This window comes from Camellia sinensis, chromosome 3 (assembly GCF_055761805.1).
Source record: "Camellia sinensis isolate YWXY chromosome 3, ASM5576180v1, whole genome shotgun sequence".
NCBI classification, from domain to species: Eukaryota; Viridiplantae; Streptophyta; class Magnoliopsida; order Ericales; family Theaceae; genus Camellia; species Camellia sinensis.
Window position 1 is genome coordinate 70,140,556 of NC_138963.1, and position 72,089 is coordinate 70,212,644.

The 72,089-nt window shown below is 35.2% G+C and overlaps 2 protein-coding genes across 7 annotated transcripts; one reads left to right on the plus strand and one right to left on the minus strand.

Moving 5' to 3' along the window:
* Positions 1-20,211: 20,211 nt before the first annotated feature.
* LOC114307187 (ethylene-overproduction protein 1) lies at positions 20,212-24,949 on the plus strand. Its single transcript, XM_028252584.2, has 4 exons — positions 20,212-22,498; positions 23,381-23,672; positions 23,759-24,068; positions 24,187-24,949. The coding sequence occupies exons 1-4, from the start codon at positions 20,424-20,426 to the stop codon at positions 24,417-24,419; spliced, it is 2,910 nt and encodes a 969-aa protein (XP_028108385.2). The 5' UTR covers positions 20,212-20,423; the 3' UTR covers positions 24,420-24,949.
* A 688-nt stretch (positions 24,950-25,637) lies between these two features.
* LOC114307186 (inactive receptor-like serine/threonine-protein kinase At2g40270) lies at positions 25,638-34,140 on the minus strand. Of its 6 annotated transcripts, none has more exons than XM_028252581.2 (10): positions 34,034-34,136; positions 33,814-33,916; positions 33,583-33,724; positions 30,708-30,779; positions 30,487-30,630; positions 30,265-30,399; positions 27,834-28,444; positions 27,482-27,672; positions 27,268-27,400; positions 25,638-26,646 (listed from the first exon to the last, which is right to left on the minus strand). In XM_028252581.2, exons 2-10 carry the CDS (start codon positions 33,914-33,916, stop codon positions 26,048-26,050), a joined length of 2,130 nt encoding a protein of 709 aa, XP_028108382.2. In that variant the 5' UTR covers positions 34,034-34,136; the 3' UTR covers positions 25,638-26,047. The 6 variants fall into 6 exon arrangements, with proteins under 6 accessions (XP_028108382.2, XP_082776113.1, XP_028108380.2 ...); XM_082919987.1 differs by adding an exon at positions 30,894-30,939 and having other exon boundaries at positions 33,814-34,135; XM_028252579.2 differs by having other exon boundaries at positions 33,814-34,140.
* Positions 34,141-72,089: the final 37,949 nt, after the last annotated feature.

Below are 72,089 nucleotides of genomic sequence, written 5' to 3' on the forward strand. Positions count from 1 at the left end.
GTGGGAAACATATTCACCTTGGCGTCGAAGAAGACAACTACAACGAAGAACTCGTGATAAGAATCACGAAGAAGAGGACGTCAGCTAGGAGGGCGACATGCCGAAGAAATCAAACCGAAGCGAGTATTATAACAAGGATGACCTCCATGTATGGAAAGAAAGATGCTTACGAAGGGACGATGAGATGAAAGGAATGGCGAACAAATTGACGGATCTGCAAACAGTTGTCAGTTTCATGATACAGAACAACGTCATGCAGCCACCGTTCCCGTCACAAGATACCCCGAGTCTAGCAGCCAAGAAAGATGCCCAGGCAGGGGGGCAGAAGACAACTCCTACGACTCCTCAGCACGATAGGACCAAGGAACATTCTCACCGGCCTTCAAGGGAGGTCAGACGAGGAGAATCAAGAAGGGGAGATTCATAGAGGACACATCGCACCAAGGAAGCTGACTCCAAAAAACATTGGTATGTTCAGGGAAAGGACCTCTGTTTCGATGCGACCAATGGAGGGAGGTCCAAAAGGACTCGCAATGACACAGGAAGTAGTGCACCAAAGAGGCTGAAATCCGGAGATAGCCGACCTCCTGGACGAACCAAGGAGGATCTGAGGGATTACCTCCAGAGAAAACGACAAGATGCCGAGGTGACCTCACTTGTCAAGCCGAGATAACACTGGATATGAGAAGACAAGAGCTCAGCCCAAGTAAGCCGATCCCGGATTCCAGGTCTCGGATCCTAGATCCCAGAAAACAAGATCTCGGCCTAAGATGATTAAGTCCAAGAAGAGAAGAGTTTATCAAGATGATGTTTAACACTTGTTGAAACTTGAGAAAAGTTTACAAGTTGAAGTTAAACCGAGATTATGTTTAACACTTGTTGAAACTTGAGAAAAGTTTACAAGTTGAAGTTAAACCGAGATGATGTTTAACACTTGTTGAAACTTAAAAAGTTTACAAGTTGACGTTAAACCGATATGATGTTTAACACTTGTTAAAACTTAAAAAGTTTACAAGTTGAAGTTAAACCGAGATGATGTTTAACACTTGTTGAAACTTGAGAAAAGTTTACAAGTTGAAGTTAAACCGAGATTATGTTTAACACTTGTTGAAACTTGAGAAAAGTTTACAAGTTGAAGTTAAACTAGGGTCATGATTAAAGGAATGAATGATATAGGTTCCATCACCTCAAGATGCCGAGGTAATAGAACCTAGGGGACAATTGTGGGGATATATTTTTTGAATGACGACACGTGGCCGAGGTGTCACCGGAGTGCTAGTCGAAGTGCCACGTGTCATGGTCATGATGCCGAGATGATCTCGGCTAAGCCGAGGTTATCTGCGAATATGTCGGAATCCGAGATAAGCGGATAAGGGACAAGAGTCCTACAATGAGAGAAGACTTCAGTTTTGGTAAAGATGAGACTCTTACAGAGTTTATCCTAATCCTACTAAGAGTCCAAGATTAGCAGCAATCCTAAGTCCATTAGAGCTAGGCTCCTATTGGGACTAGGATTGTGTTTGCTATAAAAGAAAGGCACCCCATGGATCTAAGGTATGCTTTTGATATTCTGTCTAGTGAGTTAAGCACTATTAGTTATCTTTGAGAGATATTGAGTACTGACTTGATCGTCGGAGTGCCCCTTGGTGGACGAGCCATCGCCGGAAACTCTTCTTTCTGTTGCAAGTCGTTCGGGCTTAATCTATTCTGCCGGTGCTCTCCAGCTGGGTACCTGTTTGGCAGTGTGGTCGGAAAATCATCCACACAGGCACTTTTCTTCGTTCAAATCCATTTCTTTCTTTTTATCTAAAAAAAACAAAAGCCATTTCTTTCTTTACTTTATTTATTTTTTAAAAGTTTGGTTCTGCTTAATAGTAAATTTTAGACTGAATCAAGCATATTCAGTTCTAGATTTTTGAATTCAAGATCAAACCTAACTAACATTGAACCAAATCAACCCAATGTAGTTTGGACTGGTTGGAATTAATTGAAAATTAGTGAATCATTCATTTATAATCATAGTCTCAAATTTAGTCTTGCATCATCAAAAAATTTCAATTAAGACATTTGATCTAGTGATTATGTAGTACCATTTTACAGTCTAAGGCCTCGTTTGTTTTGGGTCATAGCGGAGGGGATTGGATTAAGATGGATGTGATACTCACTATATTGGTGTTTATTTGCAAAATAGGGAAGGAGATTCATAGTCCCTTAGGACTATGATAGGCCTTGGAGGAGGAGGAGGGGATTAGCAAAGGTTTCAAATGATTAGGTTTCAAAATTAGTGAGAGGATTAGTTTGAAAAAAAAAAAACAAAAAAAAATGATTTTGCCCATATTGTGTGTTGTGTATTTGTGTTTATATATAAAAATAATATAGTATAAAAAATATTTGTAAAATATAATTTTTTAATATTAAAATATATCAAAACCACCAAAGAGTATTTCTGGTATTTCCTATAGGCCACGTTTGTTTGACGGATTATGTTGGATGTTATTATGAATACGGTGAGATTGAATCAGGAGATTAGTAATGTGATAGTATTAAATTGAAAATGTAAGAAAAAGTGTTTTTATTTTTGTTTGTGTAGTAGTGTAGTGATATTAATTGATTGAAATTAAACTAATGAAATTCCATAACTACCCTTCTTCCATTATTGTAGTCATATACGCTAAGGGGGGTAAAATAATCTTTTACCCATTAATCCCATGGGATTGCATTTCAATCCCATGTGTTTCCAAACTTTGCTAGTTCTCCCCCCCCCCTCCCCGCGGGTAGTGTAGGATTCCTACTCCAACATTATGTTTGTTTCGTAGCTTTAGTAGCTAGATTGGACTACTATGGTTGTGGGTCCCAACCATAGCATGTTTGGTAGTGAAATGAGAGGACGGATTAATAGTCTAAAGAGCTTAGTAATCCCCCTCAATAGGGAGATTAACTTGGTTAGGTGGAGGGTGAGGTTCAAAAAATAGTGAGTGGATTGAGTCTATTCGATTGTCTGCCTAGACGTCTTGATGATCGTTTGGAACAGTGCATTTTTTTTTTTTTTACAAAACAGCCGACTGACCAGCCATTTTTTATTTATTTTCTTTTTTTTATCAAGTGCACTTGTTTATTTTAATATTTGTTTTAGCTTTTTTTTAATATAGAAATAATTATTTATTTATTTTATATAAAAATAATTTAACAATCTCATCACTAACCATCTCCCACACTATCATTTTAAAACAAACATACTTTTACTTAAACCCTTCACTAACTATTCTCACATTAACAATCTTTTCACTAATCATCTTCTCACTAACAATCTCATCCAATATAATCCGCCAAATATTTTTCATATTTGGGCTAGTAGTCTGTTTGATTTAATATTTTTCATATTTGTAATTGCTCTCTCAGATTGACCAAAAATATATATATATTAAAAAATTAAAAAATTTTGTTTTAAAATTTAAGAAATAAAGAATGCAAATAAAAAATAAAACATAAAAATAAATAAAGATCCAATAGAACTTCATGTAAAATATGTAAGTTTTGATTTTGGATTAATTTGAATTGGGCATAACCTAATTTGACAATCAAACCAATCTAAGTCAAATTTGATATTTTTAGATACAAAATCAAACCAATATAATTTTTATTTGTTTAACATCCAAAAAAATCATAATATAGTTTTATGAGAAAATATCAAATAAGTGGTATTTTCAAAAAGTAATTGCAAATCAATAATAAATTTTATAAATAGTAATAATTAAAATCTTAAATTCTTTTCGAATCTGTAATTATTTTTTAAAAGTTCTATTGAAGAAGGTGTCGAGATTGGAACCGAGCTCCCCTTACAAGATCCCGACAAACCAATTTTTTATTTTTTATTTTTTTTGGGGAAATAGCTAACCAAAAAGGAGGGAATGCCTTGAAATAAAATGTTTGAGGACATTCAACAGTTGAGCTATTTTTAGCATGAGATTAGAAATGGGAGGTAAGATGGTTTCACTACATTTAGCATCATTGAATGAAGTGCCAAGATAGTCCCACCAACCAACCTCTTACTGAGTCCAGATCCTCTGCCGTGACATCCTATGGTGCTTCTTGGTGTGACGTCAAAAAGATATTGTTTTGGCCTAATTTTTTTTTGCCTTCCTATTTTGTTCTTTCTCCGAGCTCTCGAAGGACGCATGAGTTGATAACCCTAAGCACCTCGAACGACCGAAGATGAAGAAGACTATTGCAGTAGAGGCGAGAGAGAGGGAGACAAAGAGTGCAAAAGAGAAGAAGAAGAAGATGATGATTTAGGTGAAGGAAAATAAATAAATAAATGAACCGGTTCTTAATCGTTCGTCACAAACATGAATCTCATGTAAGAATATAGGATCTATATACTAGAAATCAAAACACTATGAATATAATTAACTACTAAAACATAAACTTGGATACATACCGTTTGATTTCGTTATTGTCTTGAGTTTTGCTTCGTTGAAAGATGATGGTATTCACAATCGGAAAACCTTAGCACCAGCTCTTCCCCTCCTTCTCCTAATCTTTATGTTGTCTTTCAAATGGGGCTGACAACCCTTTGATCTACATATATATAGATATATGTAAACCCTAATAAGGATAGGAGAGGGGACTGGGCCTAAATAAAACAATTATTGGGCCCTCCCATTAAGGAACCCAAATAACTTAAAACAGGCCTTACACCTCCATATCACATATCCACATATAAAATAATATATACACTAAGATGACCATGGCCCAAACTTTATGGATCACAATAACAATTTTGGGCTCATACCAGTCAATATATCTGAATCACGTTCAACCCGTTTTTCACAAACCAAACAAAATATAGTCAATGACAGCCTAATTAAGAATAAATTCTTACATTCTCCCACTTAGGCAACATTGACTACTACTTTAAGAAAATATTTTATTTAAGAAAAATGACTCTCTGGTCAAACAACTTTAGTGGCCACATAAACATGATTCAGAATAGAAACATCTCAGCACAGAATCCCGTTCAATGAGAAATATTAATATCGAACTATAGCGGTAATTATGCTATTAAACAACATAACACCTTCCATAATTACAAACACTAATATCTCACCAACATGGATTCCTATATGTGATAAAGCGTAGTGTGGAATTTCAGCATAATTGATCCAAAATTATATAACATGCTAATTCCACATTCAATCCTCTGTATGGTCTTGACAAGACCCTGCAAGGAATTTTATTCCATTTTACACTTCCAAAAGAAGCCTTTATTCCTCTAAACCGAGGTCTTTCATGCTTTAAACCAAGTATCATACTTTATGGATCCATATACACTTCTAAACCGAAGTGTTAATCTTTATATCTCAAAATTAAAACATAGCTGTAAGAGCTCATATATAAGTGGTATACATATATGACAATTACCATTTATGTGTACACACACATAACTATAAACAAAATGTGAATAAACAAATTAAACTTTATTAACTGAAATATACCATAAATAATATTCATAGGTAAAAAATTTCTTTAACCAAGCACATAAAAAACTGTAAGGTACCCATATGCTCAATATATTTAGCAAACTAAAATTTGGCATAAGCCCTATATTTAGAGGATCAACTAGTATGTATTCTATAACATGTGCTCATAAAGAATATCATCTTTAACAATTCTGTAATTCTGAAATACTTTAAAATTATGTATTTAACGCCATCAGAGTTTTTGTTATTCTTCATAGAGAAAATTAAAACCATATATCATAATACATCTTTATAGGTTTGGAGATGAAATTAACAATTCCAAACTCTGAAATAAAATTCTTTAATTACATAACTCAATTCGAACTCTAAAACATGTTTGTATAGTGAAAAATTATAAGAGATTTTATGAAACTCTTTCATGAAACAAGATCTCATGCAAACATAAAAATGTAACTAGTAACAGACACTATATATCATTTGAACAACTTCCAAAGTCGACATTATACAACCAATAATATTAACATGATTAATTTTTCTATAGCCAATTGTATAATCTTTAATTCTCTATAAATATCATAACACTTTATATGTTCCAACCCAATGGTCAAGACTTAAATTAACATAATAATTGTCTAACCAACTAATTACATATGCACCAAGTTTAATCGAAACTTCATAATTCATTAAACTCTCACAACACTAGCATACAAGACATTCTTCATGAATTTTTTTTTTTCTTCAAAATCATTTTATGAATACTGAATGTTAATTAATTAATCTCGATCATTAAGAAGAGCAACGTAAAGCTTTCAATTTTGCATATTAAATTCAGTAAAAATGTGCTCTAGGTATACTCTTTGAGATGAGACAAATAATCCTCTAAATTATTTTTCAAGTATCTTAATGCCAAACACATAAAATACTTTGCCAAGATATTTTATATCAAAAATTTATTAACAACAATATCTTCACATCAAGTATTAGTTCGAAATTATTACTAGTAAGTAAAATTCCATCGCTATAGAGGATCAAGAAAAATAAATTACTCCCACTGACCTTGAGATATATGCATAAATTAACAGTATTATCCATAAAGCTAAGTAATAATATTTGGTGAACCTTTAAATATCATTGCTCAGAAATTTGTTTAAAACCATAAATAAATTTGTTTAACTTACAAATCAAATTTATTTTGTTTGGCGAAGCAAAAGATAAAAAATGCCACAATACCACTATAATCATTATAAACCTATATTTATAACATTGGTAAGAACAATACTCTTTTCAAATCGCAACGTCTTACAATAACTTTGTATTTATTTATTTATCTTCAAAAAAATACTCATTAGATTTCAAACTTTTAAAAAAAAATATAACATGATCTCATATCTAATTAATAATTTATACCAATTCATTTACCATATTACAAATCGTCAATATCTTCATCATACGTAGCAATCATCTCTTCAATCTCTTGATATTGCTCACTTAAAAAAATAATATAATCGCAAGGATCTTTTAATTGTATGAGAATGTCTAGAAGATTGCACGTGTTATACATGTTCAACTTTTATCAATTGACTGAATAGACACTTCAGATTCTACTTGCACTCTCACTTTCTCTATGTGAGAATGAACAGACCAATTTATTATAATAGGCACAAGTATACAAGAAGATTTATATATTTAAATTGTTCACCAATCTAATAACTTCACATTTTAAAAGCTTAAAAGATTCTTATGTCAGAAGCAAGATAATAGAACCATTGACAACTTACAAAGTAACAACAAATAACTATAGGTCCCATTTTGATTTCAAAAATATATCATAAAATTTTTACTTTTGTACAATCCCAAACTCAAAAGTTATTCCAACTAAATTTTATATTAGTTTGCAATTCAAAAGTGTTTTAAAAATATTTTTAACTTAGTACCATATGTAAAGTATACATAAGTATACATAGCAATTAAAAATATTTTATCACAAAAACTTGTATAATTTAAACATGTTAACATACACCTCATCATTTTATTGGAGTCCAATTACGACACTCAAGTACTTAACTTTCTTCCGAAGTTACAACCATGATATATTTAAATTGATTCCACAATTTTATAAATAAAAAAAAAATTAATTAATAAGAGGTTATGCATATTAACCAAAATTATCATGTTCACTATAATATCGATCTTCAATTAATAATTTTAAAATCTTTATCAGTGTGTTTTTCAACATAAACGAGATTAGACAAATGCATAACATCAATACTCATTTATGAAATTAATAAAATAATTTTTCCCACACACCTTATGATAAATGAAAATCTATTTCAATTATTATTATTTTTATTTTATTTATTACCAAAATTAAAAATAATAACAATGCTTATTTTGTTGACATTAAAATTGAACTGTATCTCATGGATAATATAAAAATAACATTCTTTAAAATAAGATCAGTACTAAACTATAACTTAAATAACTTGACCATAAAATAAAATTTTGATTAACACAAGCATTTTTTTTTAAAGCAGTTTAAAAAATAAATAAGGAGATTCCGAAGGTGGGAAGAGCGTCATAGCTCACAAAAAATTTTAAAGAATTTTTCTTACTTGAGTTAATAATATATAAAGAGATTTGCGGAATATTCTGAAAAGAAAAACATAAAATACTGAAGAGAGATAACGATTTGTAAAAGTCGAAGGTATTACATAGAGCATTGTAGAGTATAATCTAGATTTTCTTGTAAGAATCACCTAGTGAATATTTTAAAACTCTGCTTTGTTAAATAGCTAACATTGAATATAATTTCAATCTTTCATACCATATCGAGATCTTAATATAAATGGTTAAGAAGACACATTCTCGAGTATGTCAATATCCAAATCAGTTAGTCTTAAAGCTAACTCAATATCTTTTAACCGATTCATAATCAAAACTTTAATGGAGTAAATTTGATTTTCATAAAAATATCTCCCTTCATTGCTTTCAATTCAATATAATATCATTCAATTATATATGGACAATAATAATCTCATAATTACAATTAACATTCTCAAATATTTAAAATGTATCACTGTTAAACTGAATATATAGAAAGCATTTTCACAACTCCAACTTTCAATTATACATAGGCAATTAGTATAATCTCATAAGAATATGCTGTGAATAAACTTTAGCAATATTCTCAGATGTGCCAGAATGTATCACTATATAAACACCTTTGGGTTGAATATATAGAATACAATCAACATCTTTAAACTTTAATATAATCTTAATTAATTATACATGGGCAATAATTATAATCTCACAACAATGGGCTGCAAATAAACTTTAACAATCTTATTAGATGTTTCAGAATGTATCATCATATAAATACCTTTGGGCTAAATATATAAGACACATTCTAACACCTATAAACAAGTCAACTAGTAAGAATGATTTATCAAGAAATTATCTCCTTTGGGTAGATAAATTCTTTCAAAAACAATAAAATTTCCCTTACTAGCGGCTCACACTACCTCTAAAATTAATACACTCAATTAACCCCCTTTGGGTAGGTAATTGAGTGATATAATATTAGAAGAGCTTCCCAGAATCCTTATTGGTAAATCACTTTAAATCTCAATAAGTTAACCACTTCGGCAGTATCACCCATATTGATTCAAAAATCTTCCAACTGAGACTACAAAATAAATATTTGTCCACCTTTAAAACTTTATTTATTTATTAACAATAATGCAATCTGTAACCCATCAAAGCATATATAATATCATATTACGAATCACTACTAAACAGTTACTCGAAAATAATAGCTCACGGCCAACCAAAATTCACATATGAATTTACAAAAATACACCAAAGTGATATACATGATATAGAACTCTTAAACAATCTTAATGTTTATGTAAAAGTCATAAAAACGAATATGTTTCATATGTTTTGCAAATATTTGATTAGGTAAGATTTGAAATATATATATATATATATATATATCAATACAGATTCAATATACACATGTCCATACTTCACAATTTTCGTAAAACTACCAGATTTAAATTACCTTTTTTTTATTTATTTATTTTTATTTTATATAATACAATTGGAAGCAAACTATCAATACTCAAACAGTATGTACTCGTTACATTGAAAAAGTTTGCTTGAAATTACTAAAGCACAATTTTGAGATGCAAAAACATCATTCAGTAAAAGAAATATTAATTTATTCCTTATCATTATATAAAATAATTTTACTGAAATAATCTGCAATGATTTTGATTCTAATATAAACTTGCTCTGATACCACATGTAAGAATATAGGATCTATATACTAGAAATCAAAACACTATGAATATAATTAACTACTAAAACATAAACTTGGATACATACCGTTTGATTCCGTTATTGTCTTGAGTTTTGCTTCGTTGAAAGATGATGGTATTCACAATCGGAAAACCTTAGCACCAGCTCTTCCCCTCCTTCTCCTAATCTTTATGTTGTCTTTCAAATGGGGCTGACAACCCTTTGATCTACATATATATAGATATATGTAAACCCTAATAAGGATAGGAGAGGGGACTGGGCCTAAATAAAACAATTATTGGGCCCTCCCATTAAGGAACCCAAATAACTTAAAACAGGCCTTACACCTCCATATCACATATCCACATATAAAATAATATATACACTAAGATGACCATGGCCCAAACTTTATGGATCACAATAATAATTTTGGGCTCATACCAGTCAATATATCTGAATCATGTTCAACCCGTTTTTCACAAACCAAACAAAATATAGTCAATGACAACCTAATTAAGAATAAATTCTTACATCTCTTTCATAAATCACTCTTTTTGTTCAACACACTCACTCATCTCCACTCTTACTTGGAAGTCCATCATAGATTTTATCTTTTCATCAATTCTTTATCTGCTTTTATTGAAATGAGGGTTACTACTCCCATTCATTTGCATGGACAGAAAATAACTTAACTAGTCAACAACAAAATATTAATTCAATACTTTTCTGCATAGAAATCCACAGATCCACATTGTCATCATCATTTACATATAAAACCAAATCAAACCAACTAGAAATCTACATATCATTCTAAAAAATAAAAAATAAAAACAAAAAAAATGGAGACTATGGCATAGTCCGTGAAGACAATGGTGATCAGAGTTGGAATGAAATTGATGCCGTTTTTGAACAACTGCATGGACCACCGCAAAATATCATAGCAGATGATCTGAACTTCCCTCTTACCCATTAGATTATGAATTTAATCTCAAATAAATTTTTAATAAGTCAGACGCAATCAAATATAACTGCACTTCATTTGTGTTACAACATTACCTTTCTTTCACAAATAATTTGTGATAGATGCAATTGCTTATAAAAGTAAACAATAAAGCAAAAGTTAGATGGAGATTGATGACTATGTATGGATTTCAACTAAAGACAGTAATTTCTAGAGTTGACTTTGGATTCTTTTGGCTAGTTGGTTTTTAATCACTTTTTGAATTTATAACAAAAGTTATAAGTTGGCTTTTTTGAGTTTAAAAACATTTGAAAAGTTAATTTTTAGTCAATAGTAAAATTATAATTTTATCTCTCATCGGTTAAGATGTGCTACATGAGTGAAGTTGTAAATATTTTTAATTGAATAAGGGTAGTTTAGTCATTTTGTTGTAATTTGACATTATAAATAAATATAAATCAAAAAAGTCAAAAGTAATTTTTTAACAACTTTCCAAATCACTTATCTAAAAAAATCAAAAGCTTAATTAAAAATAAAAAAATCACTTTTTACCATATTTCCAAAACACTCCCTTTATATAATAAATATCTATCTGTGCGTAAGATCTGAGTGCAGTACTGAGATTCCTCCGAAAGGTTAATGCACTTTCTTTCATACCCAGAAAGTATAATGGATTAGGTTAGTGTTTTAGGGATGAGTCTCCATTTCCTTACATTTTTATTTTTTATGAGATGAGAAATAGATTAAGTTGTCGTTTGGGAAGAGTTCATTTGGGCTCTTTTGACTCTTTGAGCCACAAAAGACAGAATAGGCTATTTGAGCCACAACAGACAAAACATCACATCCAATCCATAATCATTACACTCTTTTCTTACAAAAAAAGTCAAAAAAACTAAAAAATCCTTCTAAAACCAAGCTTTTGAACCCAGACTCAAATAGCCAAAAAAGCCAAAAAGTCAAAAAGCCAACTCACTTCCCAAACGGAGGCTAAGACACTAAACTTTTTTTTTATCTTTATTTATTCATAATGACTAAGCACATTACGTGGACAATTTTAATTTGTTACAAATTCAATTAGGTTATATTTGGTTAATGGATTTGGGAGGGATTTAGAAAGGGAAAAACAAAAAGTATATGAAATTAGGTAAAATATAAACATATTTTATTCATATTTTACAAATATATATTTTTTTTCTTTCAAAATCACTCTCTAAATTCTTGAACCAAACATAGCCTTAGAGTCTTTGGCTCAGTAATTACACAGTATTATTTGAGGTTCTGAGTTCAGATATTATGGAAAGGAGTTTAATATCTTTTATGTTGCGCCTTTCTTCTACTAACAACTAATCTATACTAAAAATATTCTTCTTTTTTTCCCCCTTAAAACAAAAATAATGAAAAAGTTATGTCTAATGACATTGTCAATTTCTTATTTTCTATTTACAAAAAACAAGAAACATGTGGTTTTTTTTCTTTTTTTTGTAAAAAAAAAAAAAAAAAATTGTTTGGCATATAAAAATGTTCTGAAAAAACAAATATATATATATATATATATGTTTTGTGAGTTGTTGGACGTGATGGCAGTCGTGGAGGATAGATGAATGTGGTGGTCAATAGTGGATGTGGCTAGAGTGTTGCGGGGTGACCATATAGTTGCTAGAAGGTGGTTCTAGGTTACGGGTGGTGATCAGTCTGTAAACGACAAGTAACTAGAGCTTGTTCGATCTCACTGGTGGCCAGTTCGAAGCTCGCCGGTGGTTGGCTAGTGAATAGATGACAATGTTGGAGGTCAGTGGCAACATTGGGTGGTGGTTGAAGGTGGAGAGAGAGAGAGAGAGAGAGAGAGAGAGAGAGAGAGAGAGAGAGAGAGAGAGAGAGAGTGAAAACTTTATAAAAAATTTGTAATCAATTCACTTTTTTAAAAATGAAAATAATATACTAAGTGTAGTGTATAATTTCTAAAAAAAAATGAAAACCAAAAATAAAAAAAATTGCTACCAAACAAAATCTTATGTTTTTCAAAATTTGAAAACAAACGAGGCCACCAACTTTATGTTTTCCAAGTATTGTTTTTCAAAATTCGGAAGCAACCTTATGTTGTTTTTTATTTACTTCTAAATTTTTAAAAATAGAAAACACCATCAAGAAATGTTATCATACAATGTCAACATTATAACGAGATCTTCCATCCGACGATTCATATCATTTTCATTTCATTAGCAATATGTGATCCATTAAGCAAATTTTTATTTTAAATTAATTCAAAAATATTTATAAAAAATTTTAAAATTTGTAATAACAAAATAGTTATTGACTATTAATATTAAACTCTAATAATATGTTACAACCTTGTGAAATGAAATCAAGATGAACATAGAAAAAAGGGGAATTCTTTTTAAGGTCCCCAATAAGAGTAATTTACAGCATAAAGGACACCAAAAATAGGAATGATGTCTCAGGTCCCTCACTAACGATAGGCGCGTTTTTAATTTTTTTTTGGATCAAAATACCCTTCACAGATCAACATAGAATGCTCAACTCGATTGCATTCCGACGACTCAATTCATTCCAAGCATCCAACCATTTTCATGAGTAAGAGAACATAAGAATTAGGGTTTCACTATCATCTTCACTGTCGCCATTACGGTTTCATTATCTTCTGCCAAACTCTTTTCAATTCGTTCCTCACAAATTTCTCTGACCCGTTTTCATTGTTCATCGTCATCTCAGTTCATCTTCATCTCATTGCATCTTCATCTCAAGCCATTTCAGTTCGAAATTAGGGTTTTCATCATCACTCTGGTAAGTTTTCTCCAATCCAACTAGTTTTTCTCCGAAACACAGTTGACTAGCCTTCCATTAATTAGGATTTCAGTTTCGTAATAAAAACCTACATGAATTTGAAAAATGTTATTTCTCTAAGTTTCGAACTTATTCTTGAAAATGTTTGTGTGATTTTGTCTGTAAATTTCTCTGTCATTTGAATTTCTCTGGTATTTGCTTGATCTATGTGTTTTCTTTGAATTTTCTCTGGCATGTTTATTCCCCCATTTATTTCTGGTTATTCCATATTTTTCTCTGGTTTTCTGTAAATTTCTCTGGCATTTTCATATTATGGAATTCATATTTTTTTTAGCTTGCCATGTTTAATTTTCTCTGTCATATATGTAATTTTCTCTGGCTTGCCATGTGTAATTTTATCTGGTATGTTTATTTTGTTCCATTCTTAAATTTTCTATGGCCACATCACTTTTCTCTTTTGTGTGGTTTTGTCATGTTCCATTTTCTCTAGTTGTTTGTAAATTTCTCTGACATTTTCATATTATGGAATACACACGTGTTTAATTTTCTCTAGCTTACCATGTGTAATTTTCTCTGGTATGTTTATTTGTTCTATTTTTGAATTTTCTCTGGCCACATCACTTTTCTCATTTGTGTGTGCCTGTTATGTTCAATTTTCTCTGGTTATCTATAAATTTCTCTAGCATTTTCATATTATGGAATGACATTTTCTCTAGTTTGCCTTGTTTAATTTTCTTTGGCATATATGTAATATTTTCTGGCTTACCATGTGTAATTTTCTCTGATATGTTTATTTTGTTCCACACTTGAATTTTCTATGGCCACATCATTTTTCTCCTTTGTGTGTGTCTGTCATGTTCTATTTTCTTTGCTTGTCTGTAAATTTCTCTGGGATTTTTATATTATGAAATGCATATTTTCTCTGGCTTGCCTTGTTAATTTTCTCTGGCATATATGTAATTTCTCCTGGCTTGCCATGTGTAATTTTCTCTGGTATATGTTTAGTTTGTTCCATTCTTGAATTTTCTCCGGCCACATCACTTTTCTCCTTTGTGTGTGTTTGTTATGTTCCATTTTCTCTATAAATTTCTCTGGAATTTAATGTTGACATCTTTATGTTTTCATTGTCTAAAAATGACGAAACGTAAAAGCAGCAAAACACCATAAACACCAAGTAAGAAACAGAAACTCTATAAATAAGATAATCTAATTTGAATATTTCTTAAAACTAACTATACCTATAATTTGTATGCAGTGTGGATTGTGGCTTCTTTATTTGCTACATAATGAGACAATATAGCAACCATGAACCTATCAGCTCAACATTGTCAAAACAAGACGTAAGGTTCACGAGGACAGAAAATCATAGAGAGATTTGCGACCGAAATTGGCCGGTCATGGACAGAACCAATTGAAATATCACCAAAAGAAGAACTAAAAGTATAATAGTGAAAGCATACTAGTGAAATGAAGACAATGTACACAATGTAATAAGGAATGACCCTTCAATTTTTTTTTTCGTACATTGAAGAAATGATGTTTTTGACATATATGTATATATATTGTTTTAACTAATGTAAATTTCATAACTATCAATGGTTAAATATTTTTTTTTATAATGCATATTTAGTGGTGATTATCAATACAATCCACGCAAAGAAAATTGTCTAAAGAAATTTTTCTTGTATGAAGTTACCAGAATTTCACAGAAAAATTTAACTCGTATCGTGCCAAAAGGGTGCCTATATGATCATGTAATTTGTAATGCACTGTGTTGGTACGAAACAATCATCAAATTCAAAAAACACAATGCACATTGTAGTTTTCTCTACTATTGGCAAATTTCTCTAGATGAATTTGAGCACACAAAACACAGTGCACTATTAGCAAATTTCTCTAGATGAATTTGACCTCACAAAACATAGTGCAGAAAGTAATTTTCTCTGCTAGTGGCAAATTTCTCTAGATGAATTTGCCACAATGCACATAGTAAATTTCTCTGGATGAATTTCACCTCACAAATTTCTCTAGATGAATTTGACCTTACAAAACATAGTGCACAAAGTAATTTTCTCTGTTATTGGCAAATTTCTCTGGATAAATTTGCCACAATGCACATAGTAAATTTCTTTGGATGAATTTGACCTCACAAATTTCTCTACTATTGACAAATTTCACTGGATGAATTTGACCTCACAAAACGCAATGCACATTTCAACAAACACAATGCACACAGCAAATTTCTCTGCTATAGGAAAATTTCTCTGGATCAATTTGATTGGTATTATAAAGGTACTCCCAAAGTATGTTTCTAAAAACGCAACATAAAAATTAATTTTCACTGCTATTAAAAAATTTCTCTGGATGAGTTTGATTGGTATTATATATGCACTGTCCAAAAAGTACATTTCACAAAACAAAATACACAAAGTAATTCTCAAATGTATTATTCAATCAATAAATGTAATATCCTCAACTATTTAACAAAGGTTCCTTGCATGTCCTCTTATTATGGCGATTAATCTTATTACATCGACTACACTTAATCACCATTTTAAACTCTTCAGTAGAAGCAATTTTGTTCTTCTTTGGCCTCCCAGCTGGTCTCTTACTCAATGCAAGTAAAATCATAGCATCATCAATTCAATTCGCATGAAACATTAATGATAATAGTATCATTCCCATATTTGCACAGCAACAACACTGCACTGTCCATCTAAACCGAAACAAAAAATACCAAAAATAACTTGTTCAATATAAAAATACTTCACAAGAACAACATAAAAGTCTAGAGAAATTTCTAATAATTATATTTTTCTCTGGATTATAATACCTACCTTATAATGTTCTCTAGACTCAAATAAAAGTCCAGAGAAATTTACAAACTTAAATTCACCTTCAAGATAACAAAAACAAAATTACAGAAGAATTAATGAATCTAGAGAAAATCACAGAGATATTCAATGCTAACTATTAAACACAATTACAGACAAAAATCACACAGAAGATCAGTTATCAAATTATAAGCTTCTCTGTGATTTTCACTGGACTACAAGCTTATAATTTTCTCTGTGTGATTGTGCATTATTGGACTCAAATCAGAATGCAGAGAAATTTCTCTGGAATATAAACATACAATTTTCTCTGGAATATGAACATATAATTTTCTCTGGAATACAAAGCAAAGTGTAGAAAAATGAAAAGTGCAGAATAAATGAAAAAAACAGAGCACAAAACTTAAGACAGTGAAGAAAAACAGAGCCGGTCTCCAAACACGAAGAACAAAACTTATCATTGATAAACATGTAACACAGAATGAAAAATCAACTCCATTGTCAATAACAAAGAATGAAAAATCAACTTCAAAAATCAAAAAATAATTCACTAAGCTAGCTTTTCTATCACTTTGATCAAAACTAAAAATAAAAACCTAATTCAAAATAAACTACAAAAACTTATTTGAAATCGGAGTCCATATATACAAATCAAATGAAAAATAAAAAACTTAAACTGATTATTAAACTTACTTGATTCAGCTCTACTGGAAATTCGAGCTTCAACACGACTTCAACTTCTACACGATCAACGAAACTCAACTACTATACGACTACAAAATTCCTATAAAATTTCCACGAAATCTGCATCATCGAAATCTCCATCGATCGCCAAGTTCATCCCAAAGTAATCTTCCACAAAAATAGTAACGTAATCTTCAGATTCCAAAATTGAAAACCACTTATAATATACAAAAGGGTAAAATAGGTATTTTATAAACTAAACTAATATTGAGGGACCTTAGACACCAGAAAATATTATTATGGATTTCTCCTCATACTAAAAGTTGGATAGGGACCTTAGACCAATTTTCCCTAGAAAAAATTCTTTTACTAATTTTTGTTCTTTTTTAACAAACTGAGGCTGTTTTATAATGGAAGTGTGATTTTTGAAATGAAATTTTAATAAAATTAACTCAATTCATTCCAAGGAGAGGATCAAAAACAGTTCTTCCCCTTCCAACCGGACACTATTCCCTGTTATGATTGATATTGATTAGAATGAAAGGGATCGTGGATCCCGCTACACGTAATATTTTGATAATTTAGATTATTTATTTTATAAAATTTTCATTATATATTATTTATAAAAAAATTAAATTAATTTAATAATTATAATATTTTTATTTTATTGCATTTATATACGAAGGAATGGGAAACAGAATCCATAAAAATCCAAATATAAATTTATGAGAAACAGAAACCAAAATTTTTGCGTTTCTAAACATTTTAGTTAAAAAAACCACTCCGGTGGCTTAGATCAGCCGGCTTTCTGAAACAGGGTCGGTGACATACTCTCTCTCAACTGGTATTCTTGTACAAGTCTAGTCTCCATACCAGTTGAGAAATATATATATATATATATATTTTACTAAATTATATTATTAGTTCATCTAATTTAAGCCAAGCGTTATTCGAATTAATTAGTTATTATATTTTTAATTTTGTTATACCGTGTTTTTTTTTCCGTCTATTGTTAAAATTTAAAATATAAAAAAAATGGTAAAATTAGAACAATCTAATAAAGTCTTGGTTTGGCATGTGGGTTAGGATTGATTTAGGTTAAAAAAGTTACAAAAAGATAAAATAGATTTTTTTAGTCTAAACTAAAAGTTATCACATCCAAATCATAATTATTTTATTTTTTATCTCACAAAAGTCAAAAAAAAAAAAAAAAAACCAAAACGTCCTTCCCAAATAAAAAAAACCTAAAAAGTCAATTCACACATCAAACAAACTAAAATTATAAAACAAATTATATGGATCACTAGTTTACACTGGTAGTCATTGTAGTTTGTTTTTCATTTTTGTCCTTCTAATCTTGCACCTAATTTTTGTTCGTTCAAAATGTTAACAACACATAATATACCATATTGTAATAAAATTAAAAATGTAAATGCCAAATTAATCAAATTAAAATTACGAGAAGCCAAATGATATCTCATTCAATTTAGAAGGGCCGGTGGTGTAATTTACTCAATATATATATTACTCTATTCTATAGGAAATTGTATACTATTTGCACCTATAGTTATAATATTTATGATATTTGATTATGATTTATTCATTGTGATATTAGTTATGACTTCAAAACTCTTTGACTATATCTTATGTGGTGTTCGATTACAACCTTTTTTTTTTTATTCTATTTTTATTTTCTTCAGTTATGACTCTTATATTTGTGATAATCAAATCTACAAATATCAAAACTCGAGTATCTCATAGCAATTATGAGTACTCAGCGGATATTTTGATCCGTCAAAACCGATTGAACCGAACCGATTCGTTTCATTTTGGACGAATGCATGATAATGAGCAGACCACTGGAGATTGATTTATTCCAATCTGTCTAGTTTTGGACAGATGATGGATTTGAAATTCCTTTGACCCCAACTAAACCGTCAAACCGCGAGCACTCCTAGTAATTTATAAAACTTTATATTTTTAATTTATTTAGATATTCTGTTTGTGTTTTTAATTAAAAAATAATTTAAATATTCTATTATATTTTCAATTTAAAAATCTTTTTATTAAATAACAAATGTTGATATTTGATATTTTTGTATAGAAAATATAACACCATGTGACAACTTTATCAAAGCTTACTCTTCTCATAACACTAGGAGTAGGCGCGGGTCGGTTGCGACCACGGAACCTCTAATCCGCCATCCGTCAGTCAGATTGGCGGATTGAAGAAAATCAATCCGCATCCGTCCGCCAATCCCGCGGATGTGGATTAAGCGGATTGGCTGTTTGGCGGATGGATGCGAATCGGTTTGGCGGTTTAAAATTTTATAAATTTTCAACATAATTCAACTTGTGCACTTCCTCAAACAAAAAAAACAAAAAAAAAAAGAGAAAGAAAGCATTACAGTCAATGACTTAAAAAAGTATTACAATCACTGTATGCCTTATCCAAAGAAAAAAAGTTTGAAACTTTAGAATATCACGATCACTGCATGCCTCATCCACATATTACAATCACAGCATGATTCATCCCCATAAAGTATTACAATCTGTGATTCTTAAAATATAATAACAATTCAAACCACCAAAACCATGAACAGAGTAGTAGTAGAGATTGAATATCTTTGTATTGTTACATCTACATATGTTTTTGAAAACAAAAATCAACCAGCATATATCATATTTTCTATTTATTATTTTTAAATTTACATTTAAAAACTAAAAAATATATATGAATAATACGTTTATTTTTTTCAATTTAAAAAATATATTCAAGTTGAAAACTTTTTTTCAACAGAATATTTAAATTCTTTTTCAATTGAAAATACAAATATAATATTTAAACAAATTGAAAATACAAAGTCTTATAAATTACTAGGGGTGCTCGCAATTTGGCGGTTTGGCGGTTCGGTTGCGGTCAAAAAATCTCACATCCATCATCTGTCCGCCAAATTGGCGGATTTAAGAAAATCAATCCGCAACCATCCGTTCGTCATCACGCATCCGTCCAAAATGCGGCGGATCGGTTCGGTTCGACTAGTTTTGACGGATCGATATATCCGCTACTCACCCTTACATAACACAATTTTATTTAATTTAAAATAAAAAATTTATTATTTAAATAATAATATACACTCTTTAAAATAGTTTTGATTAAATAATATACACCCTCCAGATTAATAATTAGCAGATGGGAAACTTCTTGTGATGAGCAAAAACACCATTGCCGAGGGAGAGCCTATCTCCTGCATCAGCCATCTTCTCTCTCTTTCTCTCTTGTCTCTGTAATGGTGATTTTTTTAGAGTAGAGAGCTAATCAATCATCCCTTCCATTCCATTAACAACCCAGTTCCATTCATGTCAATTTCAAGCCAAAATGCCGATCAATCAGAAACCCCACAACCCGCTCTTTCCAGATCAAAATTCTCAACTCTCCTCCGCCAATACACTCTCCCCATGAGAAGCACCGTCCGCGGTGGTATCAAGCTCGCGGAACGATGCAAAACGACCCAAGTCCACGCCCTCAACGTAACCACCACAACCTCCACGGCCGTCGGAAAACCCAACCACCACCACCGCCGCCGTGAAAACAACCCCACGATCAGCTCTATTCTATCGAACTCCAACGAAAACATTTCAGCTTCACTGTCTGAAACTCTTCTCCCTCATGGACTCCCTACGACGGACCTCCTTGAACCGGCCATTGACCCCAATCTCAAACCCCTCGATCTTGTAGACTCTACGGCTGACCTCTATCGCCGCCTTCAAAACTCCCCTGGTCTCAACAAATCGTCAATCTGCCTCGAGCAGTACTCAATCCTTCGTTCCCTCGGCGATCCGAAGCTCCTCCGGCGGTGTCTCCAGGCGGCGCGTGAACACGCCGTCGATGCACACTCGAAGATTGTGCTCTCGGCGTGGTTGCGTTACGAGAAGAGAGAGGACGAGCTTGTGGGTATTTCATCTTTGCACTGTGGTGGCCGAGTTCTTGAATGTCCAAAGGCTGCTTTGGTTTCTGGGTATGATCCAAATTCAGTCTCTGATCATTGTCAATGTCACAGTGATCAATCAGAGTCTGCAAAATTCGAGTCCTCAATTGGGGATGATGAGAGTTTGATTTCAGAAAATGATATTGATGTTTGTTTTTTGATTGGTGATGAAGAAATTGATTGCAATAAAGATAAAATAGCTCATCTGTCGCGCCCTTTGAAGGCAATGCTATACGGAAATTTCATGGAATCGAAAAGAGAAACGATCAATTTCTCGCAATCTGGTATATCTGCGAAAGGAATGAGAGCTGTGGGAGTGTTTAGCAATACGAGAAGATTAGACTCGTTTTGCCCCAGTACTGTTCTAGAGCTCCTCTCTTTCGCAAACAGGTTTTGTTGTGAGGAAATGAAGGCTGATTGCGATGCGTATTTAGCATCTATGGTCTCTAACATAGAAGATGCTTTGATCCTAATTGATTATGGATTGGAGGAGACCGCGTATCTTCTTGTTGCGTCTTGCTTGCAAATATTATTAAGAGAGCTTCCGAGTTCTCTGTGTAATCTGAATGTCAGTAAAATATTTTGTGGGTTTGAGGCCAGGGAGAGATTGGCCATGGCGGGGCATTGTTCTTTCTTATTGTACTATTTCCTAACACAAGTGGCGATGGAAGAGAGCTTGACATCAAACATGCTAGTGTCGTTGTTGGAGAGATTGAAAGAATGTGCCACTGAAAAATGGCAAAAGGCACTCGCATTGCATCAATTGGGTTGTGTTTTGTTGGAGAGGAAGGAGTACAAGGAAGCCCAGTGTTGTTTTGAGGCTGCAGCCGAATTGGGTCATGTTTATTCGGTGGCAGGCATTGCAAGAACTAAATACAAGCAAGGACACGGGTTTTCAGCGTACAAGTTGATCAATTCTATCATTTCTAAGCATAAACCGGTTGGGTGGATGTACCAAGAGCGGTCCTTGTATAACGTGGGGACGAAGAAGATTGTGGATTTGAAAACCGCCACTGAATTGGATCCGGTTCTTTCATTTCCTTACAAGTACAGAGCCGCTTCAATGGTAGATGAGAACCGGATCGGGGAAGCCATACTTGAGATCAACAAAATCATTGGATTTAAGGTGTCTCCAGACTGCCTTGAATTGAGGGCTTGGTTGTTTATTGCCATTGAGGATTATGAATCTGCTCTGAGAGATATTCGAGCCTTGTTGACTTTGGAGCCTAATTACATGATGTTTCATGGGAAGATCAGAGGTGATCACATGGTTGAGCTCCTCAATCAATATGTTCAACAGTGGGGTCCCGGTGATTGCTGGATGCAACTCTATGATCGATGGTCGGCTGTTGATGATATTGGATCTCTGGCTGTTACTCATCAAATGCTGGTAAATGACCCTGCAAAGAGCATTTTACTTTTTCGGCAATCTCTACTTCTTTTGCGGTGAGTTTGTGATAGAATTTCTGGTGAATTGTCTTCACAATTGCAACCTTTATGTAGTGCATTCGTTATTATTAGTGACTCTTAATAAGTTTATCCGATCATTATCACTAGTTTTTATGGAATCCAGATATGCACAACTTGTTATCTCTTCCCAATATTTTCATGGTGAACATGTATCTCCTTATCCCCTTATTTCTTCATATAATGAAATCGTATATGCAGACAGTTTGATAGAAATAAGAAGATTCCTATGAAGAACATGTTAGGGTTTGATCTTCTCAAAATATGATTTGATGTTGGAAAATGCATGTTTGAGCCTAATACCCTAAAAAGTGTACTCTTGAAATCATTTTGAGCATTTTGATAAATAGTTTGTAATTTTTGGATAACTTGAAAAAAATGGAAAAATGAAAAAGCACAGGGGCAGAAAGTGGTAGCTCGGACTTGGCAAACGAGCTCTTGCCCCACAGGAGAGGAAAGCGGGACGAAATTTTCTTATTATGTCAATGCTAATATCAATGTTATTTACTAGCTGTGAATTTGAACTTTTTGGTATTTTCCTTTTCTTCCGATGTAGTGCTGAACTAATAAGCTCTTAAGTAGTCATTTGGGAAGTTGGGTTGGGGTTGGTTGGGACTAAAATAGCCACAAAAAGTCAAAATAGGCTTTTTAACCCCATGCTAAAAGTTGTCACATCCAAACCATAATCATTTCATTTTTTTCTCTCACAAAAGTCAAAAAAACCAAAAAGCCCATCCTAAACGAAGCTTTTTAGCCTCAGATTAAAATAGCCAAAAAGCCAAAAAGCCAACTCAAGAACTTTTGCTGCATTATTTCTTGTTCTTTATTTGCAATCTCAAATAACATGTATGAATGATGTAGGTTAAACTGTCAAAAGGCTGCAATGCGAAGTCTGAGGTTGGCTCGAAATCACGCTAGCTCAGAGCACGAAAGGCATATATATGAAGGATGGATTCTATATGACACTGGGTATCGCGAAGAAGCACTCTCTAAGGCTGAATTGTCCATTTCTATTCATAGGTCATTTGAGGCCTTTTTCCTCAAAGCATACATGCTAGCAGATACAACTCTCGACACTGAATCTTCATCACACGTTATTCAACTTTTGGAGGAAGCTCTAAAATGCCCTTCAGATGGCCTTCGGAAAGGACAAGTATTACTCACAAGAATGGAAATACTCATTTCTTCGTCATATGTCCAAAATATTTTTATTGATTGTGTTTTGGTGACATATTACAGGCACTGAATAACCTTGGGAGCATTTACGTGGATATTAGTAAACTCGATCTTGCCACAGACTGCTACGTGAATGCCCTCGACATCAAGCATACGAGAGCTCATCAAGGGTTGGCCCGTGTATATCATCTTAAAAATCAAAGAAAAGCCGCTTACGATGAAATGACAAAGCTGATAGAGAAGGCACAAAACAATGCATCAGCTTATGAGAAACGATCAGAGTACTGTGACCGTGACATGGCAAATGGTGATCTCAGTATGGCAACACAATTGGATCCTCTGAGGACTTATCCCTACAGATACAGGGCGGCAGGTATTGTTTTTCTTCTTTTTTTTCCTTTTTGTGACCCATTAACTTAAATTACAATTTATTATTATTTTTTTTTATATTGCTTATTTGACACTAACATATGGAATACACATTCAACCAGTTCTTATGGATGACCAAAAAGAAAATGAAGCAGTACAAGAGCTGACAAAAGCCATAGCTTTCAAGCCCGACTTGCAAATGCTTCATCTCCGAGCAGCATTCCACGAGTCTATGGGTGACTGCGCTTCTGCTCTCCGTGACTGTGAGGCTGCTCTCTGCTTGGATCCCAACCACAAAGACACCATTGATCTGTATAATCGAGCACAAGGCCGAGCTCTCCATCTACATATGTGAGTCAGTGTGTTTTATATTTGTGAAATTGTTCGTACCCACTGGTAGCCTTGAGGTAGTCGGATACTAAATTCACTCCAAAAACCGATGCCAATAAAAGAGCATCGAGATGGAAACTGACTGTGGCTTTGAGAACGGAGGGAAATGTCAGTGGGGGAAAGGACAGGAACATTTGGGAGAGGTATGTATATATGCTGCTATGGAGTTGATGATGGTAAAACAGATTGTGGAGAAGCACAACCCACAAGACAGCTCAAGAACAGGGCAAACCTGAAAGGAAATGTTCAAAAGATGTTGTGTTAGACTGTAGTGTTGGGCAGAGACAAGACAGTTGAAAGGGTGTATCATGTTGTAAGATTTGTATACTATTTCTTGAGCATTTTTCCTCATTAGAAGTGGAATTTGGTACTAGGAACAAGTTGTTTTTATCAAAAGATGAAATGTCCGGTATAGATTCAAACCTTGTGTGATGTGGGCCATACTCAAAATGAATTTGACCCACGCGTTTATTTTTATGAAAACATTTTGAGTAATTTTTTTTCTGAGTCCATAGCATTACTGCTGTACCCTTCTCGCTTATTGCAATGGTTGTATAATAGGTGGCTCTGCCGTTTGTGTTTGGACTGCACATTGTATGTGGTAATGGATAATGGTTTCATGTGCAATAAAAATGAAGAGTTTCTTATCTTTGCTACCTTAGATGGAGCAACGTAGTCTTGTATCCAACCATCTCTCTATTTCTAAATTCATTCAGCCAAGGGTTTGGCAGAATGGATTGGGCAGGTCATCTTCTGCTTATTGAATGTCTTTAATGGACGATTTTCATAATTTTTTCCTTTTTTTTCTTTTGGTCTGTGGAAGTTGAGGCGCGGGCTTGTAAGCAACGTTCTTAATCTGGTTTTGAGGGTGCTCCTTAATTATCTAAACATGAATAGAAGCTCATTTTTTATTATTTTGAAAACAAACGAGGATTAACAGAGTTTAAAAGGCAAACAAAAAGAGGGCAGCAAGGGGCACACAAGAATTTTGTTAGGGTCACAGAATGAACTGTAAGACCCACGTGTACAAGTGTACGAGTATTTTGTGATTCATTATGTGTCTGTAGTTTTATTGTTCAGTCAAATGCTCAATTAAGCAATGAAATTGTGAATCATATGCAACTAGGTAAAGTTTGAAAAGTCAATATTTGTTGATTGCAACAGCATATCCTCAAATACACAATTTTCAAATCCTTGGCATGGACAAAAATTTTTAATAGTATAAGAAGATCCAACAGGTCATCCTCATTCGTTATATACAGATATTTCCTATTACTATATATTGAATACAAGCATTTCCCAATAAAATATAAAAATGAAAAAACATATAAAAAAAAATTTAAATACAAGCTGCATCTAGTACCTACCATCGACACCATTGACTTTAATCTCAACAGAATTAAGAAAAAATGCAACATACAATTGGAAAGAGATTAGAGCAAATGGTACGAGACTCCCGTTAAAGCGTGGTCTGGGAGAGCAAAATGCATCCGTACCCAAATTTTTGGAGAGGTTTCTGTTACTCAACGCTATCAGGGACACTAACGTCTAAAAAAATTAACTTCTGACTTTTCAGCTCAATTTTTCACCATTTTAACTTCCTTCAGTAGACAAAATCTCAAGTTCTGCCCACCAAAGAGGAGATGATTTTGGTGTGGCTCCATCAGGTCCCATAGCTGTGATCTCTTTCAACCTAGCCGTGACCTCTTTCATTGTTGGTCTGTGTTTGGGATCAGGATTCACACAATCTTTTATTACTTGAAACAGTTTCTCGAGCTCTTCCTCTTGGAAGGATTTTAAAGTTGGGTCGACCATTTCTCTCAAGGGTTGTTCTCCATTCAAGTAGTCCGATGCCCAGTCCACAACAGAGCCATTATCAACCGAATATGGAAGCCTGCCCGTTACCATTTCAAACAAAATTACCCCAAAGCTGTAAACATTGCTCTCTGGATCTGCCAACTGTGCCTCCAAGAGCTCTGTGGCAGCTGAACCCATGTTTGTTGCTGTTAAATCGTTCCAGAAACTAAAATCTGATATTTTGGCCGCGTAGTCTTCAGTAAGATATATAGAAGAAGATTGCAAGTTTCCGTGGGCTATAGGTGGGGTGAGCTGGTGCATATGCTCAAGGCAATATGCCATGCCCATAGCTATTCGCAGTCGCATTCCCCAATCCAAGTGCTCGGATTCTTTTACTGCAGGGCATCAGAAAAGAACATAAAAAAATAAAAATAAAAATAAAAAGACAAACCGGAGATAATTAACTCAGCTTTCTAGCTAAAGGTGTATTCAGAATGAAACATAAACTAAACCAGAAAATGAGACGTAGAATACTGGCTGCCAAATCAACAGAACAAAGATGACTACAAATTACTTATTTCTCTGTTCCAGAAGACATGGAAGAATAGAAACATTTTCACATTCGACACACATCCATGCAGCTTACAGATATGCAACAGGGATGATCTAGCATGTAAATTACCATAAATGGACAGTCAACATGGCCGAACACAACTGATAGAGCACTCTTAATGAAAATGAATAAGTTGAGCCTCAATTCTGCTATTTTCATTATTTAAGACTTCAATGAGGTTTCAGGATTATAGGGCTGGTGTATTTTTTATTTTTTTATTTATTTTTTTTGTAAAAAAAAAATTCCATATGAAATGCAATGTTCCAAACTTCCAAGAGCAGAAACTGTTCAGTAGCACATATGGAAGAAAGGATTACATTTCTCAAGAAGACCTGTGGATTTTGAATATTATATTATTTGTTAGAGTGAAAGGCTACAAGTATGGTATGATCAAAAAACTTACTGTGTAGATGCTCAAAGAGTGTCCCATTTGGAGCATACTCGAAAACCATCATCCTGGTGAAAGGCACCTCTTCTTCACAAAACCCAATAAGGCTCACAAAGTTCTTGTGGTTCACTTTTGATAGCATTTCTATCTGAAAAATGACCAAAACATAAAAATAAGTGATTTTCTAAAAGATGCTGTTGAAGTTCAGTGAAATTTGCATTTGACATGCCTTTTTCCTGTACTGGGCTTCTAAATTCTTCGACCAGTCTTCAGCAGACTTCACTGCAGTGGACGTTACTGCTATTTCAACACCTCTTGAAAGAGTACCTTTGTACACTGTGCCATCTGATATAGAGCCAATTATATTACTGAAATATTCACAAGCTGCTTCTAGTTCTGATCGCTGGAGCTTTGGTACACCTAGAATTCAAACGCTAAAACATGAATAATATATATAAATACATACATTGACAAGTTCAATGCCCTGGGTATGAACCAGGGGACATTAGGTCCTAAGCATTACACTTCCCTAGAGTATAAATATGCAATAAACCTTCATTCTTGTAAGAAAAAGGAATAACCTGTTACAAATGCTTTCTGCAGCTGCCCACTTAACCCTGTTGCCCAAGGTTTGACAGTGATGACCTTGTTGCTTCGAAAGTAAAAAATGCCAAGGGCCGAAATAAATATGAATAAAGATCCCACTGTTACTCCAGACCATAACAAAATTGTATGATGCTTCGAATTGAAACTCCGTTGTACATTTCGGCTATGAGTTGAAGCAGGGGAAGGCCAAGGAGCAGGATGGTGCACTGGTGGCTTAGAATCAAGTGGTGGATTTGATGGAGAAAGTGAAAGTGGACTTGTTGGTGGCCTAGGTGATGGTGAAGGGACCAAAGAATCTGGTGAGGAAGCATGTGGTGGATCTGGTGGTAATGATTTAGGTCCTGAAGGAGGAAATGGAAAAGATGAGAACGGTGAATTTAAGGGAGAGACTGAAGGTGAAACTGTTGATGGCAACGGTGATGGTGATGATGATGGCGATGGTGATGGTGATAAAGAGATAGAAGGAAATGGTGATAATTCAGAACCCCTCTTAGTGCGTCTATCCCGTTTAACTTTGGGCGGATTTGTGGCTTTAAAATGTTGCAGCAGCCTCCTTTGCGCAACATTACCATCTTGTACAGTGTTCCTGAAGGTGAGACAAGCCATCATAAAGCAAGTACTGAAAATAATTTGCTTTAATGTTCCTATTAGTTCAAGAGCAAATATGCTGCTGTGCAATTTTTGAGTGCCCACAAGGAAAAATCCCAATCATAACCTCTTTTTTTAAAAAAATAAAAAATAAAAAATCAACCTAATAATATTTTCCATCAAACTTATGGACCCCTCAATAATTCATGCACATCTTTAGTGATTCCACAAGTACACAAAAATTGCGAAATATTGCCAGTAAACCCTAACAATAATACTTGCCACTTCGTTACTACTTTATGTATACTACATGGATGATCTGATTCACAGGGACCATGATTAGGCATTGTTTGGTCGTCTTGTCTGAGGAAGAGGCGATTCAACATGTTTGTGTTGTGGGACTGAACCCAACACTTTAAGGCACGAGCAGTCAAACCACACGAGGTTTGAGATGCAAAAGATGTCACCTGACATTTGATCCTTTTTTTCCAAAACCTCTCTCTCTCTCTCTCTCTCTCTCTCTCTCTATATATATATATATATACAAGATTGCTAAAATCGAGATTCTACGTTAGATCGTTGGAGGTGTTTATAGAATCGGATCGTAGAATCGGATCGAGGATCGTAAGATCCTACTGAAAAAGATAAATTACATAATTATTTAATTAAAATAAATATTTCCTAAAAAGTATACACAAAATGAGCCTATATTCTATTAAAAAGAAGTGAAGATATTGTGAAAAATATAATACTTCATGTAAAATGTATATATAATAGAAAACTCGATGGTAAAAATTTTGTATTTTATCAAAAAAGAAGGTGAAGAAAAAGAATTCTATAACAAAATACTATATAATCTACAATAATGCATAAAAAGTGATGAAAAATATTTAACAAACTTAGATCTGAAAATAGATTAAGAACTAAAAAGAGCGACTTGACCGAATGATAAGATTTATCGTTAGCATTCCTGGTAGAGCGGATTCGAATAACAAAAATAATCTCTTCAAAAATTGGGATAAATTTGCAATCATCTTACCCTCCTTAGACTTTGCTAAAACTAAGTTTGTTTTTCCGACTAGTTAATTTTCTTAAATTACCGCAATATTTGAATGTTTGTTTCTTAGTTTATTTTTTTTCGTCTATTTGATTCCATGCTACTTAATTTTTATTATTTATTTTGACCACATAAATGGGTATTTAGACAAGAAACATAAAATTTACAATAAAATATGTTATACACTACAAAACAAGGCTTGTAAATTGGATCGGATAGGATCGGATTCGGATCGAGATTCCACGATCCTATAAGATCCCATTATCAGGATCGAAAGATCCTACCTATAAGGATTTTTTTACACGATCTGAATCGATTGTACTCAAATGGATCATAAGATCATAGGATCGTAAGATCCGGATCGGGATTCTGATAACCATGTATATATATACACCCAATACAGCCTCTACTCCTAGTTGTTGCTTTTATCTTTGGGGCTGTGTAAAATAGCAGCTTGAAATCAAGAATAACAAATAAGGTTGTTAGAAACAGACACAAAATATCCTGTCACAGGCAAGTGCACTAGATAACTACTTTAAAATTCTATTCTATAATGTGTACCAAATCTTTTCCCTCCCAAACACACATTAATGTGTACTAATTGGGCTTCTTTTTTTTTTTTAATCATTTACCCTTTTTGCTTTTAGTTTCACCAAAAAAATAAATAAAACGAAAAACAACCCTGCAAGCAGCAGTTGGGGGCGTGCAAGGAAAAGTATTTATTAAACTACATAAAGAGCTTCATATTTTAGCAGACTTACCAAGAACTAGATTTGCTGTTGCAACTAGCCTTTAAAGCAGCACTAGTGAGCTGGTTCTCATCTACTTGAAATTCAGAAAGCATCTGAACTTCATAAAGTTCTGGAGATATGTTAAAGTTGTTGTTGTCCAGTAAACTGCGACGATAACCAGAAGATTGAGTTAACACTAGTTTAGGAAGCATAGTTAATGTAAGATCTCAAAACTTAGACAGATCGGCTCACAGAATTGACAAGGACATGTTATTGCCAAAATCAGATGGAAATGGCCCACTGAAGTTATTGTATCCTAAATCCAACACCTCCAGCTCCTTTAATTCTCCAATCTCCATAGGAAAGTTCCCCCAAAAAGAGTTGTTGCGTAAAGTACTACATTGAAGTACATGAAATTTATGACAAGAATAATGAAATATTTGGGTCCATGAATTGGGTTAGAATATTCTTACATTAATTTTATGTAAGTCAGCTTCCCCAGCTCAGGTGCCAATGTTCCTTCAAGGCAAAGATCTTTCAAGTTCCTGCAATTTGAATAGGTAGGACTTTCAGGGTGATACAAAAGGTGTCATAATATACAACAATCATTAGATAATCAAGCACCAATGCCTAGATTGTCATGGCATCATCACTCTCACCATTAAATTGCTTGTAATCTTATCAGTTCGAGGATTATGTCATCGTCTAGTTCAAAAATAAAAAAAAGGATTATGTCATCGTCATAAGCAACTAAACTGTCAGATACTATCATTACTATGAAACTCCAGTACAGCTGAATCATTAGATAATCAAGCATCAAATGCCTAGATTCTCATGGCATCACCACTCACACAATTAAATTATTTGTAATTTTATCCATTCAAGGATTTCGTCATCCTCACTCATAAACCTTAGAATGGTAATATGAAACTCCAGTGCAGCTGAATCATTTACATAACAGCCAAGTCACAGCAGCATAATATGTAACCTATGAACAGAGATATGATAGCACATTGTTATCGTAATTATCTATAAATCATAACCCAAGAATACACATGTCAAGAGTTCATTTTTGTTCCAAGATGCATGGAAGGATAGGAGTGTCGCTAATTGATGGGGATAATTACATTTTTTGTCTCTAAATATGCGTTTTGTGTTATTTTGATAACACTTGTGTCAATTTTGTCCCCAAAGTATTGAATATATGTTAAAGAAGTTCTCATGGCCTAAAGGGTATTTGTGGAACAAAAATAGTCTCTCTAAAATACGTATCTTGTAATTTTGGTCCCCCAACATTTCAATTGTGTCAATTGTAAAAGGCTTCTTTTTTGTTTTTTCCTTTTCGATGAGGTGTAACTTTTTGTTTCAAAAATACCCCTGATTCTCTTGATAAATATTAATAGCATCAGTCATGGGACTTACTTTAATACTCTGTCAACAAAATTATACAATTGAAATATTGCTAATCAAAATAACACAAAATGCATATTTTAGAGATCAAGAGTGTAATTAGCCCTAATTGATGACATGAGAGAATTAATCAGTGACATTATTAGGGGTGGGAATGCAATTTCCCTTATATATTATCCCCTTGGTGCATTAATGTTAAAACATGTTACTTTTATGCATGTAATGCAAAACATGTTTGCTTGAAATATGTTGTATAATTTGCTTATAATCTAAAATAAAATAAATTTATATGCCAACCATGTTAGGCATGTCTTGTTGGGGTTGACACGATTATAAGTGGGGCAGGTCAGTGTCAAGATAATTGATACATTTAGTTAAATGGGTAGGGTTGGTGTTGAGGTATTGTGAACATGAACCCGTAATGACACAACACGAAAAAAACATAACACGACATGGCATGATTCCCACCGCAAGACATTATAAGAAGCCAAACACAAAATTAGCATTATTCTGAATTCTATAACTTTGAAAGATTCTGAGTTTAGCAAATCGTGTGGAGAATAATATAAAACCCTACAGGATTAAGAATTACATCTAATCCTTAGGGCCTGTTTGGGAAACTTCGCAAACAGGCCAGGCTGGTGAGCGTTGACATCTGGCTACCCTCAATGAAGTGAAGCCAAGTCTTGGTATTTTGAAAGCGACAGGCATGGCCGGTAAACCAAGCAGAAAAAGTTGGCTGAATTTTCAGCTTAGCAAACAATTTAATAAGATTTTCTCCAGATTAAGAATTACCACAAGAATGGGTCTAGTTTTCGCTGCAACCATAATAACATCAGCATCCATCTTTAACATGCTTCTTTCCCAAAAATGAAGTAAAATAAAATAAAAATAAATGTGTTTGCCCCCATCTATGATTCTAAATTCATATCATATGTTGGGAAATTGACCTAATACCCAACGCAAAAGAGAAATGCTATGTATCTTAAATATTCTATCAAATATTCTACCAACTCTCTCATATAGGATGTGACTCACATAAATCTACATGTGTGTTGGTCTCACATGATAAAATATTTGATAGAATATTTGCTAGCATAACTCAACACAAAATTCTTGTAGACCGGTATCTCAATGAAAAGTTCCAAAAAAATAAACAAAATGTCGGTAAACTCTGGATGTGTAATTGTGCAAAATTTAGCAATTATTATGAGATGTAGAGAGTTGGTATCACATAAATGCATGATTAATGTTGTTTACTACAGATTACATTGGAAATTTGAATAAGAAAGACTAGTGAACACCAATTTCAATGCTCCCTTGCCAGATTTGGGACTTTGAAACAACAACATGATTTTAAATTATAGATTTGGCATGAAAATAGCAGAAGTCTCAATAATCAAAACAAGATTGGAATTCTACAAATCTCATGATAATGCAATCTATAACTAATCAATGTATCAAAAATAACAATCACCTTCTTTAGTTTGGATTTTTAGGATTCACTTTTTAAAAAATTAAATTTTTTTTTTCGTATTTTTTTTTACTGATTTTTTTTTTAATTTTTAAATACTCGTAATATAAATACACTTAAAAAATATATAAATCTTAGAAAATTCATTAAATACCAAAAATATATAAAAAATATATAAAGAATTCGGTACATTTTTCGTATTTTTATATATATATATTGATTTTATATATATATTGAATTTTTAAAATATTCTTTTACAAATATTTTATTTTTTAGATACATTAAGGTGCATTTAAAAAAAAATAAAAAATAAAATACTTAAAATTTTAAAAATATTCTCTAAAAACAACCACAAAAAAAAAAAAACACAAAAAAACCAAAAAAAACTCCATTTAAAAAAAAAAAATTTAATTAGAAAATTGAAACTAAATGCACAGAATAATTCCGCTAAACGAACCACTCACAGAATTACGACTTTTCCGTCTTCAGAGCACTCGACTCCGAACCAAGAACAGGGATCAACGTCGCCGCCAAGATCATTCCAGTCCGAGAGAGCACCGAATGGATCTCTCACCACGCTGTCTCGAAACTTCAACAAGGCCAACCCTGCGTATTCAATCAAGCTTATTATTAAACTCTTCAAATTAGAGAACAAAGAGACATTCAGAGTTTGTAGACAAGTGTGAAGCTCGTACCGTCGGTGTTGAGCGAGAAACAGAGACTCAGGCTCTGAAGCAACACGAGTAGAATCGCTAAGATCGTCTCCATGAAAAACTTGAATCTCCATCGCTCGGTCATCTGTGAAAACAATTTCGTCATCAATCAAAGTAGTGAATTACAGAAATGTGTGTGTGGTGGTGTTTGTTTGTATATATGGATACATAGATAAATAAATAAATGGATGGAGAAAGAGACAAGAGAATGAAATTGAATTGAGTGAATTGAGAGCGAGAGAGAGAGAGAGAGAGAAGAGTTGGTTTCGCGTCAAGCTAATTCGGAGACTTGCCAGCTGCGACTCGGCCCCGTCCTCCGGATATTGAATGGTTTTGAACACACGTGCCTCTCGCGTGATTTTTTTTAAATTATTATTTTAATTAACAAAAGCTAAAGGATAAATTATAAATATTCTCTCTTGTTTAAAAAATTATAAATATTTTATTGTTATAATTTTTTATTTAATAGAATTAACAGAAAAAATAAAAATTTTAATTTCTCTTTTATACAATAATAAAATTATAGGAATTATTAATTGAAATAAGTTTATGATATCATTAAATATGTTAATTGCCTTGACAATTTATTAATAAAAGAGGTTATTTATTGTGAAATTAGAAACTTTAAAGGAGCAAGATATAATTTTGGAAAAATTAGTCTAAGGTTTGTCTCTTATTTTTAGTAATAGAAGATATCCACAATATTATTTTGTGATATCTAAAGTCCCTCAACTCCCGACACCCATATATCACGGAGAAATTTAATTCCTTCAAATCAAACTGCCTCTCCTTCTCTTCCTCTCTCTGCTCTTCTCTCTCCGACAAACTCCACCTCCATCGCCAGAGTTCATCATCATCGTCATCTTCTCCAACTCTCTCTTCTCCGTCAAGCGAAGCTTAAAGCATCCTTATCCATAGACGATTTCACTGATATAAGAATCAAAGCATACCGCGACGAGAAGACAACCCAATGGGGGGAGTGAACAACGATATCATCACCATCAAGGTCGATGATGGAAGTGATACTATCACTTTCATGTTTGAAAGCCCTAGTAAGCTTTTCTTAGTTCTTCCTTCTCCAGCTCTGTCCTCTACTGGTCCTGGAACAAGGTCTCTCTCTCTCTCTCTCTCTCTCTCTCTCTCTCTCTCTCTCTCTCACAACTTATACACATACAAACATCTATATATATACATAGTATGAAGTTAAACTATTTGACAAAATACTTTTTAGAACTCCAAAACAGATAATTGTGAGATTTGATTTGACAAAACTCTTCTTAGAACTATAAAACATATAGCTGTGAGCTTTGAAACTAACGCGTTTGATAAAATGCTTCTTAGAAAAACAATCACAATTTTCTCTGGTTTGTTCAAAACACAGAGTATAGCGATCCCGATTTTTCCTCCATTGTTTATTGTATTCTGGACTCGGTTCCGTAGATGTTTGTTGTTGTCTATATCGCATTTCCGTTATTTAATTCTTTATATTTGAGTTGTGGGATGTGTTGGGTAAGTTTGAAACAGGTTGGGTGTGTTTTGAAACAAATGGTTGCTGTCCAGATTTTGGTTTCTTCACTCGAGCGAGGCTTTTGTCGCTCGGGCGAGCCCTGTGTTTTAGTTTATTCGCTCGAGCCAGGGTTCCTTCTCTTGAGCGAGCTTTGAGTGGTGTGTCTCTTCGCTCAAGCGAGCACTCTTGCGCTCGAGCGTGCGGCTGCGTCTCTTTTTGATCTGAAGGTTGTGTTTCTTCGCTCTAGCGAGCTTTTCTTCGCTCGAGCGAACACTCTTGCGTTCGAGCGTGCTTCTGGGTTGCAAACCTGAAGCTTCGTATTGTTCGCTCAAGCGAGGTCTTTTGTGTCTGGTCGCTCGAGCGACCACTTCTTCGCTCGAGCGAGCCTCGAGTATATCAAATCGCAGCAACGGGTTTACACTTCACTTTTTCATCTTCTTTTCTTCAAAACCCTAGATCCAGCACACTCTCTCTCTATACACTACTTCTCTCTACAAATACTCTAGATTTAGAGTGTCTCTACCTTAATCCTTTTGTAAAAAGGGTAGAGCTTTGCTTGAGCTACACTTTGATCCGAAAATCCTTGGATTTGGAACATCTTGAGTCTTTATCTTTGTCTCCTTTGGGCTTCTCCTTTTGCGGTAGGGACAACCAACTCCTTTCTATGAGTTTTGACATAAATGTTGGGTATTTCGTTATAGTGATCTCGGTTTTTCCTTCCTTTGTGTATTGTATTTCGGACGCGATTCCGTGGATGTGTTGTTGTCTTATTCTCATTTCTATCCGTTACTCTTTGTATTTGAGTCTTGGGTTATGTTGGATAGGTTTGAAACAGGTTGGTTGTGTTTAGAAACCTAGAGTTGATGCTCAGATTTTGGCCTTCACGCTCGAGCGGGGCTTTTGACGCCTTTTGAGGTATGTATACATATATATGTTGTTGAAGCTATTGATTTTCTGTTCGTTTATGGAGTTTTTTTGTTTTTTGGTGATATCTTTTATTCTGGAATAGGATTGCTGGATTGGGTGTGGGAGTCTTCCTTCTTCTAGCTCTTAGAATCAGTGTGCCAAAGGTTGATTCTTGGGATATAGTTTTGGTTGTAAAACAAAAGCCAATTTTTTATTTTTTATTTTTTATTTTATTATTATTATTTTTTTTAACAATCTGATGTATCTATCTACTTTTTTATTTTACTTGGTTTTGTGATCTGTAAGTTTTTGAACCATGTAAAATACCAATGATATATTCTTTGTTTTGTTTCTGTTTGTTTATTTATGCAAGTTGTGTCCCCCCCCTCCCGGCGAAGAAATTAGTAGGTGGAGTTGTATATTTAAGGTCATATTTTGAAAATTAGTGAACCATATACTTTTCTTAGTTTGTACGTTGTGAGGTTGTTATTACCTTGATATGATTGAAGTTGAGGATGGAAGCTAGTATGCAGGTTGTTTAGTGTGTGGATGTTAGTTTTTTTCTTTAATTCATAATTGCTGCTTCTACTTGATTTGTTCGCAAGTTGCTACACTTTATAAGCTACTGCCTTGTTTGGAGGTGCATACGGCTAGGCAAGGTTAACTTTCTACGGCATGCAAAATTATGCCGTGAAAAGTGTAATGATTTACGGTATGCAAGAAAATGTCATAAAATATTATATACGGCATACAAAGTATGTCTTAAATATATTAAAAACAACTTTTTACGGCATACAAAATTATGGCGTAAAAAGTCTAATGATTTATGGCATGCAAAAAAATGTCATAAAAGATTATATACGGCATACAAAGTATGCTATAAGTATATTAAAATAACTTATTACGGCATGCAAAATTATGCCATGAAAAATATAATGATTTATGTCTTAGACTATCTCCAATGGTTCATCAAATTTAAATTTAATAAAAAAATTCACTTTTTGCAGTTCCAACCCAGCATCAGATCTTTCATCAAGTCCAAGATTTCTCAAATCTTTTATCGAATTGAGAATGGATGTACCTTTTATCAAATTACTGTTTATAGCCGTTGGATTTTCACTACCGGATATCCGCGGATGACCACCTCAAGGCAAAAATTTCTGAAAAAATTACACTGGCTGGTCGACCAACCGGACATCCGCTTGACCGGTGTTTTGATGAAACTTTAAAAACCTCCATTGAAGCATTTGATATTAAATGGAATTTTTGCTAAAATTTTTACTCAAATTTAATCAAAAAGAAAAGATACACCGTTAAAGATGCTCTTACATTCTATCATTCTCATTAAATATAAATTATTATACATACTATATTATATTATTTATAATTTTTATTAGTATTTACCAATTCTAATTTGTCTCATGCCCCGATATCATACAGATAGAACGAGACAGAGCTACCATAAACTTGCTCCATATCATACGGATATGCACCACCTCAATTCATTCAATGTGGAAATCATATTGCGAACAAAAACAAAATATATGAGATTAACAACAATGATAAACTGCTAGTCATAAACACATTGGTCACATAGACCTTGGAAGTCGAGAGGAGCGAGATTGACGAGCAGTGTAGATCAACCAGAACGGTGTGACCGAGAATATATCCACGCACAGCAATGACAGCACTAAGGTAACAACTTAAATTAGTTTAAAAAATTTAAAAATTAATAAAAAATATTATTTTAATTTTTCATTTTTTATACATCTTTTTATAAAAAAAAATAAAAAAAAAATCAATTTGCAAATAAATTCTAAATCTGTTTGGAAACTCAAGTTGGGGCTAAAATAGTCAATAAAGATTAAAAAAAAAATTAAAATAGTTAATAAAATAAAATGTCATATTTTACACATGAATCAATCATTTTTTCTCTCACAAATATCTATTCTACTATAAAAAAATTCACAAATTATCTCAAAAAAATATATATATATATATATATATTTCTCATCTCATAAAATAGCCAAAAAATTAACTAAAATAGTCAAGTTTCCAAATGAGACCATAAAGGATAAATTGTACTATAAATAAGTCATGACATTTATGATGTTGATTATCACAAATGTCGCAGCTAAATAATTTTGAATCATAACTAAAAAAATTAATGAGTGATAACCTAATAGGCACAACAGCAACAATGGTGTACCTCGTTGGGCCTGTTTTGAGTTTTATTTTAATTATCTGAATCGTTCATTTTTTAAAGAATTATTGAGTATAATATACTTACAAAAAAATTAAGTTAACTAGATATCAACAGCACTTTTATCAAATCACATTTATAAATTAAAAATGAATTATAGATATGATTGTAAGTATAAATTTGAATACAATACGAAAAGGTTACCGATATTTGATCAATTTGATGTTTTACATATATGTTGTACTCGATATTTTCTAAAAAATGAACTGTTCAAATTATTAAAATAAGACCCAAAACGGGCCCTACGAGACGTAGAACCAATCACTAATGTGCCCACAACCAAACTATAATCAAAATAATAATTATAATAAGTCATAACCAATATCATAAAGAGTTATAACTAACTAATACCATAATGAGAGATTGTTTGAGGATTACTTATTTGGTTACTTCTTTGCTCTTTTGGGACAACAAAAATAAATTACTTATTGGTTTACTTTTACAAAAAATTAGTCTAAAGTCTCTGTCCCATTTTTAGTAATGAAAGAGATCTAAAGTCTATGTTGATCCTCTCTCTTTTTCTACAATACTTTTTCTATCTTTCTCTCTCTACACAGACTATGTTGATCCTCTCTTCCTCGCCTCACAGATATACCTTATCCACCACAGCTAGGGTTTCTTCATCATTTTCAGTCTCCTCGCCTTCCAAGCTTAGCTTTATCTCTTGCTCTTTGATCAAGCGTTCACAAGTTTTCGTGCTTCGTGCTTTGCTGCTCTTCAAAGGCTAGAGGAATTGTGGAGATGGTATAGGACAAGGAGTCTGCGGTGACCGAAAATAATTGATGGGTATGTAAAGAATTGTTGTTAGAGTTGCATAGATTGTTACAAGTGAGTTTATAGATTGTGTTTGAAGATAGATTCGAAATGGGTGAAGAATAGATTGAGCTAAGAGGTCAGGAAGTGAATACAGAAGGTATGATTGGGCTTTTGAAGCTATAGACTCATTTTGACCACAGAAAAGTAGAATTGTCTTCATGAGTTTTTTTGGATTTAATTATATGGATGATTCTCTGTTCTTTCATCTCATATTTCTCTACAATTAATTGGGTTTCTTTCATGCCTCTATTTTTTTCCCATCCAAACTGTAATCTTGATTTTTCTTGTTCTTGCCAGAGAAATTTTCTAGTTTGAATCCAGAAAAATTCTTGTGAAAATCAGAGAAATTCTCTGAAAATCCAAAGAAATTCTCCTTTCAATGAGTCTCTCTCTCTATACACATATATATATATATATATATTGGTTGTTGTTGTTCCTTATTTGGGTGATCGATTTGTGTATTGCACATCGTAATTGGGAAGACAGAGAAATTTCTAGTTTGAACCCACATAAATTCTTGCAAAAACCAGAGAAATTATCTGAAAATCTAGAGAAAATCTCTAAACTGGAATCTAAAGAATTTCTCTGGCCCTTTTAGAGAAATTCTCTAGAAAGTCTAGAAAAATCAGAGATAATTACGTACTAAAGGGAGTAATTTTCTCTAGCTGGTGATAATAAGGTATTGGAGCTTGAGATTGTGAAGAATTTTGAGAAAGAGTTGATTTTCTCTGGGAAGGAATTCTCTATGAAGAAATTTCCAGAATTTCTTTGGAGAGAAATTATCGGGAAAGTCCATAATTTCTCTGGAGAGTGGAAAGTCCAAAGAAATTCTCTGGATAGAATTTTCTCTAGATTAATATTGAGGGATCTTAGACATTATGAAAATATTGGATGTCTTTTATGTTATAAAAATCTTAATACCAGAGACCTATAAAAAATTCTTTTATTTTTATCACATCACTTCTTTATTTGTTTACACATTTTTTCGTAATAAATAAATCTAATTTATAAGGTATACCCAAAATAACTTAGCACAATGGTATTTGGGAAGTGCATTTATAGTTGTTTTATTAGGTTTTAAACAGATAATATTCATCACATTCTTGGTAGGCAAAATTTTCATTTCACCCTTAACGCCGTGGGACACATGAGGGTAAATTTGTCAAAAATGATAAAGTGACTTTTCCCATTAATGCCAAACACAAAATAACCACACATGTCTCGCTTTTTAGCTTATTGCTCATTGATTCTTAACTTATACAGCAAAAATTTGACTTATATAACGAATTTCGAGAAACCCATTTAATCATAACCAAATACGTTTTAATTAGAGCATACAATATATACACATTCAAAATGAATTGTGTATTATAAGATTTTCCATCAACATTAACAGCCACTTGATACTATGTAAATTTCACATATTCTCAATCACACTAACAAAAATATTCAAATTAATTAAATTACAAATATAACAAAATGTTAAAATATTAATACAATTGCTTCAACAAAAATTCACACTTTCCATAAAGAATTTTCATTTTCAGAAATTGATGTATTATGTATATAATGGTCTTATTGCTTATGCTATTGGACATTTTGTCTTTTATATATGTAACCAACTAATTATTCATCCAACCATTACCCATTTAATTACGTAACCAGTTGTTTATAAATTTTAACATAGAGATTAGCTTTTTGTTCTTATGTTCAACGGGATCCATTTGTATAAAATTTAGATAAAAGTTTACATGAACTCCAAAGTTTTTGTAACTTTACTAGTATAATATACTTATCGCAACTCCACGCATGATATCATGATTTAAATTATTCAAACAATCTCACTATACATGAGGGTAAAGTTACATATATTTGATCTTTCTTAAATTTCGTAGTAATAAGAATATCGTGTACTAAGGAGGGTGTGTGTTTGGACAAATTAGATTAGATAAGGAGAGAATGTTGTAATTCAATAAACTATTAATCCTGACATAATTACACTCCGTTTGTTTGGACGGAAAATATTTTCTACAATTTTTTTTTTCAAAAAATATTTTCTGTTTGGTGGTGGTGGTGGTAATGAAATGAAAGTGAAGGTGATGGTGGAGGTAGTGGCATGGTAGTGGGGCGACAGCGGCGGCAATAGCGACAATAATGATGACAATGGCTGTGGTGTGGTGGTGGAGGTGAGTGTGATAGTGGTAGTGTAGTGATATTGGTAAGACTTTTGTTTAGAAAACACTTTCAGCATTTTAAAAGTGGAAAATATTCTCTGCCTGTATAAGGTTATTTTCTGTTGATCATAGAAAATGTTTTCCGTTAACTTTTGTTTTTCATTGTATCAAATACTAGGAAATACAAAAAATATTTTTCAAAAAATATTTTTCACTCAAACAAACGGAATGTTAGCTCATGGACTATTTGACTAGAAATGATATATATTTGACTGTTAGTCCGATATCTACTTTTTTAATCATATGATGGACTCGTAAATCTATTGAACATAGAATCAAATCACATCTAAATTCCATGAAACAAACGCTCCTAAGATTATTCTTTATCTATTGATAAAGAGTATAATGACTTAATAAAAATGCTATTCATACCAATATATCTATAACATATATAAAAAAGAAGGAAACCAGGTTGAATCTAATGCAAAATGTCAAACGTGTCTAAAGCCCACTTGCTTTATTACTCTTCACTCTACACTGTTGGTTGCTTATTATTTATTATTTATTTATGGATAAATTACATACTAACAGTCTTATAGTTTAGTCCTTATATCACTTTGGTCTCTAATTTTTTAATTATGATATATTTGACCTTGAATTTTAAATTTTGTTTCAAATAAGGACAATTAAAAATACCATTACTCAATTTCAAGGACAAAGTCATCAATTTGATAAAATATAAACTAATTTGACAAAAATAAATATCAAAAAAATATTTTTGAATTTTTAAAAATTATTTCTACCCACTAAAAATAAAAATTATGTAAAATTGATAAATTTTTTAAACATTTATTTTTTTTAACCAAATTAATTTTTATTATGTGTTTGAATGATGATCATGTAATAGGTGGTTGTTTTTATTTTCATTAAGTTAATTTCTATTTTTTCAAAAGTCAAATATGACGATAACTTTGATATCATTATTAAATCAATTCATTAAATTAAAAAAATCCAAAATTAAAAACATTTCATATATTACATATATCGATTACACATTAAAAGCCTAACAATCACCCATTACATGATTATCATCTAAACACATAATAAAAATTAATTTGGTAAAAAAAAAAATAATGTCTAAAAAATTTATCAATTTTACATACTTTTATCTTTGGTGGGTAAAAATTATTTTTAAAATTTTAAAAATATTTTTTTGACATTTATTTTGGTCAAATTAGTTTTAGGGGTGGGCGTGGGTCGGTTGTGGCCACAGAACCTCCAATCCGTCATTCGTCCGTTAGATTAGCGGATTGGAGAAAATCAATCTGCATCTGTCCGCCAATCTGGCGGATGTGGATTGGCGGTTTGGCGGTTTGGCAGATGGATGTGAATCGGTTTGGCGGTTTAAAATTTTATAAATTTTCAACATTATTCAACTTGTGCACTTCCTCAAAAAAAAAAAAAAAAAAAGTATTACAGTCAATGACTTAAAAAAATATTACAATCACTGCATGCCTCATCCGAAGCTACAAAGTTTGGAACTTTAGAATATCACAATTAGTGCATGCCTTAGCTACATACTACAATCACAGCATGTCTCATCCACATAAAGTATTACAATCAGTGATTCTTAAAATATAAAAACAATTCAAACCACCAAAACTATGAACAGAGTAGTAGTAGAGATTGTATGTCTGTGTATTGTTACATCTATGTCTGTTTTTGAAAACAAAAACCAACCAGCATATATCATATTTTCTATTTATTATTTTTAAAGATAGATTTAAAAACCAAAAAATATAGATAAATAATATGTTTATTTTTTTTAATTCAAAAAAGATATTCAAGTTGAAAACTTTTTTTTCAACAGAATATTTAAACTCTTTTTTAATTGAAAACACAAACAGAATATTTAAACAAACTGAAAACACAAAGTCTTATAAATTATTAGAGGTGCTTGCGGTTTGGCGGTTCGGTTGCGGCTAAAGGAATCTCAAATCCGCCATCCGTCTGCCAAATTGACGGATTGGGAAAAATCAATTCGCAACCGTCCGCTCGTCATCACGTATCCGTCCAAAATGCGGCGGATCAGTTTGGTTCGATCGGTTTTGGCGGATCGGTATATCCGCTGTTCACCCCTAATTAGTTTATATTTTATCAAATTAGCAACTTTGTCTTGAAATTGAGTAATGGTATATTCAGTTGTCCTTATTTAGAATAAGATTTAAAATTTACGGTCAAATGTGTTACAATTGAAAAATTAGGGACCAAAGTGACATGAGACCAAACTATAGGGACTGTTAGTGTAATTCACCATTTATTTATTTTTAACTGGTTGATTGCTTATCATGACTTTTGAATAATTTGTCTTTGTTAGTATAAGAAGGCTGACGTAACTCACAACGAGGGGTTAATATGGTCTAATTGAGATCAATTTAGGATGAAATCAAGATTAATTTATTGGCTACAATTCTACAAAAATTAAAATAAAATTAACTCATTAAAATTATGAAATTGATCTAAACCAAACTATTTAAATACGGCCTAGTTTAATTTGAAACCACGGTATTACATAATCTCTTCATAAAAAAAAAATCATTTAACATTGTCAAAAAAATTTAACTTACTATACATTTTAAAAATAATAATAACATGTCTATTAAACAAACTACTCTCAATATATTAATTTTATTGAGTATTTTATTAATATAAGACGTATATGTCATTTTTTTTAAAATTTTAAAAATTAAATGTTATATACATTTTGAAAAAAAAATATACTTACTCGATTAATTTATTTTTCTTGTAAAATAATTTTTTCACAATGTTTATAGAAGAAATTATGTTTAATTATTAATGTACTCAAATTAACTCAATATTTTTATACCCATACTTTCATTCTATCAATAAAATTTTAAATTTTTCCTTTGGTGACAAGACCCCCAAGCGAAGCACGTAGGGGCCAACTAACATATATAAAAAGTGACAAAACATTAGGTTGAGTCTCAAGCTCTAATTACAAAAAATGTAATTTCTACAAATTAATATTACAGCCTACCATTGTGATGGGTCATTTGGTATAGAAATGATAATGTATGGCTTTGCTACATATCAAGTCACGTGGCCTTGGCATAGAGGTCATCACTTCAGTTATTTCTACAAAATATTTCATATAACAAGATACTTATAGACCAATAATTTACCCATAAAAAAAAATTGATGGATTCATAAGTTTGGATTTATAGTATTTTTGTTCCTATAATACATAATAAATTTTTAAAAATTGTTAGAGATCTATAGTTTGGTATAATGATATAATAAAAGTTTGACCTTTTATCATTGGATATGTAATAAATTAAAAGTTGACACCTATTATACCACATCATTGTCAGTCAGAGTTTGGATGACAATGTTTGTTTTTAATTTTCTCTTTCAAACAATGTTCACTATGAAAACGGTCTTGTTCGGGTGAGCAAAAAATTCTATATTGTGATTAGCTCCATTTCTAATGTCCATGAAGTTGAAGAAGAGCCTTAGGTGAAGATAAGGTTAGTTAACAATTAAACAATAACTTATATGGCTATTTTGTGTCTAAGATTGCATGTCTTTGATTTGTTTGCTTCGTACTGTTTTGTTGTGATTTATATATGGGTTATAGATTTACATCAATTGAATATGCTTGTGTTTGTAAATATATTTATATGAGAAATTATAAGCATGTTTGGTTTGTCTCTCAAAACATGTTTTTTAAGAAAAAAATTGAGTAGCATGTTTAGTTGAAGATTTTAGTGAAAAAAAATTTTAAAATCACATTTTTCTCTACTATATATCAATCAATCACTTTTTCTTTCATACACATCTATTCAACAATAAAAAAATATCAAATCATCTGAAATTCCAAAACTCCAAAACTATTTTCAAAATATACAACCAAACAAATTTTCAAATTTTCTAAACTCTCTCCAAAAAATTATTTTTGAAATAATATCTTCTTTAAAACTTAGTCACCTGTGTTGAGTATACATGTTAGCTCAGCCAACCAAAAGTCACCATGTCTTTCTACTAAAGTTACCATTGTTCGGTACACATATGTCAGTCTAGATACTTGGTTTTTAATTGATATATTTTGTAAAAAACAATGGGTGGTTTGTTTTCGGGGGGAAAAAATTATTAAAAAATTTGAAATTAATTTGATAAAAATAAATATCAAAAAAATATTTTAAAGAAATGAATTTTGACCTCCCAAAAGATAAAATTATATAAAAGTAATAAGTATTTTTAATTTTTTATTTATTTCACCAAATGAATTTTTAGTTAAAAAATTGAAACAAGCTTTTAAAAATCAAATCAAACATGGGCAAAGTGAATATGCATGGGTTGGATTTATTTGGTTCTAATGTTTTTTTGGGTGGTTAACACAATGAAGAAATTAGCAATTGCTTTGGTTATACCCATTCAACCTAATCACTCAAGCAAGCAACCAATGAACAACAATGCTCAAACATGATTACATATTTTTATGGTTAAACCATCTGTCAAACAAAACAATTTAATATGTGATTTTCTGATTTGCAATTTTTGTAGGGATAAATTACTAGTAAGTCTGATTTTTGGGACTTATTATTCATTTAGTCATATTGATAAATTTATCAATCTCTTTTATTTTTATGAATAAATTTACAGTGATAAATTTGTTAATTAGACCTGTAGGTAAATAAATCTAGTTAATAGGTTTGATTGGTAAGTGTCTCCCTTCTTTTTTTTTTTCCCTTTCTCTCTATATAGAGATAATACTTAATTTAAATTTAATGCTCCCACACTTAAATTTTTGTATCTAATCAAGTCTATTTGTAGATTGATATTACGACCTTAAAATTATCTAAAAACACCTTAATAATACTATATATTGTGGTGCATCTTATTTTCAGTTAACAATAGCGCGACTCCCACGCGCGGAGCGCGTGAGAGTCCAACTAGTATATATATATATATATATATGACATGAATGATATGGCTGTGGAGACATAATTTTTGGATGACAACACGTGGGGACATAATTTTTGAATGACAACACGTGGCCGAGGTGTCACCGAAGTGCCAGCCGAGGTGCCACATGTCCTGGTCATGATGTCGAGATGATCTCGGCTAGGCCGAGGTTATCTGTGAGAATATCGGAATCCGGGATAGGTGGATAAGGAACAAGAGTTCTAGAATGAGAAAAGACTTCAGTTTGGATTAAGATAAAACTCTTAGAGAGTTTATCCAAATCCTATTGGGAGTCCAAGATTAACAGTAATCCTGAGTCCATTGAAGTTAGGCTTCTATTGGGACTAGGATTGTGTTGGCTATAAAAGAGAGGCACCCCCATGGATCTAAGGTATGTCTTTTTTGCTCTGTCTAGTGAGTTAAGCACTATTGGTTATCTTTGAAAGATATTTTACTGACTTGATTGTCGGAGTGCCCTCGGATAGACGAGCCACCGCCAGAATCTCTTCTTTTTGTGACAGGTCATTCGGGCTTAATCTATTCTGCCAGTGTTCTCTAGCTGAGTGCTTGATTGGCAGTGTGGTCGGAAATTGACAGCCACAATTTGGCGTCGTCTGTGGGAAAGAAAGAAGAATAGATGGCCAACGATGGACAGAAAGAGAAGGTTGGGGACGACACTCCTAATGGGAGTGGGAAACCTGTAGACCTTGACGTCGAAGAAGACAACTGCAACGAAGAGACTCGTGATAAGAATCACGGAGAAAAGGACATCGGCCAGGAGGGCGACGTGCCAAAGAAATCAGACCGGAGCGGGTATTATAACGAGGATGACCTCCAAGTATGGAAAGATAGATGCATGTAGAGGGACAACGAGATGAAGGCCATGGTGAACAAATTGGTGGACCTACAAACAGTGGTCAATTTCATGATGCAGAATAGTGTCATGCAACCACTGTTCCCATTACAAGATACGCCGATTCCAGTGGCAAAGGAGGATGCTCGAAAAGATGGGCAGAAAACAGTCCCTACAGTTCCCCAGCACACCAGGACTGAAAACACTGTCACCGGCCTTCAAGGGAGGTCGGGCGAGGAGAGTCAAGAAGGGAAGAATCGAGGAGGACGCATCGCACCAAGGAAGCCGACCCCAAAGAACATCGGCATGTTCAAGGGCAGGAGTTGTGCTTCGACGCAACCAATGGAGGGAAGTCCAAAAGGACCCATAATGAAACTGGGAATAGTGCACCGAAAAGGCTAAAGTCAGGAGATAGCCGAGCTCCTGGACGGACCAAAGAAGATCTGGGGGATCACGTACAGAGGAAGCAACAGGATGCCGAGGTAACCTCCCTAGTCAAGCCGAGAATGCCGTTCTCAGTAGAATTGGACAAATTCGAAGCACCGAAGAGGTTTAGCATGCCGAGATTCCAGATCTACGATGGTAAGTCGGACCCCAACCTTCACGTCGGCTTGTACTTGAACTTGATAGCGTTGTACACTGGGAACGAGCCGTTGCTCTGCAAGGTGTTCCCCTCATCCTTCGGAGAAATTGCATCGGACTGGTTTCACAAGTTGCTGAAAGGAACTGTGAAAACCTGGGAAGGCCTGGCCGAGATGTTTGTGGCCAGGTTCGTGACAGACACGCTATAGCCATCGAGGGTGGACGCCCTAATGGTCCTGAAGATCGGCGAGGATGAAAGCCTTATGGCCTATGCCAAAAGGTATTATGACGTATTCAACCGAATACCAGGATACAACCAAGAGGTGGCAGTCATGTCGTTTAAAAATGGCTTGAAGGATGACTGCCTGCTTCGAAAATCACTGGCAAAGACATTGCCGAAAAGCATGGAGGAGCTGATGACCAGGATAGAAAAGTATACCAAAGCCGAGGAGGACACGCCGGGGACAAAGGCGTCCAAACAAGAGAAGAGAAATGGTTCGCCAAAGCGAAGCCAAGATAACACTGGATACGAGAAGACAAGAGCTCAGCCCAAGTGAGCAGATCCTAGATCCCAGAAAACAAGATCTCGGCCTAGATGATTAAGTCCGAGAAGAGAAGAGCTTGGCCTAAGTTAAAGAATTTTTATATAAGGTCCACAAAGGAGTATGTGGAAGCCATGCAGGGGGCAGATCCCTTGCCCATAGAGCAATATCGTAGGGATTCTTTTGGCCTTACATGCAAAAGGAAGCTGAAGCCTATGTAAAAAAACATGAAAATGCTTTGAAATCCACCTGCAACGTGCGATAGAACAGCAATTCGGCTGGGGGCATACCAGCAACAACTTGCTAGGGCTTACAACAAGAAGGTCAGCCCAAGAGAGTTCAAAGTTAAGGACCTCAGCCTGAGGAAGGTTTCCAGCAATGGGGCATAATGGCTAAAGCAATAATAAAGTGCTAGTTTGATTTTTGAAATCTGTGCGATAAGTCCGACCAGCCCTATGACCATGTTTCTGATTGAAACATGACGAATAACTTACACTTATTATATGGCAGAGTAGAAACTTTACTTGCATATAATAGCGTTGAACTAAGTTGGGTTAACCTGGACTTGTCATATCGGCAAAATCAGACACAGATTAGAGCTAAGTGCCTTAGTAAAAAGACCAAGGTTAATAACCTCAGCCAGTCTTTGTTCAAATCTTACATTGGCGACGAGGTCAAAGCCACGTGCCTAATGAGAACCCAAGTGGAACTTAAGTTCACATTAGGGGGCAAAGGGTTAAAGAATGATGCTTGAGAGTTGGAATTTTCAAGCCGAGGTCATGTTTAACACTTGTTGAAATTTGAAAAATTTATAAGTTGAAATTAAACCGAGGTCATGTTTGACACTTGTTGAAATTTTAAAAATTTACAAGTTGAAGTTAAACCGAGAACGTGTTTAACACTTGTTGAAATTGAAATTTACAAGTTGAAGTTAAACCGAGAACGTGTTTAACACTTGTTGAAATTGAAATTTACAAGTTGAAGTTAAACCGAGATCATGTTTAACACTTGTTGAAATTTAAATTTACAAGTTGAAGTTAAACCGAGGTCACGTTTAACGCTTGTTGAAATTTAAGTTTACAAGTTGAAGTAAGCCAAGGTTATCTTAAAAGAAGATTGGTTTAACACTTGTTGAAATTTTGAGTAAAATTTACAAGTTAAGTCAAGGTTATGTTGAAAGAAATATCTATATACTTGCCGAGATTACCATATTGACAAGACTTGGAAGAAATTTGAAGACAGAAGTCTTGCTAAGAGTGGAATATCGAGTTGTAAATTACACTTGTGAAAATATTGTAAATAATATTTTCAAGTGTTAAGTCGAGGCTGAGATAAACCGATTAGTGGGTACAACCGAGGTGTTACACCCCGAGGAGATTGCACAGTTAAGGTGTATTTTGAAAACATGCAAATTATTTTAAGTATAGAATCATACAAGAGTAAAAAGAAGACACATACAACCACGTTGAAAGAAGAAATTAAAGAATGCATTCAGAAAAGGAAAGAAGGCACTTTGACCTAACATTGAAGAAAGATTGTTTAGATTACAAAAAGGCCGGTGTGACGTACATCGGTGTCAGATGGTGGTAGTAAGCAAAGAAGTGCAACGAAAGCCTCACCTGAGGGAGAGAGTGAAAATGGTTGCACAAAGCTTCACAAAAGCAGCAATAGAGGATGTGAAAGAGAAAGTTTGAACAAGAACGAAGATGCAGAAGTGAAAAGACGAAAAGAGAGTTGATTTTGATCAAAAGCATGAAATGACGGCAAAATGGCAATTATGGTGCCTTGGACGACGTGCTTGTCAGATAACGCACGCAAAAGTGATGTGACTTGATAGCGCATATCAGGTACGGTCCAGTAGGGGAAAGACGCGTGGTAAAAACGGTTGAAATACTGTGCGTGCCAGCTCATATGTGTGCTGGAACTCTTGGAGTTCTTGATTCAATGAAGCAAAAACCTCTGCTAGGAGGACGGTTTCGACTGAGAAACTTGAACGAACTTGGTCGTTGGTTTTAAGGCATTGATGAAAGCAGACTATAGATGTTGGTCATATTGAGTCGACGAGTTCTGACTTCGGCAATAGATGATGAAGCGAGCTTAGCCGACGTGCTAAATGAAAGAAATGATATAGGTTCCATCACCTCAGGATGCCGAGGTAATAGAACCTAGGGGGCAGTTGTGGGGACATAATTTTTGAATGACAACACGTGGCCGAGGTGTCACCGATGTGCCAGCCGAGGTGCCACGTGTCCTGGTCATGATGTCGAGATGATCTTGGCTAGGCCGAGGTTATCTGCGAGAATACCGGAATCCGGGATAAGCGGATAAGGAACAAGAGTCCTAGAATGAGAAAAGATTTCAGTTTTGATTAAGATAAAACTCTTAAAGAGTTTGTCCAAATCCTACTGGGAGTCCAAGATTAGTAGTAATCCTGAGTCCATTGAAGTTAGGCTTCTATTGGGACTAGGATTGTGTTGGCTATAAAAGAGAGGCACCCCCATGGGTCTAAGGTATGTCTTTTATGCTCTGTCTAGTGAGTTAAGCACTATTGGTTATCTTTGAAAAATATTTTATTGACTTGATCGTTGGAGTGTCCCCGGGTGGACGAACTACCGCCGGAATCTCTTCTTTTTGTGACAGGTTGTTCGGGTTTAATCTATTCTGCCAGTGTTCTCTAACTGACTGCTTGATTGGCAGTGTGGTTGGAAATTGACACCCACAATGACAATACTATTTTAGTAAATAACTATCATCTTTGTGGATGTTTGATTTTAAATAAATTATTTATATTGAATGACATCATTATATATTAAAATTATGTATAAATTTTTTATTCATATATCATTACTCGTTGTGTGGGTGAAAATCTGACCACACTGCCTGCTTAGTGATCAACTGGAGAGCACAGGCAGAATAGATGGCTTCAGCAACCTGAAACAGAAAGAAAAGGCTCCGGTGGTAGTTCTTCCACCCGGGGGCACTTCGACGATCAAGTCAGTATATCTCTCAAAGATAATCAAGTGCAAAACTTAATACTCATAACATAAATTGCATACCTTAGACCCACGGGGGTGCCTCTCTTTTATAATATACTCAATCCAAGTCCTACTAGAAGTATGACTTCTATGAACTCCAATTTAGTGTTTACTTTGGACTCTTTAAGAGATAAAGATAAACTCCCTAAGAGCTTTATCCTTATCTTGGTTAAGTCCCCTCTTCGTCTTAGGACTCTTGTCCATTATTCGTTTATCTCGGATTCCGATATCTTCGGAGTTAACCTCGGCCTCGCCGAGATCATCTCGGCGTCACGACCAGGACACGTGGCACCTCGGCTGACACGTCGGCGTCACCATGCGACGTGTTGGTATTCAGAAAATATATCCCCACAACTGCCCCCTAAGTTCTATTACCTTGGCATTCTGAGGTGATGGAACCTATATCGATATTTCGACGTTTCTTTTCTGAGTAATGGCTAAAAAAAAACCGTTTAGCCGAGATAATCCACTTCGAGCCGATGTATTCTCTTCGGAGAACAAGGTTTCGAACGTACTCTCCCACGCGCATGAGCTGTCATGCATATCGAACCGTTCTTTTCACGTGTATTGTCTTCATTGGAGCGTGTCTGTGACGCGCCTGAAAGCCGTTTGTCATTTGTCTGCGCCGTCTGACGCGTGCGTTGCTCTAGGCGTAATAAATGCCCTATTTTTGCCGCCGTTTCACGTTTTTGTCAAAACTTTTCCTTGCCTCTTTCTTTCTTCACTTTTTCATTCTGATTTCTTGCTCTTTCTCTCTGAAGAAGCTCTTTCGAATCTGCCATTGTTCTAATTCGAAGTTCTGCGATTTTTTGTCCTTTCACCTTAGCAAAGTTTCCTCCGTTTCGTTGTGCCTGCAATCGTTACTATTTCTTGGCGTCGTTCTTTCCGACTTCATTTGTTCTGGTAAGGCCCTGTTTCCTTTACTCCCAATTTTTTATGTGTTTTTACCATTACTGCTTTGTTGCTCGATTTTTCTTATATTTTGAACATTTACACTGTTTCAACACTTTTCTTGCCATTGTTCTTGATTTTTTTCACTTCTGTATTTCTTTTGTTTTTGAGAACTATACCTCTGGTCTTGAATCTGAAACTCCGTCTTTGTTTTCTGTTTTTCGTATCTGTCCCAGATCTGTGCCTTCGATCTTGATCTTTACAGTTCTTAGGCTTGGGATTTGTGTGTAGAACCTTCAAGTTCTTAGGCAAAACTGAAACAAGTCTTATCAGTCCTTGCCTAGGCCTTTGTCGAGGTTTTTGCAATCCTTCTAAAACGCCCATCTTCTGAAACACACTCCTTTTTGTTTAGACCGACGTAATGGGTATGTGGAGGCATAGGGTAAATACCCCAACAAAACTTGAATACTTTAGGCAGGAATTCTCTATCCCAGCCGATGTTCACCTTAAGCTAGCTGGGGACGATGATACCATCATGCCCACAGACCATACGATGCCCTTTCCTATAGTTGCCTTTACTGAATGTGGACTTCGGCTTCCACTTGATCCCTTGTTTCGTGAAGTTCTTTATTTCTACAGGCTGAACCCCATGCAACTTACCATCAACTCCTATAGGGTGATTAACGGTATTATAGCTTTAGCTAGGCAGGAAAATCTTAGGATCACCCTGGCCGACCTTCAATACTGTTATACAATGTGCCCCCTCAACCTGAAGGAAAGGGGTTTTGTTTATTACCTTAAGCCGAGGTCTACCAAGTACAAAATTGTAGCCGACCTCCCAGACTCCAACAAGGGGGCTGGGGATGACTTTGTTATCGCTTCGGGAAATTGGGAATTTGGCCCAGATGAAGATGTCCACCTCTACCCTCTTCCTCGAACAGTAAAAGAGGGCAAGGGTAAGAGCCCTGAGCCAACACTTAGTTGTTTTTATTTAAGTCTTTAATACTTTCTGTTTCTGACGTCTGTTTTTTTGTCCTGCAGATCTTCATCAGCCACCGAAAAACTTCCGTCAATCCTTCTTCCTAGGAACAAATCTGAAAAAACTCCTTGACCTCCCAGTCCATAAATGAAAAGCCCCACTGTTACTAAACTTCATCCTTACATATAAATCCACTTTACCCGACATCCCAAAAAGGAAGAAAAAGAGTCTCTCTCCACCTACTGCTACAACTGTAACCACTTTTTCATCCCGAACAGATCAAGGATCCACCTCTGACCCAGCCGATCTTCCATCCACTTCGGCCCCCTACTTAATACCAATTCCAGAACGTAAACATCGACGAAGACTTGTGAAGACTGTCGAGATGGTTCGTCCGAGGCCTGTCGCTCAAGATCTGCTTGCCGACCTTCCAACCGACGCCGATGTTGTGCCAACGCATGCGATGCCCCCACCAAAACCGAAGAGAGTAAAAAAGGCTCAGCCCAAGGCCAAGGCTACTGATGCCGAGGCTGAGGATGCTTTGCCTATCTCTCAACTGGCTGAGAGCAAAAAGGCTACCTCTGCTTCCACAAAAAGATCCGCTGAGACCCAACCCTCGGGGTCCACACAATCAAAGAGGCCAAGGTCATCGTCTGCGACGACCTCAGCGTCAAAGAAGCCCGACGTTCCATGGGCCCCTCAACTAACTCTGGAGGATAGGCCTATCATGGCCAGTGAAAGTGTCGACGATATTAACGTTGGTGTCGCCCTCAGCACTGCTCTTCTCCTTCTGAAGGATTTGAACCGAAATGCTGAGCTTAGTGAGTATGAGAATTACGCTCTTATGCTCCAACACTCCGTTCAAGTAAGTGTTCCTACTTGCACTTGTGATTCTTCCTTCTTGTTTCTTACTGAGAATATTTTCTAATACTTCTATTTTTCTTTAGGCCATTCAGTACGCCCATTCATTTTCAATGCAATCTTTTGAAAATCGGCAAAGGTTGGTTGATATGAAGAGGGAAGCATCTTCCATGAAGAAAGAGATCAAATCTCTTGAATCAAGGATGAAAAAACTGGAGGATCAGGCCGAGGCTGCAACTAAAGCCCAAACTTTAGCTCTTGAGAAGGCCGAATCCGCTGAGGCCGTTAAAAAAGTTGCTGAGGCTGAGAAAAGAGAGGCCGAGGCTAAGAAGGCCCAAGCGGAGAAAGAGCTCCAGCAAGCTCTGGCCACCAAAGAGGCCGAAGTCAAAGAGGCCGATGAAAAGGCCTATGCCCAGGGTATGGCCGACGTCGCAGAGGATTATAAACTTCAAGTCAGGCAGGCATGCAACAGGGGATTTTCCCTTGGTTGGATGTCCTTGATTAAAAAACTTGATCTCCCTGTTGACTCGCCCTTTCGTAATGCCGATGTCATTCCTTTACCATTTCTTCCTCCAAGTCAGACTGAAGACGAATCAAAGACTGAGGCTGATGCTGAGGATGAGGATGAAGAGAAAAATGATGATGAAGCCTTGGTGAGGAAATCCAAGGATGCTGCTGAAGCCAAGTCCCCTCCTCCTGCTGAGCAGGTTATGGACTTAACCTTGGATGAGGAGGGTGATGAGGCTGAGGAGGCAGCCAAGGAAATTGTCACTGGGCAGCCACCGTCCGATCTTCTCTTGGTAGAAAGAAGTGTTGAGAGAACATTAGCAGAGATTGATGCCGAGATACAAGCGGAAAAGGTGGCCGACGAGGTTCCACCAGAATCGTCCGAGGTCCCAGTCCCTGCAGCTGCTAATACTGAAGAGTCTTGATTTAAAATGCCTTTTGTACTTTTTTCTTCTTTTTCTGTACTTTGCACTCTGTACTCTCTTTTAATTTCTGGATAATGTAAAACTCCTTCTTATGGCCGACGTAGCTTTTTCTCTATGTAACTGCAACTGCTCTTTCTATAGATGTTTTTTAATCTTGTGATGTTCCGTTTGATTGCTTCTGCGTAATTCTATACTTAGAAATTTTTGCATGCTTTTCCATTTTGCTTCCTTTGTGCAATCTTCTCGGGGTTACATACCTCGGGTATAACTACAAAACTTTTACTTCGGCAAGATACTGACCTGCAAACCTTGCATAAATTTTAACAAGTATAAAGCATATACTACTCAATGTAAACTTTGCAAGCTTCTTCTCAAGTTTCAATAAGTATTAAACAGTGATCTCGGTCTATCCTACTTGTAAATTGCTACAAATTTCAACAAGTAGTAAACAATATACTTAGCCTTTACTTCAACCTGTAAATTTCTGTATACCTCGGCGGGTGATTATATGTCGGCTTAACATGAACTTGTAAATTGCTACAAATTTCAACAAGTGTTAAGCATCTTCCTTAGGTTTAAGCAACCCATATATTGCTATGAGAACTTAAGTAATAACCTCGGCTTAACTTCAATTTGTAAATTGCTACAAATTTTAACAAGTGAAGATAAGAAATCAGCTTATTTTCAACTTGTAAATTGCTACAAATTTCAACAAGTGAATTAAGGAATAATCTCGGTTTAACTTCAACTTGTAAATTGCTACAAATTTCAACAAGTGAAGATAAAGAATCAGCTTAATTCCAACTTGTAAATTGCTACAAATTTCAACAAGTGAATTAAGGAATAATTTCGGTTTGACTTCAACTTGTAAATTGCTACAAATTTCAACAAGTGAAGATAAGGAATCAGCTTAATTCCAACTTGTAAATTGCTACAAATTTCAACAAGTGAATTAAGGAATAATTTCGGCTTAACTCCAACTTGTAAATTGCTACAAATTTCAACAAGTGAAGATAAGGAATTAGCTTAATTCCAACTTGTAAATTACTACAAATTTCAACAAGTGAATTAAGGAATAATTTCGGCTTAACTCCAACTTGTAAATTGCTACAAATTTCAACAAGTGCAGATAAGGAATCAGCTTAATTCCAACTTGTAAATTGCTACAAATTTCAACAAGTGAATTAAGGAATAATCTCGGCCTTTTCTTTGCCCCCAATGTGAACCTGAGTTTGACTTGGGTTCACATTAATTATGTCTTCAATAAACATCAATGTATAACTTTATCAATCATATGTGTTGAAAGAATTTTGAAAAGTCTTTATTGATGATATCGGCCAAAAAATGATGTACATCTAATGATAGAAAAATTTCAAGTTACAAGTATTCTAAGGTATGGGCAATGCTTTGCCCTCATTGTCCTCAAGCCGATAAGCTCCATTGCCTAATATTGAAGTAATTCTGTAGGGTCCTTCCCAGTTTGGGCCAAGCTTGCCTTCCCTGGGATCCTTCTTGTTCCCGACGACTTTTCTCAGGACTAGGTCGCCGATTTGAAAATCTCTTGGATTGATCTTCTTGTTGTAAGTTCTGGCAAGCTGTTGCTGGTATACTGCAAGCTTTCCAACAAATCCAGATCTCGGGCTATGAGTACGTCATTGGTGCCATTCTCTACTCCCTGGGTTCTGATCCCTGGGATGCCGATCTCCAATGGGATGACTGCTTCTGTGCCATAAGCCATGGCAAAGGGGGATTCTCCTGTTGATCTTCTTGGCGTAGTCCGATATGCCCAAAGTACGTTGGGCAACTCGTCTACCCACTTTCCTTTTGCTGCCTGCAACCTCTTCTTTATTCCATCCAGAATTACTTTGTTGGATGCTTCTGCTTGCCCATTGCTTTGAGGAAAACTTGGTGTTGAGAAATAATTTTTTATTTTGAATTTTGCACAAAAGTTCTTGATGAGTTTGCTATCAAACTGTGTTCCGTTGTCGGCAACTATTGCTCTTGGAATCCCAAATCTGGTGATAATGTTTTTCCATATAAAATTCTTGACGTCCACATCTCGGATTTTGGCAAGAGGTTCTGCCTCTATCCATTTTGTAAAGTAGTCTGTTGCTACCAGCAAGTATTTTCTCTGCCCAGTTGCCTGGGGAAGTTGTCCAACCAGGTCCATGCCCCATTGGACAAACGGCCAAGGGCTGGATACTGGGTTCAGGTCGGCAGCTGGCTGATGTATCAAAGGTGCAAACCTTTGGCATTGTTCGCACTTCTTCACATAGGCTTCGGCATCCTTTTGCATGTAGGGCCACCAATACCCCTGGGTAATGGCCCTGTGGGCTAATGATCTGCCCCCAACATGGCTTCCACAAATTCCTTCATGAATTTCGTAAAGAAAATCTTCAACCTGTAAAGGGTGTACGCACCTTAAAAGCGGCCCAGTGAAGGACCTCCTGTAGAGATGGCCTTCTGCTGCTAGATTGAATCTAGCCGACTTCAGTCTGATTTTATGTGCTTCCTTATGGTCTTCTGGTAGCTTCCCCTCTTTTATGAATGCAATGATTGCATCCATCCAGCTTGGTCCCAAGTCTACGCACAATGCTTCTTGTTCGGTGCTCTGTTTATCTATGCTCGGGGCCGACATGTAGTCGATCATAATTGTCCTTGTTTTTCCAGTTTGAATTGAACTGGTTAGGTTAGCCAACGCGTCGGCGTGGGTGTTGTCATCTCGGCTAACTTGGAGTAATCTGCAGTTCTGAAATAGTGCTGCCAATCTGATGACTTCCTTTGCATATGCCAACATTCTTTCGTCCCTAGCTGCAAATTCTCCTGTTAACTGGTTAACAATGAGTTGTGAATCACAAAAAACAATTAGCTCATCTGTTTCTGCTGCTGCTGCCAGCTTTAGCCCTGCAATTAATGCTTCATATTCTGCCTCATTGTTTGAGGCTTTAAACCCCAAACGGATAGACTGTTCTACTATTTCTCCATCTGGAGATATCAACAGTACTCCTGCCCCTGCTCCCTGGCGGTTTGAACTTCCATCGACGAATAGTCTGAATGAATCGCCGATGTAGATGCTGCAGGGTCTGAGCTTCTCCTTCTCTTGCTTTTTTGTTTTTGGCTGGGACTCTTTTTGCTTGTTGGGACAATGCTCATCTTGGCTCGACGGAGCCCGATGTGCGATGGCTTCAGGTGTGAGTTCTGCGTCGAAGTCGGCCAAAACTTGGCCCTTTATTGCTGTTCTCGGCCTAAACTCCAGGTCAAACTGGCCCAGGGTTACTGCCCATTTTGCTATCCTTCCTGTTAAGTCTCCTTGTGGCAACAAGGACTTCAGTGGGTGCTCTGTTAGGACCACAATTTTGTGTGCCTGAAAGTAATGGTTCAACTTCTTTGAAGCCATTACTAAGGCCAGCATTAATTTTTCCGGTGGTAGGTATCTTGTTTCTGCGTCGGCCAAAGTTTTACTTACATAATAAACAGCCTTTTGTTCCCCTTTTTCCTCTCGGATTAGCACTGCACTGACTGCGTGTTCTAAGACTGCTAAGTACAAAAACAGTTCCTCCCCTGGTACTGGGTTGGAAAGAACCGGAGTTGTGGTCAAGTACTTTTTTAGTTCGGTTAAGGCGGCTTCACATTCTTCTGTCCACAGGAAGTCCGTGGCTTTTTTCACCAGGTTGAAGAAGGGTCTGCACTTATCTGAGCTTCTGCTGATGAATCTGTTTAGGGCTGCGGCCCTTCCAGTAAGCACTTGAACTTGCTTTGCCGATGTCGGGCTCTGTAAGTCCAGGATGGCCTTGATTTGGTCTGGGCTGGCCTCAATGCCCTTTCTTGTTACCAGATATCCTAAAAATTTACCTGATCCAACTCCAAAGGCGCACTTCGAGGCGTTGAGTCGGAGCCGATATCTTTTGAGTATGTCAAAGACCTCTTTTAGGTCGGCAAGATGATCCTTTGATTCCTTGGTCTTCACGACCATGTCGTCGATGTAGACTTCTACTGTTTTTCCAATCAGGTGCTTAAACATCATTGTCACTAACCTCTGATAGGTTGTTCCTGCGTTTTTCAACCCAAAAGGCATTACCTTGTAACAGTACAGGCCTTTAGGGGTGATGAACGCTGTTTTCTCCTCGTCTGGAGGGTACATGGCAATCTGGTGGTATCCTCTGTATGCATCCAGAAAACTCATCCTTTCATGTCCTGAAGTGGCGTCTACCAGTTGGTCAATTTTGGGCAGAGGAAAGCTGTCTTTGGGGCAAGCTTTGTTGAGGCTGGTAAAGTCTACACAAACCCTCCATTTGCCATTCTTCATTTTTACTACTACTGTGTTGGACAGCCATGTTGGGTACTGAACTTCTCGGATGGCCCTGGCCTCCAGGAGTCTGTCTACCTCTTCTTCTACTGCTTCGACGTGCATCAACGTCGGTCTTCTGGCACGTTGAATCATAGGTTTTACCGATCTGTCGACATTCAGTCTGTGGCAAGTGACCTCGGGGTCAATGCTAGGCATTTCGTAAGGTGTCCAGGCGAACGCCTCTATGTTTGCCCTTAAAAAATCTTCTAGTTCTTTCTCTTCTTCTCTAGCTAAGCCTGAGCCGAGAAGAAAGAAACGCTCTTCGTCGTCCTCCTGGACGAAGATTTTTTTTAGCGCCTCTTCGCTTTTTTCGGCTGGTTCTTTCCTGACGTCTTCTAGGACCTCTATGTCCTCATCTTCAACTTCTGCGTTCCTTGGCTCTCGTATACTACAGGTGGACTTCATTGCTGTCATGGAGCAGTTTTTTGCTTGCAGTTGATCCCCTCTGACTTCTTCAATCCCATGCTCTGTTAGGAACCGCAGTAGTTGATGCAACGTTGAGGGAACTGCCCCCATTGCATGCAACCACGGCCTTCCCAAGATGATGTTGTATGGTGAGGGCGTGTCAATTACCAGAAATTCCGTCTGGATTTTCTTAGTGCCGGCTTGTACTTCCAAGCTTGTTGCGTCTAGTGGCCATGTCGGCGTTCCATTAAAGCCGACTATCGGGCCGCTGGATTGTTCTAAGTCATCAGGGTGAAGGCCCAGCTCCTTGTAACGTCGGACATACATGATGTCACAGGAGCTGCCTTGATCTATTAAGATGCGTTTCACTTGGCACTCCCCAACCTGGAGGGATACTACCAAGGCATCATTATGCGGATGTTGGACCAATTCCAGGTCGGCTTCAGTAAAGGCTATCATCGGCCCTTGGCATTCTTCTGGCCGATGTCTCTTCTCCCCGACTTGGTAGACATGCTGTAAATGTCTTACCTTCTGGGTCTCCCCTCTAACTTCGTTTTCGTTGACCCTTGAGTGGATCACATTAACCACCCTCGGTCCTCTTGCTTGTGGTGGCTGTGCTGGGGGAGGCGGCGCTACTGGTGCTTGAGGCAACCTTGCATGTTCTTCCCTTGTCCTGGCTTCATCGACCAGGTCCCTCAGAAGGCCTTGTCTCACCAGGTCTTCCAAGTGTGCTTTCAAGGCTCTGCAACCTTGAGTTGGGTGTCCTTCTTCATTGTGGTAGGCACAACGTCTACCAACGTTCCTTCCCATGAATTCTCCTGGTGCTCTTGTCGGAGCCCTGAAATAAGGTTGATTTCGAATTTGATCTAGGACTTTATGGATTGGGATTCGGAATACCGTAGTTACCGCCTGTTTACTTCTCAGCTCTGTTTCTTGTTTGGTTGGCCCATTGTTGCCTCGGCTTCGCTTTGGCGAGCCGTTTCCCTTTTCTTGCTTTATCTCTTTGTTTCCCGATGTATCTTCTTCGGCTCTAGCATACTTCTCAATTCTTGCCATGAGTTCTTCTATGCTTTTTGGCAATGTTTTTGCCAAAGACTTCCGTAGCGGGCAGTCATCTTTCAGGCCGTTCTTGAAAGACACGACCGCTACCTCTTGGTTGCATTCGGGTATTCGGTTGAACACCTTGTAGTACCTCTTTGCATAGGCCCTAAGGCCTTCTTCCTTGGTGATTCTTAGGGCCATCAAAGCATCAACCCTCAGGGGTTGCAGCTTGTTGGTCACGAATCTGGCCACAAACATCTCGGCCAGGCCTTCCCATGTCTTTATGCTTCCCTTTGGTAATTTATGGAACCAATCAGATGCAATTTCCCCAAAGGATGAGGGGAATACTTTGCAGAGCAACGGCTCGTTCCCGCTATATAACGCCATTGAATTCAGGTATAGTCCAACATGAAAGTTTGGATCTGACTTACCATCATAAATTTGAAACCTCGGCATACTGAATCTCTTTGGTGGTTCGAATTTGTCCAGTTCCACCGAGAAGGCTGTCTTCGGCTTTACTGGGGAGTTTACCTCGGCTTTAACATTCTGCTGCCTCCTTTTGAGGTAGTCCCTCAGGTCTTCTTTGCTCCTTCCTGGAGCTCGGCTGTCTATGGATTTTAGTCTTTTTGGTACACTGCTTTCGTCCTTGTGGTGGGCCCGTTTGGATCTTTCTCCATGGGTTGTGTCAAAGCAGAGTGCTTGCCTTTGAACATGCCGATGTTCTCTAGGCTCTGGATTTTTCATGTGGTGCGTCCTTCGGGACTCTTCTTGCCTCGGTTCTTCTCGTCCGACTTCCCTGGAAGGCCGGTGAGAATGCCTGGTATGCTGAGGGACGTCGGGGATTGTTTTCTTCCGCCCTTCTGGGCGTTGGTTGCTGGCATCGGCGTATCTTGCAGCGGGTATGGTGGCTGCATAACATTATTCTGCATCATGAAGTTGACGACTGACTGAAGGTCTGCCAACTTGTTCGCCAATTCTTTTACTTCCTCATCCCTCCGTAGGCATTTGTCCCTCCATACCTGGAGGTTATCCTCATTGTAGTACTTTCCTTGGTCTGTCCTTTTTGACGTGTCGCCCTCCTAGATGACGTCTTTCTCTCTGTGACCCTGGTCACGGGCTTCTGTATTGTGGTTGTCTCCTTCAATGTCAAGGTCAATTGGTCTGCCACTCCCAGCGGGAGCGTCATCCCCAATATTTTCCTGCTGTCCGTTACTGGCCATCTATTCTTCCTTCGTTCCCACAGACGACGCCAAATTGTGTGGGTGAAAATCTGACCACACTGCCTGCTTAGTGATCAACTGGAGAGCACAGGCAAAATAGATGGCTTCAGCAACCTGAAACAGAAAGAAAAGGCTCCGGCGGTGGTTCTTCCACCCGGGGGCACTCCGACGATCAAGTCAGTATATCTCTCAAAGATAATCAAGTGCAAAACTTAATACTCAGAACATAAATTGCATACCTTAGACCCACGGGGGTGCCTCTCTTTTATAATATACTCAATCCAAGTCCTACTAGAAGTATGACTTCTATGAACTCCAATTTAGTATTTACTTTGGACTCTTTAAGAGATAAAGATAAACTCCCTAAGAGCTTTATCCTTATCTTGGTTAAGTCCCCTCTTCGTCTTAGGACTCTTGTCCATTATTCGTTTATCTCGGATTCCGATATCTTCGGAGTTAACCTTGGCCTCGTCGAGATCATCTCGGCGTCACGACCAGGACACGTGACACCTCGGTTGACACGTCGGCGTCACCATGCGACGTGTTGGTATTCAGAAAATATATCCCCACACTCGTGATTGCATTTGTGTTAATGTCTGTCTTTCTCCCATTTAATTAGTATGTTTGATAGGGAAGGAAGATAAATTTTATTTTTTCCATTTAGTTGTCCAAAAAACAGTGAGGAAAGTAAATATGATGCAAAAATGAAAAAGAGAGGGAATTTCTGTAACTTTGAATTATTATTATTATTTTTTTTAAATGGAACTGATGTTTTATTTTTTCATGACGGACTAGTTCTTTCATTTTTACTTTTTTTTTTAAGGATGTGTTTTGGATTATGAATGTAGAAACATTTTAAAAAAGAAAGAGAAATGGTGAAGGTGGTTTGAATAAAATATAAACTAATTTGATATCTATTTCCTTGAGGTGAGAAAATGGTAAGACTTTGTTTGGGATCTTTAAAATAAGTAGTAGTATTTTTTTTTTTGGTTGCAAAAGCCAAAAGAAATTAAGTTTGTTTGAAATGATTTTTCCATAAATAAATAAAAATAGCAGTTTTTAAAAAGATTTATAAAAATACAACTTTACCCTTAATACTTTCAAAATTCCAACGGGCTTGTTTCAGCACTCTACAATATTATAAAGATAATACAGGCGTTGTTTGAGAATCCAAGTTTGAGGTTAAAATAGTCTAAAATATTAAAAAAGTTAAATAGCTTCAAATAATACCTTAAACCAATGATATATATATATATATATATATATATTAAAAAGGAGAAAAGTAGCTCGGCAATGGGTAACCTACATTGTCACATTGACAGTGTAGTGACAGTTTAGTGATAGCCTAGTCTCACAGATAGTAAAGGATAATTTTGCCCTTTTAGATCAATTTTGGAAAAAGTAAGGTTAGGGACAAATTTGTCATTTTAACTTTAAATATCATTTCAAACACATTTTTCAATACAACAACTTAAATAAAAATTCATCACATCTTCTCAAACAGAAAAATTAAAATAGCCTATTAAAATAACCAAAAAACCAAAAAGCCTAAAAAATAGCCACTTCCCAAACACCCACATAGTAACTTCTCATAAAAAAATAATTTCAAAAGACATAAAGAAATAAATTTTTAACAATTACCAAACGCATCAATATTTTTTTTGTCTCCTAAACAAACTAGGGTTAATTACAGCAACATACCCTAAAAAATTAGTGAATATCATTTTACTTTCCTCATCTATTAATACGTACATATTGAGCCATTTATCTATGAAAATTGTACAGATACTTCCTTTTTGCGGTGGTCTGAAGGAGGTAAAAGTGAAATATTTTTATAATTAAAGGAGTCAAAATAGATGTAGAGAGTGATGTGATATTCATTAATAGTTAAGAGAATATTAGTGTAATTAACCCAAAAACTATTAAAAAAAAAATTGCCAAGCCCTAGCTAAAATAGGGGTGACCTACGGCACTTTTGCACACATTTTTAAACAATTTTATTTATTTATTTATTCCAATTGGAATGAATAACGCTATAATTTTAGAGGTTTTAAATTTTTGTAATTTATATAATAAGTGATGTCATAATTTTAAAGTGACAATGACATAGTATATATTAATATATTAATTGATATACCAATTGGTATATGTAGCACTACTGAATTGAAATCGCATTAACATTTTCCCTTCTTGTAATGTGTTCTAACCAAGGGCCGCGCAATGTATACTTAGGGTGTTTTTGATTGGGGGATTAGGAAGGAGACTATTCACAATTTGGATTGCTTATCTGAAGGAGTGAATAGTCCATCGTTTATTTTTTTTTAATCTGCCGGACAGGGAGTCTGACCGAACTCTTTATCCCCCATATGGGGGATTACACTATCTCGGGGAGGGTGTGGGACAGTTTTGGGGGGACAATTTACTGTTGGGATTAGATGGTAAAATAACCCTCTACTATTTAATTATGTATTATATTTAGTAAAATTTAATAAAATTTAAATGTCTCAATTTAAAAATAAAATAATTTTATTTAACTTTTTATTGATGTTTTATTTATTTAATTTCTTAAAATAATTTTTTATAGATATTTTATTGATATTTTATTTTAATTTTTTTTATATTTTATTTAATTTCATTATTTAAATGTTAATAGATGTTTTATTTAATTTCATTGTTTAATTATTATTATTTTTTAAAAAAATTTATTTAAAATTTTAATTAAAAAAATAACATATATTTTTATTGATATTTTATTTATTTAATTTTTAAAAATAAATTTATTTAATTGTGTAAAAAATAAAATAAAATAAATTTTTATTTGATCTAGCTAAAAATAATTAAAATATTAAAGATATATTTAATATTTCTATTACTTAGTAAATAATTGAAATGGGTAAAATAGTCTTTTGTTCATTTATCCTATCTAGTCTGTCCAACCAAACGTTGAATTCACTAAAAATAATCATTTCCAGATATCTAATCCCATAAAAAATAAACACATGATACATATCCAATCCAACCAAATAGTCCAGGGGATTCACAGTCCAGGACTCAAGTCCGATGGATTCTAATCCTACCTTATCCAGTCTGTCCAACCAAACACACCCTTACTGGAGTCAATTAATTCCATCCAAAAAAAAAAAAAAACATAATATATTCAGCTTTTAATATACATTATATATGACTCATGTTTTTAATATAAACTTAAACTCTAATATAATAATATATTTTTTATATTATGTGATAGTTATTACAACATTTTTTATTTAATTTTGAACAAAAGTTAATTTTAATAGTAAAGTGAAAAAAACTTGAAACATGAAAGGTCAAAGTGAAAAAAAATAAATTTAAAGGATAAAAATGAAAAAGTGGCCAAGCATAAAAGGACAAATTGTAATTTATCCTTGGAATTTTTATGTGATCTTATCAAATTACTGAAGAAGTATGTAAAGTCAAAGAGTTTGGGTTCAATTTAGAGATTGTCTACCAATGAGGTGAATCTAACGTTTTTGTTCACTACTTTCAGTCACAAAAAAGTATATATATGCAAATTAAGATCTCATTTTTTAAAATTGGGTGAAATTGAATTGAGTTAAAATTAAATGTTTTATGAATAATTTATTTTAGTTTGTTGAAATTCAACTTGAATTTTTTATTTTTATTTTTTGAATAATTCTATAAAACAAAATTCTTAGTGCCGCCACTTGTCCAAGTGAGTGCAGTGGGAATTCATGCATGATTCAGGTCTAATTAAGGTAATCACACATTGTAATCTCCCATATTAACACAAACGTATGACTTGATTGTCACCTATTCTCATTTTCTCACCATCTTCTAATATCTAACAAGTCCATCTAGTTTTACAAATGAAAATTCTAAGTTCTAAGATAAGGAATCTTTCCAGGTTTTGTAGGTGTGTATGTGTATGAGCCTCCTTTGTTGACTCTCTTTGTATATTATTCATATGATAATTAATATAACTCTGATAAATCATGCCTCACATTGGACTAAACTCTTATCTGAATAAATTATGTGACATTCATATGGAGTTTTCTTAAGTGTGCAAGTGCACACCATGTGCCACTTACACAAAAAGTGTAAGTGTAAGGTGTAAGTATAAGTATAAGGTGTAAGTGTAAGGTGTAAGTGTAAGGTGTAAGGTGTAAGTGGGTTGCACGTGGTGTGCAACCTCAAAAAAGGTGTAAGTGTAAGGTTTAATTTTTTACAAAAGGTGTAAGTGTAAGATGTAAGTGTAAGGTATAAGGTGTAAGGTGTAAGTTGCACACCATAACCAAACCCCATTCATATATGAGAAATTCTATAATGATGCATCGCTGCATATCACATCGATAACTCATTAATATTCTCTTCGTGGGGCCTATTTGAACAAGTCTGCATTAGGAAATACAGATGCAGTTATGAATGCGAGTATATATGTGATATTAAAATATAGGGTTAATTATATCAAGACCTTTTCAATTATTATTGAGTATCACTTTATTTTTTTTATTTATGAACCTGTACATACTGACTCCTTCAATTATAAAAATTATACAGATACACCCATTTTAGAGATGGTCTAGAGGGGTAAAAGTAAATCATTTTTATTATTACATGATATATACAATTGAATATTATAATTGTAGCACTAAATGATATATAATAATTAAAAATTAAATTTAAAAAAATAATAATAAAAGTATTTTGTAATGATAAAAAAAAAATTGTAAGTTCATATATATTATAATTTTGGTAGTTGCAATAATATTCTATATTTTTACAAAATTATATAAATATATATATGTTATGATGTACCCATAAAAGTATATGAAATATAGTCATGTCGTACTCGAGAGTCATATCCACCATATTTTGTTTACTTTGATATGTATTTCGAGTATTCAATACTCATGCAGCCATATCGGAACGTGTATGTGAGCACCTAATTTCCAATTTAAGGGTTATACGTTTTCAAATTGAATTCAAAATGACAAATTTCAAAATCTCTCTATTCTAAAATATGAAATTTCATTGTTTTCATTTTTAGAATCAATACGAAGCAATGGGGATTTTTTTTTTTCAATAAATAGGAGAATAATTATATTATGAGAAATATTTACATCATTAATGTTAATGTATATTATATTATACTTATCTATCTATATCTCTATCTCTATTTCCTTGTATCTCTAACGCCTTCTATACTTATCTAGGTTTCTTTTCAGCCAATATATACATGCTTCTCATATTGTATTTATTCATTCAATTCAACATAATACAGATACATAATTTTCCATTTCTTTCAACCATTCTAACATGGTATTAGCGTGTAAGTCTTGAATCCTAACTCCTCTTTTCTCCTACTTATTGCCTGTACACAGTGGCATTATAGCATCTCTCTTCTTTTTCATCAATACACCATTCTTTGTTCCACAACACTGTTTTGTCACTGTTCCATTACCATTTTTGACCAAAATTTTATAAATTTTTTACCACAGTGCTTGGAATTTTGCCCTGGTTCCAACGCCACTAGGCCCGTTTCCACACACCTCCGCACGGGCTCTTACACGCCGGTTTTGTAGTCGGTGCGTCCAACCTTCCGCCGCCACTCTCCCACGCGCACACACACGCCCTACCGTGCACCCGCGTGCGTCGTTCCTACTACCAGACACCCGCCTGTGCCATTTCTGCTACTGTTCACCGCGCGCTCTTGCTGTTATTGTGCAACGCGCCTTTACTGACATCATCCAGCTTCCTGCTGATGTCGTCTCTGCACCATTTAGCCCTTTTCCAGCTATTTTTGGCCTTCCGGACTCACTGGTACGATTTGTTTTATCTAATTTTGCTCTTATAGTTCTGTTCCTATTTATTTTGTCCTACCACCATATTATTATGGATCGTCATGATGCCTCTCATCCAATTTTTGTTATGCTTGATAGATCCAATTATGTCATGCAAGCCCAAGCCATGTCTTCTTTCCTCAAAGGTCAAAAGCTCTGGCATGTTATCCGGGGATGTAATCAAACCAGTTACAGAGGCCGCTGAAACTACTGCTAAATATGAAGACCGCTTAGAAGATTGGGACAGTAAGAACTACCGGATCATTACTTGGCTTCGGAATACCTTTGTTCTTTCTATTAGTCTTCAGTTTGGTCGTTTTCAGCTTTACTTTGTTACTACTCATGCTAAAGACATTTAGGAGTTTTTGAAAGAATGATACCAGACTACCAATCTTACTCATCAGTATCAACTTCAGAGTCAGATTCATCGCATGCGTCAAGAACTTGGTTAGTCTATTAATGACTTTCTTTCTCAGATGTATTCTGTTTGGGACCAGCTTGCTCTCTCAGAACCTATATGGCCTCACCTTGAAGATGCTACTTTATTCATTACATATCGTAATCAGCAGCGGTTGGTTCAATTTCTCATGGCTCTCACTACCCATTTTGAGCCCGTGCGTGCATCTCTCCTTCATTGCACTTCACTACCCATTCTTGAGCAGGTTATTTCAGAGTTATTATCTGAGGAAACTCGTCTTGGTACTCTCCAAACTCATTATGCGGACTCTGTTCTTGCCACTCTTCAATCATAGCTTTCTTCTTTCTTGTCAACCTAGCGATCCACTACCTGCATTTATTGTCAGAATCGGGGCTTTCATTATACTCATCTTCTGGTTCATTGCCCAATCAGACCCTGCCGGTATTGCAACAAAATTAGTCCTGGTCATCTGTAGCATGATTGTTTTCACAATCCCTCCCGGTCCTCTTCCACTAGTCACTCATCTCACGATGGCTCTTCTAAGAGTAGTTCACATCGTCCTGGGAATCAGTCTAGATCTTCTTTTGCTTACCGCACTGCTGCTGCTGCTGCCTTTGAGGATTTTTTTAAGCCTTTAGACCCCGTCTGCTCCTGTCTTCTCCCAAATTGATGTTGAGGCCATATTCAAACAATTTCTCTCCTCCTTTGGTATACCTCCCCCTACTGCTCTGGCTGTGACTTCAATTACCTCTTTTAGGTATTTTTACTTCGCATGTTGTAATCATATGACTTCCAATTCTACTATATGTTCTTCCATTTCTCCCTCAGCTCATATTCCCTCTATTTATACTGCTGATGGTTCTCTTATCTTTGTAAGTCATGTTGGCTCTATTTCTACCTTTCATTTGTCTTTACCACAGGTTTATCATATCCCTACTATTACCTTAAACCTTATCTCCATTAGTCAATTATGTGAACTTGGTGTAATTGTCACATTTTCTATTAATGGTTATTTGGTGCAGGACCCTTAGACAGGACAGACTCTTGGGATCGACTGTAAGCATAGACGTCTCTATGAGCTAATTCATCTTCATGTTCCAGACTTAACACAATTAGCTGCTCCTATATCTAATTCTTTTTTGTCTCATTTTCATCTTTGGCATTATCACTTAGGGCATATTTCTGTTAGTATGTTAAAGTCATTAGTTTCTAGTAGTCAGTTGGGTCATGTACTTCCTGATCATTTTGATTGTTTGCCTTGTCAACTTGCAAAACAACCTGCTTTATCTTTTAATAAAAGTACTTCTTTTTCCCATACATCTTTTGATCTCATGCATTCTGATATCTGGGACCCATCACCTACTACTACCATAGGGGGATCTCGTTATGTTATTATCTTTGTTGATGATTTTTCACAGTTTACTTGGCTGTTTCTCATGAAAAATCGATCTGAACTTAAACAAATTTATTATACCTTTGCAACAATGGTCCAAACCCAATTTTCAAAGAACATTAAAAATTTTCGCTCTGACAATGCTATGGAGTATCAGGATTCGGATTTCCTCTCTTTTCTTCAATGTCATGGAACTCAGCCTTATCGTTCCTATGTTGGCACATCCTAGCAAAATGGACGTGCTGAATGGAAACATCGACATATTCTCGACACTACTCGAGCTCTCCTTCTCTTTTCTTTCTATCTTGAAAACTTTTGGGGGGAAGCTACACTTACTGTTGTGTATACTATTAATTGTGTTCCCATTCTTGTCATCCATAATCAAACTCCCTTTGAACGTTTGCATGGCACTAGCCTTCCATACACACATCTTTGGGTTTTTGGGTCTATATATTTTGTCCTCCTTCACCCTTATAAACACACCAAACTTGAACCTCGTTCTAGCCTTTGTTGCGTTCTGGAGTATAGGATTGAACAGAAAGGCTATCGCTGTTGGGATCCTATCTCTAAGCCTCTTTGTGTATCCCGTCATGTGGTTTTTTGGAAGCATAAAATATTTTCATCCCTATCCTTCCATAGATCTCTTCTCTAATGCATTTGATGCAAGTTCCTCATTTGTAGAGATGTCTTTGCTGACCTTGATGCTGTCCAGACTGTTCTCTGATGGTCCATTGCCCATTGCGCCTTCCAACTCTTCTTCTACCTCTCCATCAAACCTTCCCCCCACAGCTCTTCCCATTGGTCGTCCACATCGAGTAACTTAACCACCTATTCATCTTTGTGATTATATTGTTGGGTCTACTGCCTTTTCTACTTATGAACATACCTTCTATGGTGAGGCTTGTACTAATCCTCTTTGGCAACAAGCTATGACTGATGAATTACAAGCTTTAGACAAAACTCATACCTGGAATGTTATTGATCTTCCTCTTGGAAAGACTGTGATTGCTTGCAAATGGGTATACAAAATCAACACCTATTCTGATGGCTCTATTGAGCGCTACAAAGCTCGTCTTGTTGCAAAGGGCTTCATCCAAGAATATGGCATTGATTATGAGCAAACTGTTGCTCCGATTGCTCAACTTATCTCTGTGCGTAGCTTAATTGATGTTGCCACTGCTCGCCACCGAGATCTCTTTCAGATGGATGTCAAAAATGCCTTCATTAATGTTGATCTTCTTGAGGAAGTCTACATGCAACCTCCCATTAGGTCTACTTATCCGGCTCATAAGGCTTGCAAACTATAGCTTACTCTCTATGGTCTTAAGCAAGCCTCATGAGCTTGGTTTGCTAAATTTAATTCTATCATCCATGACTTCGGCTTCACCATTAGCTTATATGACTATGCTCTATTTGTTCGGGCCACTCCTTATGGCACCACTCTTCTTCTTCTTTACATGGATGATATGATTATCACCGGTGACGATGTGGCTGGTATTCTTAGCCTCAAACAATTTCTCAATCGTTAGTTTGAGATAAAAGACCTTAGTACTTTCAATTATTTCTTAGGGCTTGAAATCTCTCATGATTCCCCTGGTTATTATTTGTCACAAGCCAAATATGCATCCGATCTTCTGGCATGTGCTAGTCTTACCGATTGCAAGACTACCTCTACTCCTGTTGATCCTCAAACTCGTCTCACTTCTCTAGACAAGGATCTTCTCTCTGATGCTACTCTTTTCGCCAGCTGGTAGGTAGTCTTGTCTATCTCATTGTGACCCATCCTAACATTGCTTATGTTGTCCATTTTGTTAGTCAGTACATGTGGGCTCCCCTCATCCCGCATTATACTACTCTACTTTGCTATCTCAAAGGCACTATGTTCCATGGCCTCCACTACTCTACTCACTTTTCTCTCGGGCTTCGAGCCTTTTCTGATGCTGATTGGGCTGGGAACCCTACTGATCGACGCTCCACCACAAGTTTCTATTTCTTCTTAGGGGATTCTCTTCTTACTTGGCGCAGCAAGAAACAGTTCCTCACTGCCTACTCTAGTACTAAAACTAAATACTGCGGTCTTGCTAATACTACTCAGGAACTTTTGTGGTTTCACTGGCTTCTTGCTGATATGAGTGTTTTTTTCCCTAGTACTACATTTCTCTATTGTAATAATCATAGTGCTATTTAGATTGTTTACAATGATGTCTTCCATGATTGCACAAACATATTGAGATTGATTGTTATTTCATCTGCTAGCATGTGACAC

Excerpts from the sequence above, each read along its gene's own strand:
- LOC114307187 (XM_028252584.2), top strand. The coding sequence starts at position 20,424 with ATGTCAATTTCAAGCCAAAATGCCGATCAATCAGAAACCCCACAACCC. Across the intron at positions 22,499-23,380 it reads CAATCTCTACTTCTTTTGCG|GTTAAACTGTCAAAAGGCTG; the intron begins GTGAGTTTGTGA and ends TGAATGATGTAG. Across the intron at positions 24,069-24,186 it reads CTACAGATACAGGGCGGCAG|TTCTTATGGATGACCAAAAA; the intron begins GTATTGTTTTTC and ends ACATTCAACCAG.
- LOC114307186 (XM_028252579.2), bottom strand. The coding sequence starts at position 33,937 with ATGACGAAATTGTTTTCACAGATGACCGAGCGATGGAGATTCAAGTTT. Across the intron at positions 27,401-27,481 it reads AAGCCCAGTACAGGAAAAAG|ATAGAAATGCTATCAAAAGT; the intron begins GCATGTCAAATG and ends GTCATTTTTCAG. Across the intron at positions 26,647-27,267 it reads ACTCTTTGAGCATCTACACA|TAAAAGAATCCGAGCACTTG; the intron begins GTAAGTTTTTTG and ends GATGCCCTGCAG.